At 33.6% G+C, this 72,089-nt stretch overlaps 3 protein-coding genes across 3 annotated transcripts; all 3 read left to right on the forward strand.

Annotated features, from left to right (window-relative positions):
- Positions 1 to 4,701: 4,701 nt before the first annotated feature.
- LOC130625534 (uncharacterized) lies at positions 4,702 to 12,004 on the forward strand. The gene is made up of 10 exons (XM_057440637.1): positions 4,702 to 5,037; positions 5,373 to 5,620; positions 6,980 to 7,097; positions 7,191 to 7,216; positions 7,293 to 7,462; positions 8,091 to 8,130; positions 8,423 to 8,531; positions 9,044 to 9,094; positions 9,880 to 9,986; positions 10,189 to 12,004. The coding sequence occupies exons 1-10, from the start codon at positions 4,791 to 4,793 to the stop codon at positions 10,630 to 10,632; spliced, it is 1,560 nt and encodes a 519-aa protein (XP_057296620.1). The 5' UTR covers positions 4,702 to 4,790; the 3' UTR covers positions 10,633 to 12,004.
- Positions 12,005 to 12,161: 157 nt separating this feature from the next.
- On the forward strand, positions 12,162 to 22,589 carry LOC130625535 (uncharacterized). Its single transcript, XM_057440638.1, has 2 exons — positions 12,162 to 12,352; positions 21,898 to 22,589. The coding sequence occupies exons 1-2, from the start codon at positions 12,256 to 12,258 to the stop codon at positions 22,110 to 22,112; spliced, it is 312 nt and encodes a 103-aa protein (XP_057296621.1). The 5' UTR covers positions 12,162 to 12,255; the 3' UTR covers positions 22,113 to 22,589.
- A 30,392-nt stretch (positions 22,590 to 52,981) lies between these two features.
- LOC130625256 (uncharacterized) lies at positions 52,982 to 53,776 on the forward strand. Its single transcript, XM_057440309.1, has one exon. It carries the CDS (start codon positions 52,982 to 52,984, stop codon positions 53,774 to 53,776), a length of 795 nt encoding a protein of 264 aa, XP_057296292.1.
- Positions 53,777 to 72,089: the final 18,313 nt, after the last annotated feature.

Raw genomic sequence — 72,089 nt, forward strand, 5'->3', positions numbered from 1 at the left:
CGAACTCGCCCATATGTGGGCGTTTGCAGCTTATTGACACCCTCTTATTTTAGAATATTCTCAGGAATAATAGACCAAAAGAAATTACATCACAGTTTCTTGTCCACCGCCCACGTGTGTTTGAGAACAACCCACATAAAAATTTCGTTATTTTTTAAATTATTTGTGTAAAAGTTACTATTTTATTCACGATTACCCATTTGTCAGGGTCTGATTGCAAAATATGATTGCCAAAGTTCAGCACTTGTAATATTTTTGTATTTGTGTACTTAGCTTCTAAAACACAGACAAGAGACATTATAATTTCCTCTGGGTGATTACATTAATGTTGGTTGAAAAAAAACCTGAATGATGAAAAGCATGTGTTTTTGAATGGGTCAAGCCAATAAACTTATTTAATTTCCCTTGGCCTTGCATCAATCAAATTCTGAAAAAATAAACACTTTTAAAATGATTTTGTCAGATTTGGAAACTGTTGGTATGGTTGGAACTTTGCATATAAAATTAGTAAAATTGCCGGATTGTTTAGTTTCTTCTTTTATATTTTTAAGCTTCACAAAATGTTTTCTTTTAGATTGTGTACAATGGGAGTGAGTGATGTAATCTTCCAATGCGTGTGGTGAAAAGAAGGCGAAACCGTTACTGTTTTTCTGCCCAAAATTGAAGCTATTTAATACATCTTGATAAAGTTAAAAAACTGTTTTGATTTGTTTATTTTTGTTTTAATTGTTTCCCGTGAGTTTTCGAAATTCGTTCCAGCAGATTCTGTGGCTTCTAGTGCCGGTAATTTTACGTAAAAAAATACTGTTTTGTTGTGAGGTTATTTACGAAATTGTTAACGTTAGGATCAACTTCTGCGGGTTGTACAACTTGATATATTACATATCTTTCAGAATACTGCTAAAAGTGTAATTTTGTATTGCGCACTTTACTTTTATCATTCTGTGGGAAAAGACGGTACAAATTTTTAACACGCGTTATTCTTTTTTGTTAGTTTCGCGTAATCTAATTTTCTCGCACATTTTGAAAAGAATATCCCACGCACATTAAATACTTGCGCAGTCTATTCGCAAAAAAAACAAACTGTTTTTGCGCAACGAATTGTTCTGCAGAGCGTCCATTTTCCTACCTCGTCCCAGGGTTCTTCTACGCTATGATATCTAATTTTGATGTATGTATGTATTTGATGTATGTTAGCGCCAAAGAAACAAGAAGCGCTAGGGACAAAGTATTGGATAGTTTGATTTTGCTTGCAACTTGCGAAATGCTTCGCAACCTTTTTTAATTGCTAGTTTTCGTTTTAATTTCGCGGTTTTTCTGTGCCTCGTTAATCTCCTAAAATTGGGTAAAACGACCCCCCATTAGGGGTAAAAAAAACTCCAAACGTTGTGTACATCCTCCTGCGCATTCTGACTAATGTCCAGCTCGCTAAGTTGTTGACAAAGGCCATTTATCTAAACCACACAAAATGCCGGGTGTGACAGTGAGGTGTGGTAGTAGCAAAGTTCTTTCTTAATTTCCATTTGTTTAAGTTTTCACTCATTTTCTGTATTGTAGAAAGAAAGTAAACAGGGTGAATTTAATAAGGTTTTTATCATGGGCAGTAGGAATTTTTCGCATTTTCTGAAGAAATGGATTGAAAATTTAGGTAGTTAGCTAGCTAACTTTTCTTTTTTAAATATTTCAGAAAGAAAAGAAATATTTTACTTTTCTTCATGGTAAAAGCCTTCTTAAAACTTATAAACAGTTTACTTCTATTTTTCCATTAGGGCACGGTAGTTTAGTGGTTATACAGTCAGGGAAATCCTCTTAATTAAGCTGTATAGCTTAATTTCGAGATCTCCTAAATAAGCTGCATCATACACAGTTTAATTAGGTGACATACATCTAAATTAGGATGTAGAAGAAGTTTTTCCCCGATTTCTCGAAAAATGTCAATTTTAGCAGAATCACTGCTGCGGCTCTTTGTCGTCAGTTTGACAACTATATTATAAAAGAAGAACGGTATTTCCAGCACCCTGGGTTAAAATGATGTTGTTTGTGATATTGTTTGTGATAGTCTATTTAAGCTGTACTGCATCCTAGTTAGGATGTCACGTCACGTGATACATCTTATTTAAGCAGATATTTTAAAACTTCAAATTTAGCAGATCTCAGGGGTGCTACGAAAAACTAGTGTATTGGAAATGTTTATATGCACTTAAATATTGGATTTATTCAGTTAGATAGATGCTAAAATTCAGTTAAATGTGTGTTTTAGACGATCAAAGTTTTGTACATCTTAACTATGCTGTAAAACTCCTAATTAGACGGTATCATACATCCTAATTAAGCTGACATCTAAATTAAGCTGTACAGCTTAAGAGGATTTCTCTGACTGTTATAGCTCTCGTACTCTGTGCGGGAGACCAGGGTTTGATTTCACTTGACGGCGATTCAACATGGGCGAGTAGCTGCTACAAGAAAGTGGAACAAGGATTTACAACTAATATACCTGACATTACTATAGCCCCAGGTTAACCCAAGCCATGTAAGAGAAATTGGGCACTGTGTGGGCCGTTGGATGTTGCCGGGAGTTGTCTAGTAGAGTGTGTGCCCTAATTGGGTTTGGGTAGCTCAAAATGTGCCTTTTAAATACTCTAGGACTCTCCATCTAAGCCATAAGGCAAGCCATGTAAAATTAATTAATCTGTGATGGTGTGTATTTTCATAGCGTGGACCTGTAACATAGCGAAAAGTGAGAAGATAAGAAGATACGAAGAATGTTTTATTTTGGTGTGACTATGAGAAATATGGTCTTTCAAAATATTTACGAGAAACATATTTTTTGAAGAAAAACTTATACTTATTAGTATATGTGGAGAGTTTGTTATATTTTTCTGGTATCGTTGATGTCATAAAAACATAAAATTTCAAAATCCTTTTGCATTGTGATGCACTTGTTATTATTCAACTTGTCATTCAATAAATTGGAAAATTCTTGGCAACACTTGCATTCCACAAGAGTAAAGGATGCTTGAATTCAATTCATCTTTTTCTTCGTTATCACTAGATTCATAAGTCACTTTTTCAAGTTCTGGTTTGGAGTATTCAGGCTTATTCATGTAACATCCTGTTACTGACATTTCACTAGAGTCACTTGAATATTCTAGAAATAGAGGAGTCAGAGCAGGAGCTTAAATTTTCCATAACTTGCTGCTTGTGCTCAGCGCAAGGTTGTGCTTCTTCAGCGTAAGATACGTCACGATATAACAGTCTCCAGAATCAGCCATGGCCTCAGAAATTTTAATTGGCACTTGCCGTTCGGTCATAGAAGGGGAAACTTTTATTTTAATATCAATCCAAATAATATTTATTTTTCAAAATTTTAAACAGAATTTGAGAAATTAACATAATGTTAACCGAAATAATGCTATTCCCCTTTAATTCCACCATATTTGTTTACTGCAATCAAGTGATATTTATGCCATAATATACAAATTTCAATCAAGCTTGGCTGACATAAATATGCTCTAGTTTTCGTGTTCGTCTAGCATTGGTTACAATAAGTAATAAGCGTATAATTGGCAAAGCAACGAATTCTGTGCGTCATAATGTTTGTCAGGGTTAATGCATCGGTTAATTACTTTAAAGATTTGTGGACTAAAGAGATGTTAGTTTTTAGTCAATCTGACCATTAAAAATTTGATTTAGCTGATCCGAACTAAACAAAAAATTATTTTCAGTAAGGAAGCTTATCTGCAGACAAGGACAAAAACCTCATAATTCCTGGATTGGGGAATCCAATGCCTGGATCAGTGATCCGATGCATGGATCACATGATCTCTGGTTTGTAGGTTGAGCCTAACTGTCTACCCCCCAGTACGACGCTTTTCCCCAACATCACTTAATTTTAATTACCTGTTTCAGTATTTCTGCCTTGACCTTCTGCAATGGCCTACTTTTACCCTAGTGCATCCCTAGTTTACCTTACTACACTATTGACAAGGTCACCCAATTGGATTACCTGATCAAGTTAGCATTATATTACTAGAACCTTGGTTTACCTTGATGTATATCTAGAAAAAGGATGTATCTAGGTGTATCTAGATCAGTGTAACAACAACCAAGCACAAACAATAAGAGTGTAAGTTACGCTGCCAATCGAAACTAAGTAACCTTCCGGAACGCATGGTGTATATACAATTTTTTAAAATATATCGAAATATAGTATTCATATGTAAAGAATAATTAGAATACACTTTTTGCCAGCGGCTTGCCCCAATTGGAGAAGAAAAATTCTCACCCGATTGAGCCATGTTTTGATTGGGATGTTGCAGACTTACCCGATCGGGTAGAACTTACCTGATTGGGTTAAAGTACCGTACTGCCTCCTTTATACTCCTGATAAAAAATTATAATGTAATATATACTGTCTGTATGATTACGTAAACAAATGGCTCTTGCGACTATTTGTGAACTTGCTTGCTACATATAACTTTATGGTTTTACCTATAAGCCATCCTATTAAAACAACAAAAAATGCGTGTGAGATTGGGGCAGGTACTTGCACAGGAATTGGCTGAAATGTCAAAGTGAGAATCACTGATATAATGAGCTGTTGTTTTTAGTCATTAAGTTTTATATTTTACAACATATTTACATTAATGTTAGTTTTATAGCTATGCTCTATTTGATGTCATTAAAAAGGTTTTTAGACAACTTCCCATCTATTTAGCATTCAAATAACTTGTTTTAGAGATCTTTGAAGTAGATACTGAAGTAAAAATAGTCAAGGATGATCAGAAAGGATGAAATGGCCAATCTTTCTTTTAATGTGGATGTTGTTTCCAGTTGTTTTTAATCAATACTCTGTATGGAGATCTACTGCAGATGTGTTTCGTTTTCCCACATGTAGTCAAGATTGCAATATATACACAGCCTACCAGGAGAGCTTTAGCAAGTGCTTTTTAAAGTGCAAATGTGAATATGGGAAAACTTTCTTTCAAAAAGAGAGTGGAGAAAAAAAATGTGTAAGCAGTCCTGGTCATATTGTTGGTGAGTTAATTTGTTAAGTTTAAAAGATATATTACAAGAAAGCAGGATATATCTGTTTGTTTGATAATATCAACTTTTTATCAGGGCTCTTTATTAAATAAAGAGTGACATTACTTCATAAAAAAGTATTTGTTTTAAAATAACAAAAGAAAAATAATTAAATTCAACCACCAAAATGTTTTAAGCAATAAGTATGTTTGTGCATCATTTTAGTTTTTTCCTAAATTCTATAACTGCTACGTGGAAAAAGAATACAAAATTTAATCTATATTCTGGTAAGACAGCAAATTTTTTTTATGTTGGTTTGCTGAGTGACGACATTTCGTTGTTTTTAGGATGTAAGTTTCACTTTAAGAATAGTCATATCCTAGGGTTGGCATTACATCAGGTGAAACTTCAAGATAAATCAACGGTTTACCAAATTGGTGAAATTGTGATACCAGGACAAGCTAAATCTAAATGCAATATTATATCTGATAACTGCAAATATTGGAACATTGATAAATGGGAAGATTTGTTTACAGAAGGAAGAAAATCAAAGCACTTTTACATTGAAGAAAAAAGGAAAAGGCAGGCTGTTAGGGTATGATTATAAACTTTGTCCCCAGGGCATCTTGTATATTTTCCAACTTTGAGACGGCAATGAAAACATTACCATGTTGCAGGCCTGTCGGTTCTGTGCAATTTACTTTAATTTCTGTCCTCCCTTGATGTAAGAAATATTTTTAAATAATATATATTATTTATGTTCAAATGATATTGAAATTTATGTTTGGCTAACATATTTGTAGATTTTTATGTGGAACTAAACATTTCAGCACATAAAACAAATATTTTCTCCCTGGAGTGTCTGAAATGAATTTCTTCAGTGGTCCAAAAAAATCAAGACTATTGTGGAAAGTAGCGTAAGTGACTGGGATTATAAACACAGTTAAAATTATAAAATATTATTCTTCCTGTACGAACATTTAAATTAAAAAAGTCTTTATTGGACATCCAGCTGTATTTTCTTTCCTGAAATCTGTTTCTCCTGATCATATTGAACATACATATACAGTAAAATGTCTCAACATTAAACATTTCCATCTCTATCATCATTTCCATCTCTATCATCAATGCAAATAAAGCCAATTATGCCAATTTTAAAAAGATTTTGTTGACCTTATTGCAGACCACTTTTTCCAACCCAGATTCCGGATTGTAAAATGGCCACTTGAACACTCCTGTACCAGGGTCAAGTTGGTATTGCTGCATTTTTGCTAGTAGTGTAGTAACTATTTGTCATAACATGTTTAATTATGCATGACATATATACTTTAATTATGTACCTTATATACCATTTATATATCATTTTAAGTGTTTTTAACCAACCAATTTAACAAATTTCTGAAAAAAATTATGTATTGACAGGCCATTTTTGTTGTCATCAAAATATATATATTCTCATCGTAATTTTTTGCCTCCCCAACCAAGTTGATTTTCTATTGATCAAGCAAAGTAGACGTGTTTATTTTCATTTGAAGTAGCAGAAAAAGTATGAATAATTTTCAAACTTACACCATAACATAAATGCATTCGACCGACTTCAATAGCTATATAAAATTCGCGAAGTCATTGCATTGCACTTTTATGTTTATGGCCAAATGACTTCAAAATGATTTTAAAACAGCTGGCGTGTGTCCTGCATTGGTAACTAGGGACCACTTTGGATCAAAATAGAGCCAATTTTGTAAAATTGGGTCACTCCATGCATTTCGGAGCCTAACGGTTAATGATGTCTCATAATATCTCATGGGTCATCTTTTTTTCTCTTTTTATGTTGTTTGGTCATGAAATTGTTTGTTTGTAGGTTGTTTTTCAACTGTTTCATTTTACAAAATTCCTGAAAAAAGGATAGTAAATTATGTATTCTTATGTATTCTTTTTCTTTACTGAATTTTAGTTCACCATCAATCCAGGAGAGCAGAAAATATACGAAGGTCTTTTGATCAGACTTGAGGTTCACTGTCCACAGGTGTCACAGTCCTGTCTTATGTTTAAATTTGAAGGCTATCATCATTGTATGTATTATAACATACTTCCCACGTTTTATTTTTTTCTCTTTAAGTCTAAATGCCATGTTTTTAGCTTAATTTATTGTTTGTACTTTTTAGACGGAATCGAAAGCAAAAACTTGACGGTAAATTATGTAACCAATTTCTTTCTTTTTGATGGACAACTTTTTTGGAAAGTTTTTTCGGAATTATTCCCTTTAGGTGACCACAACCCAAGTCGCATCAACTACACCAGTACTTAATCCAACTCCTGTTAAAAGCAGCAAAGATAATGGCAATATTACCATCATTATTGTGATTAGTATTGTTGTTGTTGTTGTTGTTTTCATACTAATTGGTGTCATCTTGTGCGTGTGCAGAAAGAGAAGAAGGTTTTATTTTGCTTACTTCGCCTTACTTTATACTTATTGAAGGAAGACAATTATTTTCTCTGTGTTGAAAATAGGATAGTCAAATAACTGATAAATTATAGCATTAATAATTGCAGGAGAAATCCATATTTCGTTTCACAACAAACATTCAGTGGCTTTAAGCCACTATAATGAAGTCGTTTTTAAACGCCTACAATATTGTTTGATATATAAAAATTTTTTCATCACCGTAAATTACTATGCTCTCCATTAAAGTAAGTCTGAAATCTGTAATGTTGTGTGCTTAGACATCGAAAATCGACAAAAGAAGGGAACATCTTGTAAAATTAAGAATGCTCTGTAAAGATGGCCACCATAAGCAAATTGAGAGGCCAGTTATATCAGAGAAGCAAGCACATTGTGACAGTTAAAAGATTATTGGCTATTTTTTTACGACATAATGTTTTTGCTTAAAGAACCTTTAAAATTTTCTGAAAATTATTTTCCGTTTGACATGGAAATGACATTCTGCTTGCATTATTAGTATGTCTAATTAATGCTTATCTATTTTACCTTTTTGTTGTCTATCTACAAATGTCCATTAGGTGTGTAAGATTTGACTTAAGATTGTTGTAAATTTTCTGTTTAGGAATAACAAAAGCAACGACAAAGTGGGATTCAAAAGAGACGTAGGTTAATTCTTGTTTTGTATGTCAGCAATGTATTTTTGTGGTGTCTAACATGGTGCTTTAGTACAGGTAAAAGTTTCCTGATTGGTATAATTGTAACGGCCGGCATATTAAATGTCAAATGTGATATTTTGATTCCTACATTACATTTTGTGCCGCACGGGGCAGGTACTCTCTGATAAAATCTCCCTGGGAATGCTATCAAAAAATCATCCAATCTTACTATTTTGAGACATAAAAAAAATCTTAGTTTGCAACCGGATATAATTTTAACTTTTATTATAAATCCTAGAAACTTCAGCAATCCAAGGTTCGTTTGCTAAAGCAGAAAGACGATGAAGACCATTACCACTCTCCATCAGATGTTTTTCCTGACACTGTGTGTGAAATCGATGATATTGGTGAGTAGAACAAAAAGTGGACAAAAGGCTAATTTCAGCTAGGCTGAATATTCCGAACAAAATAATTTAGGTTGGCAAAAAATTTTGTAGGTTTTGAATAATTTTAATTTGCTGACAGGAGTTTCCGCCAGCCAATCAAAATTTTTGATTCCTTTACTCTGCACAGAATATTCCGCCTAAAAAGATTAACGGCTCAGTTGTTAAACATACCAATTGTGCTAAATACGTGGACATTTTAAAGCAGAGTTTTTGTAATTCTTTTAGAGTATTTATCGGATTATTTGGTCAATTCGTAAACTGTACAGAATAATAGCCTTTGCTTGTTTTATACTGGTAAAATTCTTACAGTTTTCTTGCTTCTATTAGAATGTTTTGACACTTAATCCTATGACTTGGGATGTTGTTTGTAGGTGCATAGCGTTTAATAAAAAATTTCCCCCCATTTTTGTTTATTTCCCTGTGCAAATACATTTAAGTATCATTACCGAAAATTCATTTTGCTTTTTTTCTAGAAAATCCTGGTTACTTAAAGCCAGTTGACTGCAAGCCAAAAAGCTCTTCTGGTAAGTGAAAGAGATTTTTCTTTTTTTGTTTTAACTTATGAATTGAGGGGTGTCTCTATCAGGTGAAAAATAGTCGCACGAATGAAACGATTCTCACAACAGTACATATCAACAAACCATCGACGCATTTGAAAGGAACAAAGATAATTAAAAAGAGAACAGAACCTGTAGCGAATTTTAATTTTAATATCCATCCTTGAATCTGACTTTTCTGAATTTTATCCTTAAAATACCTTCGTACAAATTTGTTTCCCGCATCGTAATTTCTTGCGCAAGACTGATTTAGCGTGTGTAAATTATCACACAATAAACGAGTTTTTTTACGATAGTTATTGATGTAACGTCTATTATTATAGAACGAAAAGGTTGCTTCATTGCCTTTTGGCTTAGGAAAAATTTAGTGAAAAAAGACCATATTTTCGAGAGAAAAAATTTAAAAGAGCAAAAAAATAAGTGAGAAAAGTTATTTCTTTATTGCAAATCGAGTGTTTTTGACTGAGGTAACTAAGTACACACTAGTGATTACTCCTTTAAAATTATTACATACCATGAAGAATGTAAATCAATACATACTGCAATCAGATGTTATGCCTTTTGGATAGCTACTCCAACGTTAGTATCTGCACCTAAATTTCGTAAGGTTTTGTCTAATGAACTGGCTAAGCTAAAGAATTTTTTGAAAATTAAGGAGCCAAGGCTTGAACCTAGATAATCTAACAAGAACCTACACGCAAATTTCCAATGTTCAACCTAACTTTTAATATTCTGCTTGCCATTTTGTTCAGGTGATGCGGTATACCTTGATCCAGATTCGATAATAGTAATAGCGGCTAACAAAAAAAAGGACGATCCTACGTATGATTATCCTGAACTAAAGAAGTTAAAGAAAAAGGTACATCGATAAACGTCTGTCAAAAGTTAAAATTATGTTATGTTGTTGTCGTTTCTGTCGTCCCTCTGTCGCTATTGTCCTTGTTGTTGTTTTTGTTGTTGCCTTCGCCGTCGCTACACAATGTCTAGCGCAGGTGGTTTTTCTTTGTAATGCAAGATGTAATTAGGACTATCTAACGTACCCCATAATTATTTGTCTTTAGCACAAACCAAACTACACAACTGCTGTCATAGGTGGTCCTGTTTACGCCGAGATGGATGAGAAAAAGATAGTACACCAGTACACTGACCTCGACGACGCTTTGCAAAAACATAAGCAAAAGAAAGATGGTAGCGGTTACGCTGCTCTGAACCCAAGCGACGTTAGCGATGCAGGCGGGTACCAGCCATTGAATACCACGTCGCAGGACTTAAAAGAACAACCACAGGCTGATAAGTCTTCAACAGACGCCGTATCGAAATCCCCAAAATATTTTGAAATTGAACCGGAGCAGAGTGACTCCACTACTCGGGATTGTTTTAAATTTAACGCAGACGACAGCCGGACAATAGAAGATGACCCACAGCCACCCTCTCCTAAATATTTTGAAATTGAACCTGAAGTTCCTCTATCAACAGACAATGGAGAGGAAGATATACCTATTTAAAATAAAAACAGGTCCGTCATGAAGTAGTTTTAAATAAATAATGATGTTCTTTGAAATTGCCAGTCTTAATGATTGTCAGTACTACATAAAATGGAGTTCCATTCTATGTATAGTGGGCTATATGTTATGTATAGTTGCTATGTTACTCTATTGTTAACAATAAGTCTAAAAATATTTTTATTGTTAGTTAATTTATTTTTACTTAATATATTATTTATAACGTTCTTCAGTTTGTAGTACTGAAATAGCTCTTTTTGCATGTAGCCTTGATTTTTGTTTCGCTAAGCTTGCAGCAATTTTTACAGTGGGCTACCCCTTATTTGAACTCTTCTCTGCTAATAAATCAGTAGTTATTTAAACAACTTTTTTGCTTGTTGGTTTTCATGTTTGATTTGAATTTAAATCTTCTAGAACAAAGTACCGACTGACCATCTTAATTTTCTGATATGGCGAACCCTGTGGTCCTGAATAGCCAACCCTTTTTTGGCGTGAAACATTTAAAAAATTTCTATACACACTGTCTCGTATTAAGTGTAATTAATGAATATAGTTTAGTATTTTTTGTTTTCTGTATGTTTGAACATATTTTTTTCTTTCGTTGGTTTTTTGTACTTTTTTTTTAAAGAGATTTTAATAGGAAGTCTTGAGAGAACTTGAACGCATGAGGTATATTTCACTTTATGCACCTATTGAGTAAAACAGTGTCTTAATTGTATTCTTAAAGATTAAAGGAACGATTAGACGTTCGCGCCCTTTTAATCTTTAATACTAGAGGCTAAGTCACTATTTTGATCAAATTATCCAAATTTTTATTAAGTTTGATCAATTAGAATGTTTAGTGTAATTCCACAATAATTGATCATCTTTGTGGAAAGTGCTTTGCTCCCGAGCTGTACTTCCACCTTTCCCCTTTCCTGCCTTTTACGGCACTTTTATCTACACACATACAATTCGTATTAAGTTTAATTAACAAATAATAGTTTAGTACCTTTTGTTTTAAATATGTTTGAACATATTTTTATCTTACGTAGGTTTTTTGTACTTTATTTTTAACGAGATTTTAATAGGAAGTCTTTAGAGAACTTGAACGCATGAGGTATATTTTACTTTATGCGCCTATTGCGTAAAACAGTGGCTTGATTGGATTTTTAAGGATGAAAGGAACGACGATTCGACGTTGGCTTTGTCACGTTCCCTTACAATCTATAAAATTCGCAGTTAAGTCACTGTTCTGATAAAATTATCTAAATTTTTATTTTTTTTATTATAAATGAAAATAGTTATGATTGAATCTTTTGGTGGGGAAGTTACTGTTGTTGTTGTATAAAAAGATAAATATATTTATGTAGAGAACACATTTGCATTCACTGTGTTTCAGTTTTGTTTTTGACTGTGAATTGTGGCCGATACTCTGTCGTCATTGAATACGATTGTTGACCACCTGCCGCTTTAAGGTTAACCATGTTGGGCACTGACGGAAAGGGAATTTCTGTTATGAGTTGATGGTAGGAATAAATGAGCATGTAAGATTGAAGTGGCCGATAGGAAGACGGGTTACGATTTCGAAATGAATAGATCTAATAAAATCACGAATTTCAGAATACAGTTATTTTGTTTGTAGAAATGCCTTTTAAAATGAGCAACAAAGCAACTCTTGCGGTTCAAAACGCAGCAACACGCCCAGCAATGGTTCAGTCTCTACGTATCGCAGGAGGAAGAGGTGAATAATGTTTATTATCCCACACTATATGAGTATCCAGAGGAACTGTCTCGATTATTATAAACTTAAGTTGTCTAATTATGAAATTATAATTTTTAAAAGATTTTTGTCTTTAGCTAATTGAAAAATAGATTTGAGCAAAGTAGATAATTATCAGATAGCACTTGCTACCCAGACTTTATAACGTTTAGCATTCTTTTCAAACGCAATAGACCAGTTGAAATTGTCTGAGAATATCAATTTTTATCCAAAATTGACCGATTCCAAACATGAAAACCGTTGAAAATCACAAAAAAAACGAAGAAAAACGCAAAAACTACTTTCTCAGATAGTTCTAACCAAAAATATTGAGACAACCTTTGTCATTTTTCAAAAGCCCCAAACAGTCAATGCTTTGTAACCTGCTGGCTCCAAAGTGGCTACTTTTGCAATAGAAAGGCTAGGTAAAAATCTTCAATATTCGCTATTCGCGTTTTCTACACTCCTGCGCAACGAAATAATCCATGTCAGGGCCCACAAAAGGCCAGAGAGTCGTGGAAAACGCCGATGTTGACGCCAGCAACGAGGTTCTCAAGGGCTTCGATTTACCAAACAATCTAAGAGCCTAAGTCCACTCTGAACATTCTAATTTAAAAAAATACCCTACGCAATTACTTGTGGTGGCAACATCGAAAGTGTCTTTTCCCAACATATTCGACCAGGATTGTAGAACTTTGAGGACTGTCCCTTTCTTGCTATAATTAACGAGTCGTCCGATGAAAACAATATGAAAACAAGGTTTTCACACGTCCACGGTTCACAAACAAAATATAGTAGTATAGTATACAATTACAGCAGCGATAGACTTTTCGCTTTTAGTGCAGGAAGGTCGTTTAGCATGTGAATAGAATTATTACCTTCGGCGCTTGTCTGGTAAAGCGGAAGCATTATTTCCGTTAGTACTACAATTTTCATCAGAAATTTTTGAAAAATGGCTCCGTCGCTAAAAGACTGCGGGAAGTTTTGATTTGGCAGGAGTGTAGGAGGGTGAGGAGCGTTAAAAAGAACTGTTAAAAATAAGCTAGTTGCAGTTTCTGTAATGTATTGCAGTTGTAAACATTGGCAAATTCAATATATCGGTTTAATTATAAAAAGCCGTAAACCACCATTGCTTTGCGGGTATTATTTTCGAAATAAAGCATTTATTCCAATAATTTTTGAACATGTTTTTATATCATCATCATAACCGCTTGAGAATGTTATTTCTATAGCTTCCTCGACGTTTTACAAGATTATAATGAAATTTTTTTTTAAAACAAACAAACTCGCATATACACTAAAAAAACTTTAAATGTCACAAATTCGCATTTACGCCATAATTTAAATTACACATGTTTAACAAGTTGTTTGAAGGGCGCATAATCACCGAAAAATATTTTAGAAGTAATTTTCTCGCATTTTCACATTATCGGTGTCTGCAAGCAAAATTCTTTTATTGTATATCTCTAGTGGTAATAGTGCCACTTTGTTCCTGCCTCGTGGACAACGAGGTTTTTCGTAGCAAACGTAACCGAAACAACTTATTTTGTAAATAAGATGAGCTAAAATCTTCAAACGCTCCATTAATTCGCTTTCGTAGAATATTTGACAAAATTTTGGCTCATATTCACTCAAAATGAAGAATTTACGATTTTGTATGATATTTCAATGTGAGGCTTCTACTGCGTTGGCCAAAGAGGAAAGAATTCGTATTTTGTAAGTTTCCCCCTTATTTTTTGAATGTTGAAGCAAACCATGGGAGTTTTTCCCCTAAAAGCGAAAATAATGCCAGCTGACACTCCTCACATAATTTTACTGCTTCAGCTACCAAAATCTGCCCAAACTACGTGCTTTTTAAAATTAAGAATCAAAATCAATATATATAAATCAAGCATCATCTCGAAGTCAACATATGGGACAAAACTGTTAAAACAGGTGAAAATTCAAACACGCTTAGCTTCTTAAAGCATCCTTAAACAAATTTGAGTTTGGTAGCAATATTTTACACGAAATGTTCGGATTGGCATGAGTTGTTCAACCTGTGAGTAAACAAAAAAATTCCACTTTTTCTTTGTCTAATACAAAGCCTGCTAGCTTTTTTAGGATAAAAGTATTTTTGAGGGTAATGTATTTCATAAATTAACTTTCCCCTAACTTTAGCTGAAATAAAGAGAAAATTTACAGTCTGTTTTTTGCTACCCAGTCGTATCGCCCATGCATTTCAACGTTTTCGCGCCTTTAATAAATAAAGGATTTCATAATTATTTAGTGCCTTTAATTTATTGTGAAGACTTTTCATCGATTTCTTATACCCATTTTTGTACACAGCATTTCTACCAATCCAACAAGTACCCATTTTTACTCAAGGCATACTAATTGTAATTTTTCGTTAACCGCTTCTAGAACAGGCGAGTTCTGTTACCCTTTTTTGTAACACTTTTTTACTTTTTTTACGTTGCGAATGTGTTTATCAACTGGGTCAAGGACACGTTTCAATTTTCCTGGACCCTAAATCTATCCAATTCACAGAGCAAAAATGTCTTCTGCTGCAAGAAAAGTTACCGTTGACTAAAAAGGCGCTAGATAATGGCAAAATCCTTTTATATTTATATTGTAATATCCGTATACGCCCACAAAAAATCTTGACAAAGTTCCTACACCTTTATTCGGAAGTTTATCACAATCAACTCTCTAATTAGCAGACACTTTCGGTGCAGAGAGTTTTTTCCGGTAATCGACTGTGCGCTATTTAGAAGATTTCGTGTAAAGTTTTAACCGTGGTTTTCCCAGTGCAAACGAATTTTTTCGTAAATTGCAGGTGTTCGCTAATTGAAGTGTCCGTTAATTGGAGAGTTGACATTATATATCATTATAGGTCAACAACTGTTACCACTTGAAATAAAGATAACCAAATAAGTAGCAACGGAATATCAGCCTTCAACAGCAGACTACTTAACAGAAAGCCTTACACTGCTTTAAATAATAATCTAAGGAGTAGGACCCTAATTTCTATGGTGATTGATACCAATGAATGTAAAAAGTTTAAGGCAGATTTCATGTTGATGCTGGAAATAATTTGTTGTTCGTGGTGCGTATAAATGTGTAAGTAAACATTCATTTTTATTTAAGCCAGTAATTTTCGTGAGATATTTTTTGCGTAACATCTCACGTGTTGCTTTTTTGTGCAACATTTTTAGTCCAAAAAAGTGGTCAAAGCGTCTGCTGCTCAACTGCTAGCTACCTTTTATGTTAACAGAGATTGACCTTAACAAATAAAAGTTTTGAAATACAGGTTTTACCACTGTAATAAAGCACAAGACTTGTATTTTTCAAAAATGGAATAAATTTTGAGCAGGCGCCGAGTGAAAGCAGTTTAATCGCCGGAAAAGGGAAATGCGCGGTTTTCCGTAAATTCCGGACTCGGCCGGTTTTTGAAAAATGATTTTAAGAAATCCAATAAAATAGGCTAACAAAGATATTTTTGGGACATTGATAATTTTGTGTAGTTTGTAGCAATTACTTTCTGCACCAACTATGGAAGTTTAGCTGTATCATGTGCACATCTCGGTAAAGCATCTACCAATGTGTTTCTTCTTTTCTTTTTGTTGATGCCAAATGCCAGTTTTATAAATTTTCCCAAAGATTTTATTCTCTTTTAGTGGAAATAAATGAATAACCAAAGATAAAATCATTATCAGATGTACCTTACAGATTTCTCTACTGCCCCATTCCAGAAAATTAGCGAGGCTCAAACTTCATCATGAAATTAACACGAAGAAAATTAAAGCAAGTGACTATAATGACTGACAAAAAAAGGATAAACGGAATCAGAAAATATGTTTCCTTTATTTCGAGAATTTATTCCCCATAATCAATTTATCTTTTTAAAAAAATGTTAACAGTATCTGCTGCCCTCAAACCTTGCAATAATCTACCTTCTCTTTATTGTGCGTTAGTTAAACAAAGAGGACGAATTACACGTGTTTATGAGCTTTGTATTGCAATTGATAGAAAAATATATTTGGAAACTTAAATTGCAAGTTTTAAATCGACCAGTAACATTTTAACGTCCTGGATATATATGCATACTTTACTTTAGGGGCAGAAAGTTTGAATAATTGTCATTTTAGTAAGTTCGCAGAAAACAAGGGAAAATCTTTCGCGAATAGCAACGATTTTTTTTCTTCTTTTCTACTATTATTAGTAAACATCTTTATCAATTAATGTCCGTAGCATCAAAGAAAAGTGAAAACACCAAATGTTATTGTTGTTGGTAATTATGGCAAAAATAAATCACTAGATTGGAGATTTAAAGACATTCATATTTCGTTGTAGTTATTATTTATTTCTATCGTACACAATGTTGTGTTCTTTTAGTTCTGTTCAGTCCACATGGTTTAAACATGGTTTAAAGAAAGATAAACAAAATGGAACATTTGTCGTGAAAATCTCCCAATACTACTGCCAATAATTATAGCGTAAGTTAAAAAGTTTGTGGATCCGTTTCATGGAAAGGTAAACCACACTGTAAAAATACAACCAGCACCATGTTATGTTTGCCTTTTGGTTGCAAATTGTTCAGCTCGCACCAAGGGATATAACAGAACTATAAACGAAACACTTTTCTGGCAACAAAAAAGTAATTTTCTTGTACTTTATTATTTTTTAAAATACAATAATTTTTGTCTCACATTATTGTTATTATTATTATTATTATTATTATTGAAATTATTTACCCAGGATAGCCTCTTCAGTTCCTTTTGGTACTGCTTTCCAAGAGGGTCCTGCGAAAGGAGCCCTAGTGCATTTAAAGCTCCCATTTGAGCTACGAAAGTCGTACAAGCACAGCAATTTCTCAACTAGACAACCGCCTAAGATATCAATGCTATTCTCATGCTGAGCGCTAAGCAGAATGGATAGATTCACACTTTTATAGTCTCCGGCATGACTCGGCCGGGTTTGAACCCAATACCTCCCGCACCGAAGCGACCGCTCTACCATAAGGCTACCAGTCGGTAAACTGCTTCGAGGTACAATTATTATATTGACTAGAGTGAAAACATAATTTAAGTGCCAGAATTGTTTTTGTATATACTGTATTATGTGTGATTTTTTGTTCATATCGTTTCGCATTTTCAAAAAAAATTATTATTGGTTATTTTAGTTGATATTAACTTTGCTCTGATTAAGAGGCAAATTGGACAGTGTAAAAAGTTTTGACTCTATCACAAAAAGGCGATTTGAGATTTAGACTGAGTTCTAGTTGCTTTGTTGCTCTAAATATAAAATGATATCTGCGCTGAGTTACTCCTAATAATTCAGATAAAGAAGAAATGTCACTTTTAGGAATGCTAAACTTGATGACGATTTATCATATGCTGTCTTTCAAAGAGCTTTTGTTGACGTAACTGCCTTAAGAAAATTAAAAACGGGTTTGGCATTGCTGTAGTTGTGTTATAGGTAGGCTCGAATGCCAAAACAATCAAATGCTTATGGTAAGTGATATATTTGCAACATAATTTTAAATTATTTAACATTTCTCAACTTTTTTATGAGGATTTTAACTACCTTGATTTAGATTGAAACAGACTTGCTTTCAAGTTTACTGTATCCATAAGAGTGGCGAGTATTTTTGGTATGTTTTGTTGACAGCTTTTTTCCATTCGTAAAACGCATTGTTGGAAACCAGAAAAGAAATGAGAGAACACATCAGAAAACCAAGACAAAGAGAAAAACCTGTACAAACGCACATATAAAATAAGTTATCACTGCAATGGCGTTGCACACAAAAAGTTTAATTGATCAACACAGCAGAGATTGAAACGACCGCTGAAGCTACTTTAAATCTTGTCTTCTAGTTTTCTAACGAGCTCAAGTATCGGTCCCCAAACTCGAGTCTCACAGGGTATGGGGCTTTGGGTACCGATTTTCAGTATTCTCTAAGATACCGTGTCTCATTTTGTCTATATTTCGAAATACAATCGCATCACTTGAAGAGATATTTTGTACTCAGTGGGATATAAACGCACAAAGATACCACGATAAATTTTCTTCTACATAACATGGCACTTTATTAACAATATATTTTATACAAAAAAAGTAGTCGTGAAAAAGTGCTGCTCCAAAATGACTTTAAAACGTGTAATATGATCAGGAAATGAACACAGAAAATACATATGGATAGAGTTTGTGATAAATTAATAATTTTTATGGAAAAAGAGATATAAATTCTGTCGAAATGTGTATGTAATACGAAATATTCTTGATTTTAATTTTCATTTTATAAACCGACTAGAAGTTCATCTTTAATTCTGTAAAAGCGAATTTTTGTGAACTACAAGAATTTAAAGAAATTCTTCAATCTTTCTAAGCAGGAAAATTGCTTCTTCGAAATAGATTTTAATATAATTATTTTAAGTGGTTATAAACCGTTTAGCATTTGGATAAAAAATAAACCACAACATGTTTTTGTATATAGAAACCAGATGTCTTCTGACATTATACACGTTCGCTTAATTGAAGAAAAATAATTACACTGGCTTGCAGATGCTAGGGTATTCAAATACAGCTGTCCGTCCCAAAATGCAAAATTTTTGCCTCTCTGAGCACCGACACGGGAGTAGTCATGTGTTCGAATCTCATCTTGGTAACTATTTTTACTTTTTTTTACTTTTTACTATCTTGCCTGCGAGGATGTGTTTCTAACTCGTAACTAACTAACTAACCAAATGGTCAATTCCAACGTCACAAGTATAAACTTCATACCTAAACTCTCTTACTTAGAAGTTATCGGCCAAAATTGGTATTTGTTTTCGACAAAATTTGGCACAGTTAACAAAAAAATTATGCTGAACATAATAGTGACATCATAATTTTGATTTTTGTCACCTAAATGTCATTTTAGGCCAAAATTTTTCCAAAAATTAAAACTACTTTATTTTCGACAAAACTTGGGAAAGTTAACAAAAAAAGTATGCTGAACATGATAGTGACATCAAAATGTTAACTTTAAACCATGAATGATAGGCTGTATTTTTTCTTTTTTCTAGTAATATGGTTTTTTAACTAAAGCTATTTCCTTTTTCGAACAATTGAGATCGTATATTATTTTTCTTTATTTTACTTTTTCTCACTAAGTGACTTTCTTATACCCCGTTTTTTTTTTGTTTTTTTTTTGTTATTGAATTTCAAAGATTTTAGGTGGAGCTTGTGCTCTTTCTTCTTGCTGTCAGTCAGTTTACTCCAGACTAACCTAACGAAAATTGAAATTTCGAGGAATTTTTTATCAATATTATTGCCTATTCAAATAGCAAAATATGTCGTGTCTAACTTCGTAACAGAAATCACAATTTCATAGACAGCTTTTTATAAACTTTGTTGGCGAGCTAGTTTACGTATATTATACGTCTTGTTTCTTTTCGAACACAATGAAAACTCTTTATGTGGTAGTCTTCTTTTTTGTGGCCATTATGTTGTTTTGACCAAATGTTATTATTATTTTTATTATTGTTTCCGAATTTCGTATTATATTTCGTTTTCAGTGCCTGTTGGTTCGGCGTAAATTGTTCTATTCTATCGTACTGTCAAAAGTTTAAATCAAATAACTATTATTATTATCATTATTCCGAATATTTATACAGGATATAGCCACTTCTGTGTTGGAAACACTATTATCAATGTGGGTCCTGTGTTATGAATGTATACATCAAGTATACAGTGGTAATACCTACTCAATTTCCCTCACATGGTAAGGGTTGACCCGTGGCTGTGGTATAGGCACTTGCTAAACACGCCCACGCTGTGGACCGAACCACGGACCTTGTGGTTGCAATTAAAACGACAGAAATAAAAAAAACAAATCTATGAAACACCCCTCCCAAGTCATCATCAACTATCTCTTCGAAAAAATAAGTTTATTGTGATGTTTTCTTTCTTATATTTAATTTCAACAACAATTGCTCATTTAATATCACAGCCAACACAATTATTCCACCAACAGGAAATTTTAGATCGCTAGAATAGACTATAAGACTGTTTTCAAATTTCTTTTTTAACCACTAGCAAAATTGCAGTAAAAACAGAACTCTTTCCTCCACGTTGTTCGTTTGCAGAAATTAATTCTTCCTGCGCCAACGCTAGCGGAAGTAATAAAGATGTCATTTAGTCAGTGTAATTAAAAATCTTTCGCAGTAATGTGTTTTTAATCCATTTTTAATTACACGTGTACATAATGACAGATAAGGCAAAATTGACCTAAAAGCAAAAATTTGAAGTAGTTCTTAAATCACAAATATTGGCTCACAATTTCTCTTGGAACACATTTGCTGGGTTCGTGGAGAAAATTTTTATTTTACTAACAACTTATTTTTGTTGTTGTTTTATTTATTTTTTGCAAATTTAGGTGCATTACAAAAATCTGTTTATAAAAGTGCAAAAGTATAGCAAAAACTATAGCACCTTAGTTAAGTTGTTGGAATCTAGCTGCGCGATAAGGTAGAGCGGTGTAGTACTGGTAATTGGTATTTCACAGCCGCCTTTTGGTATTTTGCGGAATAAGTTTTTGTATAAGTTCCAAAATTAAGGGTAATTTACACTGGGATGAGCGCTCAGTACAGGGAATTCCTGCACACTTCTGGTTAGAGTGGGCCCTATAGGCGTAATATTCTTTTCAAAAAAATTATTGCAACGTCGGCTTATATAAAAATACAGGAAACATTCATTCATTACCCTGTCTAGCTAAAGGAATTTTTTTGTATATGCATACTGTAAATTAAGAGGAAATTGAAGTACTGAATCTATAGTAATGATAATAGTTTACATTAATATGCTCAGCTAACAATCAGTGAAAAAAATTTGATTAAAAAATGTATGTATTAAATAACAATATATTTTGATGATTGTGCAATCAAGAACAATGAGATTACACAGCAGTTAATAATTAAGTACTTTGTAATTAAAGTAACGTAACAATGAAACGTAGGACTTCAGTGGGATGTAAAGGTCAATGACATTCTTTGCGTCACATATATTACATTGTGGCTGATTTCAACGTACATTCAATAAAGTGTAACAACTTCGATAGATCAAGTTTTTTCTTTACCTTTAATTATGGAATATATCTTATCTATCTCTCTGGCATTGTTGTTTCTGGGACAGGCACATACAAAAGGTAAACACGTTTCCATTCTGAAATCTTTAACTGTTATTAATATCGATGAATTCTTGCGTTAGATAATTCCAAATACTGACTTGACTAAACTTTTGGATTTTTCAAAAAAGAGCACATTTCTTTATATTTTTTAAATTTGTAGTACAAGTAAATCTAACCAGATACTTAAATGTGTAGAAAGAGACACATTAAACCGTTTGAAATATATAAAGGGGGAGTTGTTTTTTAGTATTCTAGAAAATGAATATTAATCAGTTACCTTTATATCAATAAAAATGGCGTCTCTACTTTTATCCCCTCTGTCAACGGCTCAGCATTTGATTTTTTTCATCAAAGCCCTATCTTTCTTCTTTCATAGAATGTAAGGATAGAGCACCTCTTGGTATGAATACTGGACAAATTGGAAAAGACCAGTTATCTGCTTCATCTAATATGGCTTCGTTTTCAAATACACATTTATTAATAAGATATTTACCATTTGAAGGCGTCTTAGGTTCCATTAACAGCTGGTGTTCCAGTGTTACAGAAGAAAAATGGAAGGATGCATATTTTGAAGTATGTTTAACTCACTAAAGTCATGACAAAATTTTAACAGGGCATTACTCTTAAAATACACTATTTGGGATTACGCGCGTAATAAAAGATGGTGTAATCTGTACACCCGCTCAGAGTAGCCTTGGTAAAGCGTTCGCGTTCAGTGCGGGAGGTCTTGGGTTCAAAACCCGGCTGGTCATGCTAGAGACTATAAAAGTGTGAATCTATCCTGTCTGCTTAGCGTTCAACATGAGAATAGGATTGGTATCTTAGGCAGTTGCTTAGTTCAGCGATTGCTGTGCTAGAAAAACTGTCGTAGCTCAAATGGGAGCTTTAAAAGCACTATGACCCCATTTGCTGGACCCTCGTTGATAGCGGTATCAATAGGGAATAAAGAGGCTATCCTGGTCGAAATCCAGGCCGGATTTTTTGTATTGCTAATTAGTTCTTTCTTTTAGGTCAACTTGAAAAATTTAACTACAATTAATGGTATTGCGTTACAAGGCAACGTTAGCGTTGAAAATTTATTTAATAAATATCAAATACAATTCAAAAAAGAAGAAAGTTCAAATGCTTGGCATATCTCTAACGAGGTAAGGAAGTAAATGATTTTATCATGTCATTAAATTTTTTTATAATTTTTTATATATATATTTTTATTATTGTAAACCATTGCACCAAAATTTTATTGTCCCTAAAAAAAAAAACTTATAAACATATAGACAACTTTATGAAAAATTAGCAATTTATGGTTTGTTAGGAAATTGTAGGGCAACGTCGTGGTATCGCGTATAACTGGTTTAAACAGTCAATAAAAGCAACGGCAATACGTGTTTATGCAATTTCTCGAATGGGACCACAAAATGATTACGCAGCTTTCTGCCTTCGTATGGAATTGTTTGGTTGCTTAAAACCAGGTAGTGTTTATTGAAACTATGTGAATATATATAGAAATAGGCAAATATCACAGCAAAATATAAATACATGACAGTATATCCCAATAAAGGCCCACCCAAATTTTGTCCTAATTAAAGTCTTAGGCTTCGTAATTTACCGTCATATCTTTATAGGTCAACAACTGTTACCACTTGGAATGGAAACAGGGATCATTCAAGATAGCCAAATAACTAGCAATGGCATATCACCCTACAATGGCAGACTACGCCACAGAAAGCTTGGCGCTACTAAACGTAAGACTTTGGCTGACCTGGTTCTGAAGGTTGATTTAAAACAACCAATAAAAGTCACAAGTTTTAGCAGTCAAGGATGTTTGTGGAACAGAAAAGTTGGTTGCTATTTGTCTGCACCTGTACACTTGCAAGTTAAGGCTACAAACAAATCCGAAGGCATACGTGATGCGAAAGAAGTGGTAAATAGCACATTTAAGAACATCAATATAGTTCTTTAGAGACTCAGGATAAACTTTCACCAAGTAGTCTACAACAATACTGATATGAAATTTATGCATTTTCTTTAATTGAACTCGTGGAATTAATTGTTTTATAATGATTGGATGAAAAAATACTTCAACAAAAAAAAATGCCAGTGAGTTTTTTCCCATGAAGGACTCGATTAGGTTTATCAATGTATTTAAAAAGTAAGTTTTTTTTTATTATGCCATTCAGGAAGTAAATACTCCTAACGATCAAAGTACCGCCGTTCTAAATACATTACCGACGTCATTTGTCGGAAGAATCATAACTTTTGTTGGAACAAAAAGTATTCTTGGTCCTCTATCTATGAAAGTTGAAGTTTACGGTGAACATCCCGGTAAGGCATCTACCAATGTTTTTATTTATTTCTTGTTGCCGGTGCTAAATTTCAGTTTAGGTCAAACATGTCCTAATAGTTTAGGACAATAAACATTATTACTCGATGCCTTGCAGAAGTTGATTTTCTAATGTTTATGTGCCAATAAATGGACTGCCAAAGCATTGTGAGATATACTTTATAGATCCCTAAGTTTTTAAAGAGTTTTCCAATTGATTTACGTTATAATGTATAAAAACAAATCTGGAAATCCCTTTTAGTTTGTTCTGAAGTTCTACCATACATAAAGCCCAAAGAATTGCGAACAGAACCTTATATAAACAGTCCCGAAGATGTTTGCAAAAACGATTGGCTTAAAATTGATTTCGAAGACCCAACAGTAATATCTGGAATTGTTTTGCAAGGAAAATCTGACTCGGATAATTGGGTGGAAAGCTTTAAATTTAATTACATTCTAGCATCAGGTGAAGAAAAGTCAGAGGTAAATTGTTACTTCTTTTTTAGAATTCTAAGTTCCGTCAATATTGTGTGTTTAAAAGTATCAACAAACGTTTTTTTTTAAATTCTATACAAACTGTGCAAAAACGTTTAGTGCAGTTTTATGACCATAGTTATCAATATATTTTGTTCTCTAACTCTTGGCACATAAACTTGCACCATTTGGAGATAAAAGAAATAGAAAATGGTTATATTACACATTTTTATTGTAGACTTATAAAGGAAATATTGGAAGATCCTATCCTCTTGCTGTGAATTGGTTACCAGAACTTGCTATAGTAAAAAGCGTATTGATAAAACCAATCTCCTGTAAAAATTCGGGTTGTTGTTTTCGATTCAACATAATGGGATGCAAGAAAGGTAAAATTAACTTGGAAATGGACTTTATAAGTTAAAAATGTTTTGTCTTCCTTAAATAAAAGGTAAACAGAAAAAAAGCTACCATTATCTTTCGATAGTATACATAAATGTTTATTTTTCCCCTAGTTCTGTCAAGCCCATATGAAGTAAAGTTAAACGAAATAAACGACATAAAACAACTGTCGTGGAAATCTCCCAAAATTGCACCAACTAATGTGGATACTTATACAGTAAGTTGAAGATATTGTAGAATTTATTTCTCAGACCATTTTCATAAGAATGTCCAAAGCATCGTTATTTCAGTAAGTGACAACTTCAAGTCATTATGAAATTACAAGCGAATTACTTTTATCTTTTAGGTGTCAATGAAGATTATCAATCCTTTCCAAGGAGGAGTAATCAATATTTTACAAAATACAACCAGCACCATGTTAATTTTGCCTTCTGTTGGAAATGGATATAAAGTATCTGCAAATATAACAGCGCACACTAAAGAACATACCAGCACTATACACAAAACCTTTTTCGTCCAACCAAAAAGTAATTTTTTCAACAATATTATATTTCGTTATACAGTCATTTTTACCACATATATGTGCTACTTTACGGCGTTACATTTAAAAGCTTTCTGATGGTAAAATCCATCTTGTAACTAATCTTACCAAAAACTGTTATTGTTGTAGTTCCTGGACCACCATCAGTTAACCTTACATCTGCATTTAATGGGATACAAGATGTGAAATCAATTCAATTCCATACTTCAGAAAAGAATGGACCTATCAGGTTAATACAAGTTGTTTTTCTTTTTAATTTTAGTACTTTATTACAAGGAACACAATTTGTATTGTGACAATTCTAGTATAAAAACACATTTTAATTTTCAAAACTTTCTAAAGTAAGTTTTTTTATGATACTTTAGTTCATACCGTGTCACATTCTCAAAGAGATCATTATCGGCAGATGAAATAGATAAGTCAACTAATTCCTCAGCAAAGTATTACAATACTGGACCAAATTTTACCATGATTGTAAAAGAAGGATCGACGTTTGTTCCAGGAATCATTAGAAAGCTTGATACATATGCCAATTATACCGTTTATGTTAGAGCTGTTATTTTACGCCAGGTAGGGAAGAACCTTTCCTGTTTAAATTAAACGAAATATTTTTCTTGAGACCTTACTTTAGCTCATTCATAACTTTTTTCCTATAACATTCACCTAAGTAGAAATGTAGCAATATATTGGTCAGAAAACACTTTTTTGGTAACATATAATAGAATAAATGAATTTTATTATTATTTACACAGGAAGTATCAAAATTCGGCTTTGAAGATAGGGACTATATTGGAGAAATTGCAGAATTTAAATTAGGTATATTACTGTTCTCACTTTCCGATTATTTGTAGTCCATCACACATTTATTTGACTATTACTTATCCGTGTAATGATTAACCTTTAGGCCAAAACACTTACAATGCATTTACTCTTTATTAGAAAGGAAAGCTTTACCAATGTTGTCTCAAACTTCTTTGGTTGATGGTAGAATAAAGATAAATCTTGTAAAAGGACCTCCGGGTTCAAGGTTGGTTTGATTATTCCGCTGTTTTTGGTGTCTTTGTAGACACCTCTTTGTTTAAGACCAAAATTTTCTTTTTTTTAATAAAATATTTTTAAAAGGAAGCTCATGCGCAGTACATATTTTCTTCTCTATCTTTTCGTGCGTATTTGGCCGCCTGTTAGCATGAAGTAATAAATTTACTTGGTCAGGGGTTATTATAATAATTACAGTATTATAATATAGACTAGCCGGGAGGCCAGGCGTTAAAACGCCGGGTTAAGCCACAAGTAACTGTGTGACCTGCTGTTGAACGCCATATTATTGAATATAAGTTTAATATCAGTTTAATAATAAGGGTTGAAAACTGTCGAGCGCTTTAGTACAGCTATACATGTCGAAAGCGCACACAACATTATACTGTTTCGGGTGTATTCACTGCAACTGTAGAGGGCATGAAAACACAGTTTACAATCCGTTGTTATCTCGCCATAGCAAAACAATTACTCAAAAAATTTATTTTGGGAAATAAGTTTTCTAAAATTTATTGTCGGTATAAATAGAAACATCCTGAAGCCTACCCTAAACATCAAAGGTTGATGAAGTCTGCTGTTACGTCAAATCAATGAATTTTAGACTTTTTCCAAAGTTTATATTAACTGCATTTAACATAGAAGAAAACATTAGAGACTTTTGAGACTGCTCAAAGTTAAAATCAGATTGGTAAAGATAGCGCAGGAAGAGAATTGGCTAGGATAAAGAGCTCTTATATCAAACTGAATCAAAACTAACAGAATAGCAATAAATAAGGCTAGCTAGCTAAGTTGGATTTAGGATGTTCCCTTAAAATCTATGTTTCTAGCCAAAATCTTAAAATTGGTTTGTTTAAGATGTGTACCTGGCTACAAAGCGGAACAATATATATTTTTCTTAACATGTAAAAGTACAGTCAGCTTATGGCAGCTCGAACACCGCATAACTTGAACTTTCATTATTCTAATCTTGGATCACTTGAACATTGTTAATACTTTCTTGTTATGAAAACCCCTGTTTAACTCGAACTTTGGATAACTCGAAGATTCGTTAATTCACCCATTTTTTGTCCCCTAAAAGCTGATTTCTTCGGATAACTCAAACTTTTTACTCAAAAAAAGGAAAAAAAATACTAGATAAATGTCAGATTTCTTTTTTTAATTTTTATTAACTCCTGATGTAATATAGATATAATATTGTCTGTCAAAGACAATTCAATTTACAAGGGACTTACATGCCTTTTGCATCAAAGAGATTGTATCTATTCTCTCTAATTGTTGCCACCTCTGGAAGAAAATTACTTCAGCTCAAAAATATAATCTCATATTAGACTAAATTCAACTTAACGGAAGATTCGTTTAACTCAAACATTTCTTAAGCCAAACTATTTTTTGGTCCCTAAGAGGTTCAAGTCACCTGGGATTAACTGCATTCAAAAACTAAATATTCTAAAAAAATAAGGTTTCTAGAAGACAAAGAGGTGAAAAAGACCCCTTTAAACCTTAACATTCAACACGACAAATTGTAAAACCAAAATGGCATTCGTCATCATGGCACCATCCTTCACCAGCATGCTGACAAAAACAAAGTCGGTAAAAATCGAGTACTGCCATGATTCCGTAATTAAGCTGCGTGCAACCAAACCAAATTCCGTAAAAATCGGGGTCTACAGAGACTTCCCGAAATAAAGCTGTGTGCAATACTTTTGAACAGACAGAGTACGGCTATTATTATAGAGATATTAAATAGGCCTTGTATATTATATATTATTTTTACAATCTGTTTAGATTATATCAAATAATAGTTATGCCATTGAAAAAGAATCATTCAATGTCGAACACAAGATTGTATCAGAACATTACTCCATATCATGAAAATGCTACAAGTTCAATTTACGTAACAGCTACTTTTAATGAATCCACATTCAAAGTTTACAAAGAATTTATTATTGGTTAGTTTTGTTTACTTGAACTTTACTTCAATTCTGAATAGAAATAGACCGTTCAACATAATTTGGTGTATAACAATATTGGTGCGGTTGTCTCTCTGCTCTGACTTCTGGTTCACTGGTATTAGTAAATTGATATTCCCACTTTTCTAATATTTAGGTGATGAAAAGAACTATTCATTCTACAAAAGCGATGAAAAAAGAAATGTTACTTGTATGAATGTTAAACTCGATCAAGATTTATCATATGCTGTTTTTCAAAGAGTTTATGTCGACGTAAGTTTCTAATAAGTTAGATTATTGAAATAGATGAAGTGATTACGTTGCATCTTATAAACTTGACTGTTTTACCACAACAGGGATTGATGATTTCTTCACCTTGGCTCCTTGTTTATCCTAAAGAAGGTACCACTTTTTCATTTAGTTTAATTTTCAAGGCAAGAATTGGCTTACCACATATTTTTTTTAAAATGCTTTATTTGAGAAATGTATTTCTATGACATGTCACCTTGTGTTTAAATTCTCTAAGGAAATGTAGTTTCATAACACAAATGCTAAAATTGAATGTTGGTGTACTCTCTAGATTCAAACAGACTTCCTGTCAAGTTCATTGTATCAATCGGAGTTGGGAGTGTTTTGGTTTTGTTTATTATACTGTTGACAGCTTTCTGCATTTGTAAAAGACATTGTCGAAAATCAACACAGAAAGAAGAGAACACATCAGAAATTCAAGGCAAAGAGGAAAACCTGTACGAAAACATAGGTGAATTTACTGGTAAGAAAGGCGATGATTACGAAATCCCGGATACAGATGGAAACGAAAGATACGCGACGAAAATGTCCCTGGGGAAAAAAGAAGTTAATTCTACCAGTTGTTATATCTATGCAGAAGATAGGTGTGAATTTGACGAAGATAATTTTGGATACGAAGTGGAAGAAGAAAGCTGTTATGAAATTATTTCTTAAATTACATTTAGTGCTGTATATATTATTTATTTATATTAGATTAATAAATAGTTAGAATTATATTCATTGGTTTCTATTATCTTTGCAATAAAGAATAAAATATACAAAAGCTGCAGCGAAATAGATTTACTAGAAAGGCACTGATATCTAATGTATTTCAAGGAATCAAGCATATCGTCCTTCATTAAATGGATCGAACATCCGTTTCTTAAAACATTTAAGTAGCATATGCAAAGCAAGCAACATTGAATTGAAATGATGCAAATAAAGACGCAGTTTTTGTTGTTGCTTTCACCCGGACATATTTGTACAACAAATATACAAACTTAGCTAAATCTAAAGCTAGCTATTTATGCTTAGTAAAACACATACAAAGAGAAACAATAGTAACGTAAAAATGAAAACATTACAGTGAGTTCAATAGACCATAGTTTTCCATTTGACCAGGACAGATACATTAGTTACGTGGTAGGGGACACATTAATTATGCAAAAATGTAAACAAATATGCTGTTTTATGAAAAACGCGGTAAAATATAAAACTTTAAGAATTTGAGGCTTTTAAGTGGCTTTTTCCTGGAAAAGCGATATAAAAACTGAACGTCCAAAAATATCAAAGTTTTTACTATTTGCGATTTCATACTTCTGTTATTGTTGTAGCCTTAATAAAAACGATGCACACTTCTAGCAGATAAACCCTTGACATGACGTTACTTTTTCCTCTTTTACTTCATTTTTGATAAACTCTATGGATGACACATTTTCTTGTGATATTTCGCGAAATTTTTCCAAGAGCAAACTGCAATATGAAGAAAAATATATATTGCACTCTATGCAGCCGTATAGCTGAACATTGTGAAGTTATGTCTGAAAGCGGTTATGTTACTTACCCGAGACAGACACGTGCTGTTTCATCTCTTCGGGATTTTCAACATTTTATATATTAAGACAGTGCACTTGCGCTAATAAAACGATTTACCTGAAAATCAATTTTTCTCAAATGTGAAACGGTTAAAATTGGATTTAAATTAATTCTTTGCAAAAATTAATTTTTTTACAAACGTTCAAAAGTGGAAAATTAAATTAAAAATTGATTTCGAGTCAAAACTCAATTTAAGATTTAAAAAATTGATTTTAATTCACTTAATATATTTATGTTGACAAAGTTTATAAATTAAAATAATTTAATTAATCAGAGAAATAAATAAATTAATTTAATTTATTTTAATAAATAATGGTTTTTTTTTAGTAAGCAACTCCCGGGTTTATAAAAACTCGCGATATGGCCAACCCTTTCGAACACACAGAAAGACAACGGCTATATTTATAGAGACTAGTCGGTAATCCATGAAAAAATATTCACGGAGTCACCGTCTTTAAATTTTACGTTATTTCGTGTCTTCGTTGCACGACAGTGTTCTTGCGGACAGACAGACATAGTACAGCTATTATTGCCAACTAGTCTTTATTGCAATTTCAGTTTAAATGAAAACACATAGAACAGCCTGTCGTTACCCTGCCTAGCTAAAGCAATCGCTCAGCCAATTTGTCGCAAAAATATTTTCCGAAAAACAATAAAAGCTGTAGCTACGTAACTGCATTTAGCATAAAAATTATTGCTTAAGAATAATGATGCTGCTGCATTTGGCTGTTTTCACTTTTTAGGAAAAGGTAGCTAAAGATCTAGCTAGCTAGATAGCCACAACCCCAACATAAATACTGATGTACTAAACGGAATCCAAATATCAAAGAATAAGAATAAATAAAGCTAGTTAATAGCCAGCTAGTGTTATCAGAATTCTGCCTTGTTTATAGGAACAAAATCTTGATATTGGTTCAGTAAAGATTTATATATAGCTAGAGAATGTGGTGATATATTTATCTTAAAACGTAAAAATATACAAAAAATATATATTCCAAATATATTCCAAAATGGCTTCAGTAAAATGTTTCCGTTTTCCGCCTTCTGTCGTAATTCCGTAAAAATCGACTCGATCGACGAAATAAAACTGGGTGACCATTTTGAACAAAATACGCTATTATTAAAGAGATAAGAACATCAGGCTAAAATCTCAGGTTAAAAAATAGGTCTATTGTTTGCAACAATAGAGAAAGAAGACCAGGGCGATCGCGGTAAAAAACTTGCTATTCTTACATGTGAAATAAAAACATAAAACATGCCAAATTACGATTAGAAATTAGTCCATCGCAAAATTGTATTGACATTATTCATTTACAAATTTAAATACACGCAAAAGAAGCTTTCTATTCGCGAAATCGCGAATATATATTTTATTACATATCATTTTACTATCTTTTGAACATGTTTTGTAAAAAACATAAACAAATATCTTCTGAAGAAGACAAGTCTGTCTTTGTATATAAAAACAGTTGTTTGAAATTGAGATAAATGTGATTTTTATTCACTATAAATTGTGCTAGCGTTAGTGTTAGTTGAAAAGGAGAAGCTACCAAGATGTATGTGAGAAATTGGTGTTGTCAAAAAGCTCGACAAAATAAAAGACGAAAAAGTTCGAGCTGCGTTGGTACGGATTGTCAAAATAAAAGCTTTCTTAAAACGTCTAGTACACAGGCTGTATCCAGTGGAAAGCAAAACTTAAATAATAACAGGATAAAATAATAAAAGAAGAGACGCATCAGATCAAGAAGTTAAAAAGGAAATCTCTATACTAACAGATCCCCTCTGGTGTGGTGGTCGTAATTGATATTATTTAGGGAGTATATACGGAATTTATAATCACGTGATATAACACGAGCATTTTTACTATTTTGTCCCTCTTAAACAGGGATTTTCACCGACATTTATCGCTAAATTGGGAAAACTGCAAACCATGTTTTAAAGTTTCAATATAATTTCCATGAAATAGCCGATAATAGATTAGCGATTCTACAGAGTCAGATATGGTGTTTGAGAAAATCAAAATAATTAACATCTGTTCACTCTAATGTGTTATTCAAAAAGTATTTCTAAAATAAAAAAAAAATGAAAACACACAAGCTGAATAAAACGACAAAGAAAGTGAAACATTTAACAAGTTCGTAAAGGTGTATTGGCTCACTTTGTCATTGTGACCATATGGACATAAATCTTTTATCTTATATATTGTGTTGTTTGCTTTTTACTCTTTAAATACCCTTTTTGTTGTTTCAAACAAAATCAATGACTTCGAAAAGAAAAATGATCTTAAGAAGTAGGAAAAGAAAATGCGTTATATTTATGACATCCGAACGCAAAAGGAAAGAAATCAACGGGGAAATTTACCAACAGTTTTTGGAAACAGCTAACAGAATGTCAATTTTATTTGACACAAAACTAGCTAGTGAAAAAACCTTGCTAAAACTGCTGTCATTGGAAGCATCGAGCAAAGCTGTAGTTATTTTAATTGATAAGCTTGCTTTACACAACAAAGTATTTCTCCATTGCTTTAATACTTGCATTTGCGCTGGAATCAAAGTACTAGTTGTTATTGACAAAAAAATCTCGAAAGAAATTATCCTAAAAACACTTCCACCAACAACGACCAGTGGTTTAAGGAGAATTAAAACTGTTCTTAGCGATAGCATTATATTTGGAGAAGAAGAGAATAGCTTAAAAGACATTGCCGCAAAGATCAAAAAAATGGGCAGCGCAAATATGGGAAGAACTGCCAATGTTCAACGTGCGGAGACAAATACTTTTAATCATTTAAATTTAGAGCAGTGTTTATTACAAAAACAACTACTGCTCACTACGCCTGCTGCAAAATCGAAAAGGCTGGTATCGACTACAGCGTACAAGTCTCGGGCATCCAAATGTAGCGGAGAAAACTTCAGGGAGGCTAATCTTTTTTGTGTATCAAGGAAAAAAAAGAGTTTCCAAGGTCGTTACAAAGACGCAATTAAAATCACAGGAAAAAGTGTCACTGCGACCATGGCCAACAAAACATTGAAAACAGTATTAACACCGAAAATAAAAATTTCTACTGAAGAAGCAGATTTTTGTCGACAAGTGACACTTGACGACAGAGAAGTTTCTTGGGAAAAACGAGACAAAAAAGTTGGCGGACAGAAGAAAACAGATAAAAGATTTTCTTTTGATTATATCACTAAAACGTATGTCGTTGCCAACCCAAACACTCGGGGAAAAAACAAGTTAATTCATATAAACTTTCCGTTCGACATCGTTAAGTTATCAAGTGAGAGCAGCAATCATTCGTCGTCAGTAAGAAGTTCGTATATTTGGGAGCATAGACTTTCCACAGCATCGACCGACCATGACGAAATTGATCTTGATGTGAAATTTGATATGCTTTCTTTTATCGACAGCCCAATACCATCACCTCAAGATAAAAAATGTATTTATCAGGAGCCACTACCAGCCTTTTCTGAAAGCATGTGTTTTCCTCCAGTTGGACGATTTTCATGCGATCATCTGCAAACCCGGCGACCGTCTGTTTTTAACGTATTAAAGCAATAGCGAAATTCTTTTTACCTATATCTGACTTAATGACGTGCAATTAAGCTTAAGACTTGTCAAAGTGACATAAACACTTGTGTGTACTTCCAACAGTCGAGCTGTGTTTTTTTGGTCACAGCCTTCCTCTTGGTAACAGCCAGGATTGTGCTGCCACCATGGAAACGAGACAGTACAGTCCAACCTACAATCTCAACAGAATATATTAAAAAAAACTTAAAAAATTTGTTTTTAAAGAGGAGAAGCCCCTACAAGTTGAGTAGACACCCCCCTACCCCTTCTCTCAAATTCAATGTTCTTTATGTTGAAATCGTACAGAATGTTTTTGAAGTGAAGAAAATCAGCTGAGGGAGGGGGAGCTAGCACTTCATACCCATTAAAATCGAGGAAAAGGGGTTTTCCCGAATATGTTGTGGACGGTTGTCTTAAATAAGAATATTCCAATAACACATAGACTTTCGGAAAGGCAAATGGGATTAAAAACTGATCCAAACAGCCACAAAAATGTCAGCCATATTTGTTTTCATATGTTTAACCACAACAAAGCCGACATAAAAGTATTACTAAAGTAAACAAACAAACAAATATACCAGTTTTAAAGAGAATTTTACAATTTAAAAAACTCTTGAGCTGTTTTGATTGAATAATTTCAAGTTTTATAGTATACAAATGCAAGTACTAAGTACAAGTACTAAATACAAGTAAAAATAACATGAACAGAACATATACTTGTATTATTATATACCAGGACTCGTAAAACACCATTGACAGCGTGGAAAATTATAGGATGGCAGCGATATGGCGTGTATTGATTTTTTTAAGTAAACACCCGCAGACCAGCAGAAAGAAGTCGTACCATTTGGTATATGTTTTGCAGACCTTGTACTATCTAAGAACTAACTAAGTGTTGGCAATATCATTGTACACGTAACACACGCGTTAAGCCCATCACCCTTAATGTTATCTATAAAAAATGAAAGGGTTAGAACGGTGATCACCAGTCTAGGTCGTGGAATTAGGACATTTACGTAAAGGACACTTATTGGGCTGTGAAAGGCCATATTACTGCCTTTACAAGCTTGTGCACGAAGATAGAGGTGTTCTAAGTTCCTGGTTTAAAGGAAAACGACTTGTTACGGCGTAGTCAATTGAGACACTTAAAGGACTAGATTGATAGTAACCTGTCTGGGCGGCACAGTGCATACCTGTATGACATGTGTGACACAGTTTATTGTTCTTATTAAGTGCTCAACCTGGCATTCAACGCCGGGTCACACGGTTATTTGTGTCTTCATTTGTGTCTGGCGTTTCGCAACGGGTCCCTCAACTAGTCTAGTTTAAAATTCCAGTTTTTTTGTATGTGAGCAAAAGATGGCAGATGCGAGAAGTAGCAGGGAAATACCTGTGCGTTCTATCTGACGAGTGAATCTTCTGCGTGCTTTTTCAAGGGCTGAAGACCAGTTCGTTAACATACCGGTTAAAATGATCTCGTTTAAAAGTGTCTCAATCATTCAGATATCTACAACCACTCGTGAAAATATTGAGACAATTGTACTTTCTCAGCCATTTTACAAATTCGATGTGTAGGTAGAGTAGGAAGCCTTTAAATAGGCCCAGTCCCACTTTTAAACACATTCGCCTTGCAGAATAATTCACGTAATATAAAGTCCTAAGATCTGAGTCCGCTGTAAACATTAACAGGTTCAAAGAGCATTAAACTAGGAAAGAATTAGCCCATATAATTACTTGTGGTACAAACTTCGGCATTTTCCAACTTGTATCAGTATATTATGTAAAGAATTGTAGCTTTATAATCCCTCACGTCAACAAAAACTCTTTGAAAAACAACATATGATGAATCTTCATTAAGTTTAACATTTCTACAAGTAATATTTCTTCTTTCATCGCCTTTGTAGAACGAATAGACTATTTAATGGCCTACATCGTTCGTAAAGATTAAACACATAACTGAATATTACTATACTGTAATTTTCTATAAACTGAAAACAATAGTAAAACTAGAACCAGAAGTAAATCAGCAACAAACCGATTGTAAATTCCAAATGTTTGAATTCAGATTTGGTAAAAGTAGCTATGATAGAAGACTGCATTTCTCGCACCCTCTTCAAAAGCAGTAATGTTGCGATATAAGTTTGTACTTGCACGAGAAGAATTCTTTCTTATTAACATAACTACTACTTAATATAATCCAAAGAAAAAAAAAAGGAATTTTGTACGCACACTCACTCTGATATGTGGGTTTTCAAGTAAATGCCATTGGTGCATTATAAAAATATAACTTTATTTTGAATATTATAAGATCATAATAGCTAGCTAGCTGGCTACCATAAAATGTAAATTGTGTTTCTTCAGAAGACTAGATATTAGCTACATTAATTTTAACACGAATTTTTTCAAAGCAATTGAGCTTCGCGGGCGAAGCGAAATTGTGGAGCACGTTTGCTACGCGAAGTGTACCAAGAGAATTATTGAGATTCTCAAAATTTTGATTGAAAAAAAATCATATAAATCAGCGTAAGAAAATATGACTGATATTCTTTCACGAAAAGGTAGGTTATTTTTTTGTCTACTAGAACAAATAAGTTTGGACCGAGAAGCTGTAATAAAAGTTAGTTAAAAATGCCAATAAATAGGCTTTGTACCTTTGTGGTGCCTGTGGCCACCATAGAAATTTTTTTTGCTGTCATCCTTCAATGGGATCATTAGCTAGCTACCTCTAGCTACAGTCAGGAGAAGAAAATTCAATCCCTAAAGTATTAAACAAAACTATTTCTTTTTAAATTTTATTATACAATTTTTAAATATTTCGTAAAACTCAAGTTGCTTCTTTTTTGTTGTTGTATCGTGGAAATAAATTTAAGTCACCAATCCAAACCTAACTGGGAAAAATATACCACTTCATTTTTTAAGGTATTTGCTCATTTTTAAAAAAACTTTTTTACTGTTTCTACTAGCGTCTTTTTACTGATATATGTTCTAAATCTAAAAACTACTTTAACAAACGGCGCCTTTACCTGTAAGTTCTACTTTGTTTACCTACTTTTGCATGTTAAATTCTTCAACACTCAAACCTCGCAATAAATTTTTCAAGAAGTGAGCTACGTACGACGTGTGAAGTCACGAATTACCAAGTGGACTTTCGTTCGATAATGGTGGCAACCGTTAATGTAATTATTGTTTTTGGGAGATTAAGTGTGGACATATATAAAAATATTTAAAAAAAAAATATTTAGGGCTTCATCAATTTCTTTACAACCCTTTACAACACAATGCAAAAACACATGTTTTTGCATTGTGTTTCATGAGCTTACAATAAAGTGGTATAGCTAAGTTATGATACGTAAAAACTACTCTTGAATGACCCTTTAAGAATGTGAAACCACATAATAGACCTTGATCAAATTTCGTGTTTTTCGTAACTTTTGTGTTCAGTATGGTAGATTAGGCCTGTCAACTGGCTAAAAAAGTCATAAGTATGAGGGCAAGCTTGGGTAAAATTTTAAATACAATTTGTATTTTCCAAATGAAAAACAGTGCCTACAATTCTGTTGTCTTGGCCACAAAAAGTAGTGATCTATATTTTATGTGGTTAGCCTCATTAATTCTAATAAATTTACCCTGTCAATTTTTTTCAGGAGGTACAACATGGACGGTTCTAGAGTGTTAAAAAGCTTCCATTTGAGCTACAGAAACCTTTTAAGTTTCTGTTCATTAAGCAATTGTTCTTGTCTCTTATTATTTACGATGCAACATAGGGAATGGGTAACTAACAATAAAAACAAACTATTTCTCTGTTATTAGGTTGGTGTTCTGTATTACACGATCAGTAGGTTCATCACGATAAGATCTTGGAGCAAAGTTTTTAGAGTAAAAGCTCTTGGATTCGTACTGATTGAAATATTTCTTATTAGCGTACTTATTTTTTTTAGATTGTTCGAATGTTTTTCGCTTTGCTGATGCTTTCGACCGTGCCATCTTAATTTGTTTTTCATCGGCTAAATCAGATGATAAGTCATCAGACAAATACTCCCTAACAAAATGCCAACCGGTTTCCTCTCTATCAGCCAAACGAATAAGTTTCTGATACTTTTTAAGAAGTTCATTACCTTCTTTAAGAGATTCTCTAGCTTCATTGAGTTGTTGGTTTTCAAGCTGCTTATCTGCTTTATTAATGCATTCTTCTAACGCGATATTCCTTTCGTATTGCGCTTTATTGCCATCGCCCCGGAAATTTGGCTTTTCTAATTTTATTCGTTTAACCGATTCTTCAACTGCTTTAGATGTAACTTGTCGTTTTAGATCCTTGTCCAACATATTTTTGACCTGGATCGCTGTCTCCTTCACTAGTGCTTCACGATTTAAACACTGCGTGAGTTGATCGTCAGATGAAGCCATGCTGAAGTTTTAACGATGATGTGTCGTCGCTGTTGTGTAACACAGAAAGAGACTGTATAGTTCTTTTTATAACCTTTGAAACCTAATGTTACGGACGACGAAGACGCTCCTTGTCTAGCCGTCAAGAAAATAATTATCTTTAGAGCAAGTCTCAAGATAATATTATTTACGTGGGATTGAACCCATATGAATAGGAAGTGAACGCTCTACCGACTGAACTACCAATCCTCAAAAGAAGACAACCCTCAAAATGACTTTATTAATTATATCAAGCATATTGTATCTAGTAAATACTTTTTGAGCACTATGTCCCAAAAATGATATATATTTGTACTTTAGAAATTTAGCAAATATCGTCCCTCAAAGGCATTTAGAGACTTTGCTATATTTTTAGATTGCGTACAATCAGCAAGTGATTTTTGGCGACATGGACAAACAGCATTTTTCGATGTTCGTAACACGCACGTAAACTCCAAATGCTATAAAAATCAATCCACAACGAAAACCTTTCATGATCAAGAACGCGAGAAGAAGAGATCATATAATAAAAGGATAATTAATGTTGAACATGGTACTTTCACACTGCTTGTGATGGGTACAAATGGAGGTATGGGAAACAAAAAAACTCTCCATAAAACAAAACGAAGACTACCCAACAGTGCTTACATGGCTCCGAACAAAACTGTCCTTCGAAATTTTGAAGTCAACAATTTTATGCGAAGAGGATCTAGAGTGCCATGAAAAATACCAAACAAAACAGACGTTGGTGTAGATATCATGTTGAATTCTTTTGAAGCAACTATGTTTTAAGATTTGGGATAATTTTGACACAAGTGATTGGTATAGTCTCTCCCCTATACTCATCGTCTTGGCTTATTCGATTTTTAACTTGTTTATGATATCATTCTGTTTTCCTCGTTGTTTGTTTGTCTTCTTGAAGTTTTCAAGTGTTATTTTGTTATTTTTTCTTTTTAAGTATTTTTTAAATAGCTATATTTTAATATTTTCACGATTTTATATTGTATTTTATATATATTCATATATTTAATATATATGTATGATTTATAAAAATTTTTAGATAGCAAGTACTTTTACTCTCAAAACAAAGATAATTAATAAAGAAAATGTAACAGATGTAAAAATCGGAAGTTTTTCATTGGAAATTTTTAATCAAATGTTATTCCACTTATAAAAAGAAGTTTGAACGATTAACCTATATGTGGTCCTACCAAATGAATAATCCGCTTTGCAAGGATCCCAATTTTCCGAAGCTAACGTTTAAGATTTTAGGCAAATTTCGGTGTATCGATGTGACTGATTTTCACATATCAAGACACTCTATCGCTCAAAAGTCACCAGTATGTTATTAAGGTAACTATCCAAACCTTGAACCAGGAGGTCCTTTTGGAAGAATTATCTTTATTTTACCATCAACCGAAGAGAATTTAGACAACTGGGACAAACTTCGTCGTTCTTAAATTCACAAATTACGGTACATTTAAGTTTTACAACTTAGGATGTGGTTTTTAGACAAACAATGTAACAGCAGAAAGTCGTGTAATATCTTGAATTTAGCAACATCATCAGTATAATCTTTATTTTTGAAACCAATTTTAATATATTCTGTGCAAAAACATAGCATTTTTTTGTGTATAATTTATTTAGGTAAACATTATTTTTACACAATTTTCGAGTTACATTATTTTCAGCTCTCTGCCTAAAATAAAATTAAGATCGTAGGTTTTTCTGCCAGAATATATTCGCCTAAGAAAGGTATAATACTTATTTAACATGTAATTATTGTTTTAATACAAAGTATTTGTGGATGCTGAATGTGAGTATATTGATAGTATTATAGGCAATAAACATCAGTCTGTCCATTATATTCTAACATAATCAGCTAACATAGAAATTAATTGTGACGCCTTTATGGTTATAAGTGTTTTTAAAGCAGCCAGTTGACGATAATAAAGTGTCTGTATTTAGGGAGAATAGAGTGCAGCTAGGACTTGGTTGGTTGTAATTTTATTGTTGCTGAAGGCTATTTGACGCTTGCGAAATAAAATAATGATTTTCGTTGATTTACTAATTCTTTTGATGAAGAACTTCAGACAGTGTTTTTAAGGTCACACATTTGTCTTACATTAAAGGTCATTTCTTAAGCATCCTTCAATCCTTACATCTACGCTACGATCCTTCCTTTTCCTCAGCTAGCAACTTTCCCAGGTGCAATATATACTGCGTTTAAACTCACTACAAACTCACAAAGGGTCAAGGTCAGGCTCACATTTCCCGAACTGTGTTTGTAAAATAATTACAGGAGCTTAAAACAACAAGCTAAGAAACTTGCAATTAACATTTTTAAAGCCTAGTCTTTTATAAATCTTGATGTATATTTTTTACAGTAGCGTAAAACGGTTTTTTAAAAGCTTATCTTTTATGCACGTTTTAAACAATTTTAGCAGTCATAAACATGGCAATTAGCTAATAAAGACACGCGAATCGGTTGCAGTAATGATATTTGATACAAAGGTTTTTATTTAATTTTGCTAATTTTTGTGACCAACTGACGTTTACTATGACAGAGGTCAGGGTAGAGTAAATCACGGCCACCGGAAGTTGGAACTTTTTTTAAGGAGTTGCATTGGACAGGGTGGCATATATTTTTTTTATAATTAAATAAAGAATTGGAATCTATATTATAATACCCGTATACGTCTGTCTGTCTGTCTGTCTGTCACGCAAAATGGTAGCTTAGCTGCGCAATAGCGAGCAACACGCAATGCGGTATAAAAAGGACGGGCAAACCCGTGGATTTTCCACGGGCTAACGACTAGTCTATATTATAATACCCATATACGGGTGTCTGTCTGTCTGTCACGCAAAATGGTAGCTTAGCTGCGCAATAGCGAGAAGCATGCAATGCGGTATAAAAAGGACGGGCGAATCCGTGGATTTATCCACAGGGTAACGACCAGTGATAAATTATTACTTGTGAAAAAGACATTCAGAATTACTATTATAAATAAAATTATAAAATATAGTAAACAAAAGTTAGGTAATAAATTAAATAATATTTACTATAAAGCCCTAATTAAATATCCACCAGCCTAAATATTGCTAACAAAGATTAACCAGTAATTTCATAACAATTTTCTTCCTTTACTTCATACCCAAACTTTTCTTCATCAAACTCACTGCTGCCTTCTGTTGTGGCATTGTTGCCGTTCTTTGATACGGTCGGGATTGCGTAAGTTATGTCCCCCTTATAGTTAAATTCATTCATTAACTTCTGCTATTTGTTTCCCAACGGGTTTATCTTCTTTCTTTGTCAATTTTCGACAATGTCGTTGCTTACAAATGCAAAATATGATAAACGCCACAATGAAAACAAACAAACCACCTCCAACTCCAATACATATGATGAATTTAAGAGGAAGTCATTGCGCATCTAAAAAGTCAAAACTTTTTATATGATGTGCATTTAACATCCCAGAAATTTGATATTAAGTACAAATCAGAGGCAAAGATTTCCATGTTACTCTCACATAAAACGTTTTGATGCCTTTGATGTGGAAATACGATTAGAATTCCCAAAATATTTTGTCTGAGGTTGCATAAGATATCTTCCAATGCATTAAAGTTTATAACTTAAAATTTAGTTTTCCCAGACGCGTATGCAGAGCATTGGAAAAACCCCTTAATGGCTACGTGCTGATTTATTTCTAAATATTTCCGCTGCCTAATTTCGGAATCAAGAGAAAACTTATTTTTTACCGGACTTATTTTGACTGCTCACGCGTAATACACCAATCATAAGGATAGAATTTTGCTAATAACTAATCTAAGTTTTTTGAAACTCAACACGCCGAGAAAGGACATACTGCGAACAGACAACGCTCACGAAGACCATTTTGGTTTGGAGGTGAAAGTGTAAAGTTTTTGTTTTTTCTTTCAAATAGCTAATCTAGTATTTTTCATTCCTATTCTTTTTAAACTTTTTCTACAATTTTTTATCCTAGCTATCAATATTTATTTTTATGTCAAGGCTATGGTTATCTAGCGAGATCTATGGCTACCTCTAAATGCATTTATATAGTGACACCTTTTACTGTTGTCTTAAATACTTATTTAACAAAATAAAATTACTGACTGATTGTTTTAGCTGGACAGCGTGCCAAGGAACTTTTTTCTGTGTTATTATTAAAGCAAATTTGTGATAAAGATCTGTGGCACAGTTTACCTGTACTAAGCGCTTAGCCCGGCGTTTACAACGGAGTGTTTCTGTGTTTTTATTTAAACAGAAGCAACGATGAAGTTTTTCTAAAAAGGGTTTACAGATGTGCAATATGGCTTACCTGCAATAAGTGCTCAGTCCAACTCCCGATTAATTTCACGGAAACTTATTCCACATAACAAAAAAATGATGTTTTATGCTATGGCGGGGTAACGTGTTGTAAACTGTGTCTTTATATTAGCTAACGTTGCGGGAAAGTCTGTTGTTTGCGCTTTAATCGATTTACGACATAGTGCATACCCGTACTACAGGGCTTTCCCTTGATGTTGCATTCACCGCTGTTAGTTACTTGTGGCTTAACCCAACGTTTTAACGCTGAGTTTCTCGGATAGTCTGTTTGCCCTCAAGAAACACTTCATGCTTTGCGCACACGCAATAGCGCGTAATTTAAAGGCGGGCAAGCCTGTGGTCTTTTTCCCGGGTTAACGATTAGTCATTTTAATAATAGCCGCATTTTGTCTCTCGTGCTACAGGTACATAAAATAGCGTGTAACTTGAGACAGGCGACCCTGTGAATTCTTCACAGGTTATCTACTGTTTATTTATGATATTCGAGTCTCTTCGTCTGTGAGCCAAAGATTGTTGCTGAGAGAAGCCAGGCGTCCTGTCGGCGAGTGAATTCCTGTGTGTGTTTCCACGGGGTCACGACTAGTACGTTAACATACTGTTTCACTTGTTAATAAGTTTAGTTTAAGTTAAAAGGGCCTCAATTATTCAATTTTATAATACTAACACTACAATAAATTGCTTATTCATTTAATCATTGTTTTTTACTGTTCCCCCTATGTCGTTGTGTCCGTTCCTTACAAACAGTTTTTTTCAAAGTATTACAACGAAAATTACTAACGGAGCTTATGCGGAATTCTTATACAATGAAATTAAATTATTCTTCACGTATATTTCTCATCTGTAGATCATCTTACCTTTTTCAGGATAAACAATAAGCCATGGTGAAGATATCACAATTCCCTGTAAAGAAGCAGGCAAAATTTTACAACGTGCAAATTGTGTTATCTATATTCACTAATTTACAACTAGTCATATGAAAATGTTATAACAATGGCACTACTTCGGCAATTTTACAAATTCAGCAGTCAACATCAACTTGCGAATTCTTTAAACCAGTAAAAGAAGTGTTAGGTAGGGATCGACTAAATAACGCTAGTTGTACTATTAATCACATCTACTTTGCACAATAGTTCACGTCAGGGCCCACAAAAGCACCAGAATTTGCGAAAAATGGCCACAATTAGTACATTCTAAGAACCTAACTAAATAATGTAAGGGAAAGTCCTAAAGTTCTAAGTCTGTATTCCCTTATATACTCATGTGGACAAACATCGAAATGATCCAACGTTTCTCAGGATATTTTATGAAGAATTCTAGTTTATAGTCACTTACGTCAACATAAACTCTTTGAAAAACAGCATATGATAAATCTTGATCAAGTTTTACATTCTTGCAAGTAACATTTCTTTTTTCATCGCTTTTGTAGAATGAATAGATCGTTTCATCACCTAAATTGTTTGTGGAGATTACATAGATTAAATACAAGTTTCCATATAAATCAATATTATTAACCTGTAATTTTCTTTGAACTTCGAACAGTAGTAAAAATAAAACTGAAGTAAACCAACAACAAACCGATGGTAAATTCCATTTGTCCGTATTCAGGTTTGGTAAATGAAGCTGTGATATAGATTTCATTTCTCCCGCCCTCTTCGAAAGCAGTAATGTTGCGATATAATTTTGTACTTGCGCGAACTGTATTTTCTCTTATTGGCATAACTACTACTTGATCTAAAGAAGAATAACTTTGTACGCACACTCAGTTTATATATAGGTTTAAGTAAATGCCATTGGTACATAATACAAATCCTAAGTTCGTTTGTACACTATAAGATTATAATAGCCAACTAGCTACCATACCATAAAATGTGAATTATGTTTCTTTAAACGACTAGATAATTAGCTATAAATTTATATGTTCCCACGACTGAATCTGAATCTGATGCATCTTATTGCTGCTTTATGGTTCAGGTTACTTTGACTTCGAATGTTTGGATGTACAATTCGTGCTCACATTTCGTGACCACAAGAAAGCGTCTGTTTAGAATATGTGCAATATTTGTTTGATTGTAGCAAACAAGCAAGGTATACACCACAAGTACTCTTACTCACAAATCAAAAATAATTAATTTGGAAAATGTAACAGATGTGAAAATCGAAAAAAAAAAATAAAAATGAAAATTTGTTCCACTCATCAGAAATTATTTAACCCATTAACTTCAATGTTTTTATTACTAAATAAATGATTCGCGTAGCCAGGATTTTAATTCTCCAAAGCTAATATTAGCAAATTCAATGTAGCGGTGTGAATGATTTCACGTATCAAAAGACACTCTAATCTTTGGCTCAAAAGTCACTGGCATATTATTAAGATAATTATCCAAACCTTGCTCCAGAAGGTCCTTTTGCAAGAATTATCTTTGTTTTCCCATCAACCAAAGAGGAGTTGGACAACTGGCACAAACTTCTTCGTACTAAATTTAACAAATTACGGTATAGAGAAAACAAGTTTGTAAGTCCATTTACAACACTTGTTGTAGAAATAAGTTAATGACTAAGTGATTTTTAGACAAATAAAGTAACAGCAGAAAATCGTGTAATACCTATCTCGAATTTCTCAACATTCCCAATATAATCTTTATTTTCGAAACCAAATTTTGATATATCCTGTACAAAAAGAATACCATTCTATTTTGTGCATGATTTTATGCAGGCTATTTTACACATTTATTGGCATAACTGGCGTTAGATTATTTGTCATAAACCTTTAGCAATATACAATATCCTTCATGCAAGGCGTAAACAATACTTTTGTTAAATCTTCTCATTACAATACCGGTTTGTCAAATATGTTCTAACATATAATGTGAGGTGACAAAACAGCTAGCTGCAATGATATTACTTGTCTAATGACAGCTGGTTATACATAGTTAGAGGTTGCAACCAAAAAAGCGAAATCTCCCTTTTTTCAAGAATTTCCATAAAAACATTGACCTTATAAAGTAGACAAATACAATAGCAACAGAACACAACACAAAACAACAAGTATTAATGATCAGCCTAAAAAAATAAGGTATATGACGCCTTAACCGTTATAAGTGTCTTTTAAGCAGTACTAACTGAGGCAACGGGTATTTTATAGCTGTATATAGGGAGCATTTGATCATGAGGTCGATTTAAGATTATCTATAAGTGAGTGGAGCTAGCACTTGGTAAAGCAAACTGTAATGTTGTTATTGCTGCCAAGGGCTAAATAGTTTGTTTGATGCAGAACATTCAGGCAGTCCTTAGGTCACACATTTGCTATTCCTCAAAAGTCATTTTTTTACAAAAACAAAGTTTTACAAATACGGGGCAATTAAAAAATTTCTTTCTTACCTCTCCCAAAACTATAGCCGTGACATAAACAGTATAATTCGCATATGTATCAAGTTTTCCACTGATTCCAGGAACAGAAGTTACGCCTTCCTTCATTGTTAGAGTAAGATTTGGTCCATTACTGTAATATGTTACGGTATAATTACTACTTGTGTTGTATATCTTTCTAGATAGTGCTGAGTTCTTTAAGATTGTGGCACGGTATACACTATAAAATTTAAATACACAACAAATCAGACAAAATAATCCCAAATGTTAAATTTTATTTTTCTTGCTAGTAGCGAATAAAATAATACAGCCCTACTTAAATAAAATAATAACCTGATTGGACCATTTTTTTCTGACGTTTGCATATTAATGAACTTCACATCCTGCACTCCGTTAAATGCATCTTGAACATCAATAGATGGTAATCCAGGACCTACAGGAATGACAGTACGTGATATATGATTACTGCTTCATTAACGAAATGTTTTATTAGAGTAATTTCAAGTAATAACGTTTAATGCCAAATTAGAAGGTCAAAAGGCTGTTTCGTAATTGATAATATTTAAGTTTGCAGTTCATAAATAACATTTTTAGTAAGATAACAATTGTTAACACCATTTGCTGTGCATCGACACTTTAAAACATCGTAAATTCGCCTTAAATACAATACTTTTTTGCTGCACGAGGAAAGCTTTGTGTGCAGTAGCCATAATTTCCTTTGTATAGGCAGTTACATTCACCGAAAGTTTGTAACCATTGCCAAAATTAGGCAAATCTAACGTTGTGTTGGTTGTATTTTGTAACATTTTTGTCATGTCTCCATTAAAAGGATTGACTATTTCCATTGATACCTAGAATAAGAGGTGAAAGTTTCTAACTTCTTTAATGAACTTGTAGTTTCAGTTAATAACAGTAAAATTTTGAACGTAAATGATATTACTATTTATAGTCTTTTTAAAATTGTTTCTCGTGGGAAAATCTTCAAAAAGCACTTTACGAGTGACTGTGTAATCTTTAAGCATTTGTTAGAAGAGAGAAAGTTATAACGATACTGTAAGGTTTGTTTTAGCAAAAATTCCAAAGAAAATACACACTATAAATTGCTTAAATGTTTAAACGCGTGATTTTGTTATAGAGTCGTTAATGAATGTAGCAGGGTTTTTTAAGAATTGTAAGGCTGCGAGGAAGAGAGTTACAGCACTGTTTTTCTGACACCTGTGGTTAAAAACATTCTGCCATTTTTGATGTTTTTTATTTCAAAGTTATTTCCTCCGGAACTCAAAAATAAAATGCAGATAATAAGCAAAAATATTTTTTTCTTTATAACAGTAAAAAGAAAAGAAATCACGAAAAAATATATACTATAACAAACTGCAAATAGTGGATTAATTTTACGAAAACAAGGACTTTTTAGCGATTTCGCGAATGAAACAATCGTACCTAAAGACCTTACAGTATCCTAAAGGTTATGAAAAAAGGTCAAAAAGGTTTTTTGTTGACTTGATTTTTCTAGAAGTTTGCTCAATATTTTACCCTTTTTTGTTAAAAATAATGAAGAGATTGTAAAAATAGATGTAACATTTCCTTTGCCTATTATTTGTGAGTTATTACTCCCGAAAGTTGCAAAAAGGCAAGTTAAAACAGGAGTATCAAGAAAAAAAGATGCTATTCGCCACAAATCCATTTTTGTTAATTTCGAGTGAACAGAATTTATTTCCATTGTAATGATACGTAAAAATACTTAAATATACTGGTTGTAACAATTTACCCTATGTTCTACTTACGCTGTACTTTTCCACAATTGTTGGTGCAATTTTGGGTGATTTCCACGACAATTTTTTCCCGCCGATTGTCTCTACCAATTTTAATTCATATGGACTGGACAAAGCTAGAACATGTAAAAAGCGAAATAAAGCGAAGGTAATAGATGGAAATAAGGTGGGCGATTAGAGAAGAGTTCTAGCTATACCAGAGTATTTAAAAAAAAAATATTATATTATAAAATCATTTCAGGGCAAAGGAGAATTTTGTTTCATTTTTTGCATCCTATACACCCACCTAAACGTAAGTAAAAATTTATAACAATCATTTTGGAAGTATTATGTCGCGTAAACTATACACGTTCTCTAATATAGAATACCTTTAATTTCTTCCAAAGAAATAATTTTTATAGCCCGTTAGCTGCTTTTAAAATTTTATTATATTTTCCTCATAAGAACATATCCTATATAAGAAATGTTAAAATGGCTTATGTCGCTTGAATCGCTTCTACTGAACATCATATAATTTGTTATACTCCAGGCCTAACAGGTGGTTTCTTAAGCGGTATATACAATACACACTTTGGGTAACATCATGATGTTATGATCAGAAAATCTAAGGTTTTTTTACCTGTCTTGCAACCCATAATGTTGAATCTGAAACAACAACCAGAATTTTTACAGGAGATTGGGTTTATTGAAACGGATCTGACAATTGCAAGCTCGGGAAATCAGAAAGAGGATAACATCTTGCATCATTGCCCTTGTATGCCTAAAAAAAATTGCGTAGATGTATCTTAACTTCTTTGATGCATTTGTTTTAAATTTATATTTTCACATATTATTATCTGTAATATCTGTAATAAAATTCTATTACCATAAATTTGTCGTTTCTACACTTTTTTCAAATGTAATCCCAATACAATAGTCTCAGAAGTTGTGTCATGTTTGTTACGAACAAACACACAGTTAGCGTATTATTATACAGACTAGTTTCATGACCCAATGATAAAACCGACTTATACACCACTCACACCTGATATTTTAATGTGGTTTTATAAACCCATGTTATATATAGACCTGTTTTCTTTTATTTTCATTTATTTCTCGAATATTTTAGTCGAATTCAACTAATACAAGCTGTTATTAACGTGTGTCCAATATAATTATGAATAAATTGTATAAAGGTATATAAAGACAATAGGGTATAGGGTATAGGGTAAAATAAAATAAGCGTAGGTGTAGGAAAGGCAAAAAATGTTTGGAAGAAGATTGGAGAAAAAACGATTGCCCGTCAATAACAACTGTAGCTGTCGAAACAGTTGTAGAATAAACTAGCTTCATGACATAATAACATCTATATTATTCAATGACAATGACTGAACAGATAAGTGGTAATATTTTAAAATGAAACTGTTGTAAATTCCATTTATACCTTCTGAGGAAAATTGATAAATCCATTTAAAGATGAGATCTTATATAATTACGATGTTTTCTTGGAATTTCCGCCAGTCAGCTTTGAAAATGGATTATGGTCTTAAAAAATAGTGTATGGATTCTTTTTTGGAGTATAGGTCGGTTTTATCATTAGCTTATGCAACTAGTCTCTATATTAATATGTGCGTTGTGTTCATAACAAACATAGTTAAATAGCAGAACCTGGCACGATATCTGAAGCTATTGTATTGCGACATCAAAATTTCCAGGCTGTTGCGATTACATTTGAGCTAGGTATTTTGTCCATTTTGTAGCTTTCGCAACGTAGCTTAAAGTTTATTTCACTTACGTTAGGAAACAGTGAAATTGGATTGCCCGTGCCTTTTATACATTTTTGATTTAAGATAAAAATAAAATCATACAAATAAAAAATAACAACGCAGTTAAATGAACAAATTACTATAGTTATTTCTGAAGTAAAAGCAACACGTGTACTTTGCCTGTGACAGTTGGACAGAAATAGTGTATTAGTACATTAGACTAGATGTAACGCCTGTGTAAAATCCAATTAGAAATAATGAAGTAACCAACGTTAAAATGGAGCAAAATTACCGTGAGAAAGCTCAAAATTTGTGCGATAAGTTTGTTAATTTCATTTGAAAAGAGAGAGACTAACTTTAATTTATTACATACATAACTTTAGTGCATTACATACTCGTATACTTGTAACTTTACACATCTAGCATTCCCTGCAACAATAAGTCCGTAATAATAGGCCGTTTCCTAATTATTTGACTGGAAGGAAAGCAGACAAATAGACCCTTACAAATAGAAGAAAATAAAACATAAATCATTTACCTGATATTTTATTTCACCTGTGACTAGAGTGTGAGTAAGTATGAAACTCTCCACCCAATTATCTTAGTCTGACCTTCCTTGCAATACAAGACTGGATATTACTGATGGTTCTTTAAAATTAATAGTGAACAAATCTTTCGTGCAGATAAATTCAGGACTGTTTATATAGGGATATTCTTTCATTGGTTCAGGCTTTATATATGGTAAAATGTCTGAGCAAACTAAATAAATGTAAAGATTTAATACACTTTGTTAACATTATGTGTCTGTATTACTTTAAAATTACATTGGAACATTCAACCAAATGAAATCAAAATATAACATTCTTTTGCCTCGAACAATGGTTACATTAAAATATAAAAAAAAATATTACCAGGGTGTTCACCATACAGTTCAACGCTCATATTTGCAGTAAATAGAACTGGTTCGTTAAGCCACTCAAAGTCAACGCGTCTATCCACTGATTTTGATGGTAATGTAAGAAAAACATTTCCATGAATAACAACTTGATTATTTTCCACCTATACTGTAAAAATAGAATCCTTATAAACTATTTGAACTTTCAGTCAGAAATAAACACGTAGCACAGTAAATTTTTTCAAATTAATGATAAAGAAATTCTTCCTTTTAGCTTCTTGAAGAACGTTTATATATTTCTTTGGAAGAACCCCTACAAACCCATGCTAAAAATTTAGTAAGTGAAACATTTCTTTGCAAAAAATGTGTGCTTTCTAAGTGGATAGGAAGGCGAGCCTTGCTTTTCCACGGTCTGTTTTAGCTGCGAAAGGTGTGTTCACAAGTATTCGTCGTAGTAGCTAAAATCTATTCATCCTGAATAAAAGAATGCAGTTAACACTAGAGAGAAAAATGAAACTGTATATAACAAATGAGACATTTATTTTTAGTTCAGTACCACCAGTTAGTAACGTTACTCCATTTTAGGACATTTAAACACTTTATTTTTATACTCAAGAGAATATGAAGAACTACATCGCAAAGCAGATATAACTAGCCTTTTAATGCAGAAATGTTAATGAGAAAAGGAGGTTTCTCTTCAAAGAATAAGAAGCAACTGGAGAACTTCTGTACTCTCCCTATTTACAGAGATGATTGAAAAGCTAATGGATTTCGGCTGTGCTGAAACAAACACCTATGAAAATTTGTTTAAAGGGTTTATTTTAGTTGTGACTTTATTTTGCTAGGGGGGCTTGGTGCTGCACGTTGGGGTAAGCGCCACAAGTAAAAGTATTACCCAGCATTGAAAAGCCTGTGGAGCAATTAATAAGAACCGAAAACTGTGCCACACATTCAGGTGGAGCACTCTAGTACAGGTATGCTGTATGTCGTAAATCTGGTGAAGCGCACAAAGCATTATGGTATTTCAGGTATAACATATATTTCATAAAAACTTTCTTGCACAATTAGCTTATTCTACAACGCGTTGTTACACCATTGTAGTAAGAACACCTGACCATACTTTGTTATTGTTTAGTCAAGTTAAACTATGTCGCACATTCATGTAGGTACAATACCTTTTTGTAAAGAAAACTTTATCGCAACTTGGGTTAAGGAGAAACACAGGAAACAGCCGTCGTCAACACTGACTGAGCGCTTAGTAGAGGTAAACCGTGCTGCACATGCGTTTATTAACTCATAGCAAATTAGTAAATATTATTTTATTTTGCAGTAAACGTTAACAAAGTAATCATGACACAGGAATGAGCACTTAATACAGGTAAACGGTGTTACACGTCCTTAGGCGTAATAGCCTTTCCCAAAATAACTTATCACAACTTCAATTTAAATAAAAAACACAAAACAGCCGGTTCTTAACACCAGGTTGAACATGTATTACAGGTAAACCCTGTCACACGAGTTATAGGAGTAAGAGTATTTTTCAAAAAAGAACTTTATCACAACGGTTAAAGACACAGGAAACAGCACATCGTTTCTCTGTCCAGCTAAAAAATTTGCGGATTAAATATACTTGAAATAAAAATGATTAAATATACTATAAATAAAAATGATTGAATAAGAAATTTGTTGTAGCTAGCTAAAAACTGCATTTAGCTACTTTACTTTTTTAGCCAGAGGCAGGTCAAGAGCAAGATAGTTAGCTAGTTAGCTAGCTAGCTAATAGCCATAACCCCAAAATAAGAAAAGTATTGATATACCAAACTGAATAAATAATGGGAATAAATACGGCTAGGTATATCTAGCTAGCTAGATCTAGCAGAATGCTACCTCGAAATCTACGTTCCTAGCTCACATATTAAAATTGGTTTGTTTAAGATTTATACATGGCTAGAGAACGTGAGAGATATAAAGGGGTGAAACGGCGAGGAGCTTCAAAGAAAATAAGAAAAGATTGGCAAAAGATAAAAGTGTGTAAAAGCAATGTAAAACTAATCCGTCCTCATGGCCTTGTGGTTGCGATATTCTGATAAACTTGTGAAAGCCCCGGCCTAAAATTAAACGCCATTTTGCGCAAAGACCCGATACAAATAAGGTTTCTGATTGGTTAATGAAGTTAAGGTACCGCGCAAAAGGGTTGACAGGCTTATAATACTCCGGATTAATACACTGCACCAAATTTGATGTTATCTGAAATCCGAGACGGCGATAACTTGATGTTCTTCAATTTAGACAACTTCAAACACGATGTTTACGTGTTATCCGTAACAAACAAGATGTTGGCATGTTATCTGAAATCCAACAAAACGTTTGCATGTTATCTGACGAAAAACGTCTTGTTTGCAAATAGTCGGGATTAAAATAAGTTGTTCTGGAGTTGTCCGAATAACAAACCTGATGTGTTGAAAGTTATCTCAAATCGTACATGACGTTTTTCTGTTGAAAACCTACTTTTAAAATTTCGCACTTCTACCAAATTATTTCTAAATAAGTGGCCCAACTTTTGGCAGTATTCGACTTTTTTACAGCGAAAATTACCTTAGTAAATTTCAAAACCAAAAGTCCCTTGTTAAGGAAATATTAATTGAATTTAATTTTTTCTTCAGAATCAGAAGAAACACCATTTAAAATAATAAATTATAACAAACAAAATCACTACAATTCTTAGACCTAAACATTCAAAATTGTGATGGATGCAACAAATTCAAGATCCACAGAAAAAACGCTATTACCACAGGTGAAACCGCACTCTGGGCACGACCCTAAAATCTTGAAGGGTATTTTTATAGGTTTTCTTAACAGAGCATATACCATCTGCAAAGGACAACATCTGGAAGAGGAAATTCAATTTCTAATTAAGTGTTTTATGGAAAATGGGTATAATGAAGTAGAACTAACAAAAATCGAAAGTTCTTATCGACAAAAACGAAACGAAAAGCAAGACAACAGAAACGGACAGCAGCAACAAGATTTAAGGATAGTATCATTGCCCTGGGTACCAGGATTGAGTCCAAAATTACGTAAGTCATTTCGCAAAGCTGGCTATAAAACTGTCTTTAAAAGCTCTGCTAATCTTCAGACAATATTGACATTGAAAAACAAATGCCAACTACCACCACTAAGTCAACCCGGCGTATACATTATCCCATACAAATGCGGCAAAAAATATGTCGGGGAGACGAAGTTGAGAATCGCTACCCGCTTCGAACAACACAAAGACACAATCATTAAAGAAAAGTGGAGCGCATCAGTAGTTTCATTTCACTCTAGTTCTTGTAATGCTGGTTATGATTGGGACAATGCGAAAATGCTTAAACAAGAATTTAATAAATTTGATCGTAAGGTACGCGAAGCATTGGAAATACAGTTCCAGGGCACGTCACCGCGTAGTGAACACGGCCTTAATCTAGACGGTGGTCAGTATGTGACGACGAAGTTCTGGAAGCCAATGTTCGCGTACCTTAAACGGAAGTCGTTACAGTGACGTCGATTTGATGTCAATGTAATGACAACCGTTAAAAAATTTTGTATAGTCTGATGAAGACCTCCAATACGGAGGTTGAAATATTACCATAAAAATATATATGCTGAACGACCATGTATATGTTTCTTTAAAGTATAACAAACAATAAATTTGTAAAAGGAATTTACAAAGTTATTAATTTTTATATAACATTTCAGCTCAAAATATAAACTCTAAAACGTAAATTAAACGAGAACATCCCGCATGAGGATGATCAGTATGCTAGGCATGTACACGAACACGCACCGGCTATTAGCTAGCTCCATCCACAAACGCGTCAAGCTAGACTAGTGCACACATCATCAACCAACTAAATTTTAGTCGTAAAATAAAAACGTAACTGTGTCGCATTAGGATGATCAGTATGCTAGGCATGTACACGAATGAGTACCGCCTATTAGCTAGCTCCATCCACAAACGCGTCAAGCTAGACTAGGGCACACATCATCAACCAACTAAATATTAGTCGCAAAACAAAAACGCACATGTGCCGCATGAGGATGTTCAGTGTGCTAGGCATGTACACGAACTCGTACCGCCTATTATCTAGCTCCATCCACAAACGCGTCAAGCTAGACTAGTGCACACATCATCAACCAACTAAATATTAGTCGCAAAACAAAAACGCACATGTGCCGCATGAGGATGTTCAGTGTGCTAGGCATGTACACGAACTCGTACCGCCTATTATCTAGCTCCATCCACAAACGCGTCAAGCTAGAGCACGGGACAATATTTCATATATTAGACTTGTACACAAACGCGCAGCGCAAACTTTTTTTTTTTAAAAAAACATCTAATTTATAACATACAAAAGGTTTTATAAAATGCAGGAGATTTGGCTTCATCTCCCAAATTATTTCAATAAATTGTATATTTTAGCCCATTTCGAGATGCAAATAAAGACACAACTCTTTACATAAAAAATTTTATATCTGGTTTGCACCCAAATCTCGAAGATAAAGACAAAATTATAAATAGTGAGTAAATATAATCCGTTTTATAGTACTTTGACTTTGCTGAATTCTTTGTTTTCTGTAACAGCCTTTCTAATTCAATTTATTTAACGTCGGCAAAAAATGCCATTTACCCATAATAGTAATTTATATTCTGTTTTGCGTTTAACAGTTGTTGTGCGCTCCCGCACACAACAACTGTTAAATGTAGCCCGCATTATGGGAGTAAAAGTTTCGTAAGTTCAAGTTATATCTGAATTAAATAAAACCTCTGTCATTTATTTTTAATTCGTTTTGTAGATGGCATCAAAACTTACTTTGAAAGCAAAAGAACTCAGGAAAGGAGAAAAAACATAATGTTGGCAACAACACGGATAACGCTCGAAAGCAATGTCGTATGTATGTAGCATGTAAGTTGTAGACCTTTCCCATAAGTTGTGTATGAATTGCATCTTATACAAAAACGCCTTAAAAACATAATTACTTTGTTTAAATTTAGAAAGCTTGTAGAAGACTGAAAGGAGTGACGAAAGTGGATGAGAAGGTTTTTGCAGAAAAAGAAAAAGACAACCTAAGAAGGGAACTAATTCTAGACACGATGTAATCAGAGGAGGAGGTTCATGATGACGATGGGGAACGTTATTTTAAAAGACGCAAACCAGAATGGAGGACGAAAAAATTTCAAAAACTCGTAGATATTATTGATGTCACCTATGAGAAAAGCAGTTCCAAACGATCGAAGGAACAAATGGTAAAAAGGGTTAATGGTTTCCCATCAAAAAGAGCTGTACCTGCAAACTTGCTATTTGGTTATGATATGTTTGTTTCCAAGAAATAAACTTGGAGTTGCAGGGTTTTTAATATAACTATATTTTTAAAACATTTTTAAGGGTGGATTATTTTAAACTAAGAGGGTTTTTTACCATTATTAGTAAGTAATATTTTTATATGTATACTTACGGGTAGAAAAAAGTGCGGAACTTAAGATAGAAAAGAGTGGGCAGATAAAAAAGTGCAGAACTAATTAGGTGTGAATATTCTTTTATTTTGGAAAACTTATTATTATTGCAAATTGCCATTTTTGGGAGTTTGTCTGCAATTCGATTTTCCAAATTTGTGCTAATAAGTTTATTCTCACACTCTTTATGCCTTGACGTAGAACTTATCGACTTCTTAAAGTTTCATTGGCTTATCATTTTATTTTAATGTTTTAAAAAGTTAATGATTTTAATGTATATATTTAAGAAAACAGAAATTTTATTTATTTATTTTTAAACTAACTTTGTGTGCTACCATTTATTAATAACTAATTTAAATGCATTTATTATTTGAGTAGAATTTATTTGACTGAAAGATAGATTTCTTGACAAATTTTGACGCCTCATTTTGTCTTCCCATTTTTTATCCTAAGAAATAAGAAACCCGATTTTAAGAATCGCCGCATTTTACCTGTCGTCGTCTTAGGCAATGTTTACTCGAATTATCTGTCGTAACAACCGCATGTTTGCATATATTCGGAAATGAAACTATCATTTTACGCAAATAATCTGCTTTCAAAACGGCATATGTCTACGAAATCTGAGATTAAAACATCCTGTTACGCAAGTCATCTGCTTTAAAAACGTCATATATCCACGAAATCTGACGTCAAAACATCATGTTGCACAAGTAATCTGCGTTGAAAATGTCAGGTTTCCAGAAGAAATCTGTTGCCGCGAATTATCATGTTTTTCTGAAGAAATCTTCTTCCAGACTTTGTGTACTAATCTCAATGATAACTTCAGATAACCTCGACATTTGTCCTAAAAGGATTTTATCTAAAACATCAAGACTGATTATAAATCCTGATGAAATCTGCGACAGATAACATCTAATTTGATGCAGTGATAGTCTGGATTAATAGTTCGGACGGGGTGGCTTGGTAAAAAATATGGAATATTTGCAGTGGCGAACATCGTGGTCAAAACGAACGTGAATTTAAAAAGATGTATAAAAAAGTTGGTACGACTATGAAAAGATTACGGAAAAAACAAATACTATGGTTGTTTCAGTATTGTTGAGGCGAGATAAGAGGGAAGCAGCGATGCGCAGCTAAGCTACCATTTTGCGTGACAGAGACAGACATTTTTCTCATTGCCTTGATTAATCCCAACATATTTCTACTTTTGCTAGGAATATTTTACTATGAATTCAGACCAATGGTAATGTTAGAATATTGAGCAGCAGAAGAAAATAATATTTATTTAAAAAAGGATTTTTTTAGTTAGAAAATCTAAATCACAAAATCTGGGAAAGAGCAGTATGGATAACAAATAACATTGAAGTTGAGGATGTTATACCATCAAATCGGATAAAAAACACGTGTATTGGCCTATGCGTATAAATGTAAAACGTTGTTTAATGAGAGAAAGGACTCAGGGGGTGATTGGTTGACATTTAAACTCGTCAAAGTTAAAATGTCAGTGTGGTATGTAAAAATATTATGCACGTATCTGTTTAGCGCCAACAATTTGCTTTTCCAATTTCTAATACTTTTTCACAATTTTTAGATGCTAGAAGTGCTTGCGAAATGTTTGACTTTTTATCTGATGATTGCAACAGAAGCCAAACAAAAAAAGTCGGCCACACCAACAAGAAGATGTTTTGTTGAAAATCTCATAGGTGTGAAAATTATTCAGTCCAGACAAATATTTAGGGGAAAAAAGTTATACCCGTTTGGTTACATCAAAATAGTTCTACTTTCATGACCAATATTGTTTTCAAGCTAATTTTTTTTTAATTATTTCCGTTTGGACTACCTGACTGTACTGCATAAATGTGTTCTTATTCAGGACTGTCATCACCACCAACAAATAATAAAAAATATGGTAACACTTATAGAAAAACACCAGTCAAAAATAAAAAACTGTCTCAAGGGTAAACCCAAGGAAATCCCCTTAAAGAAACTCATCGCCAATTACGAAATCTCTTAGGACTCCACAAGAAAAAATTAAGTACATGCAAGTTATCACCTGCACCAGTACAGAAAAAAAAGAAAAAGAAGTTCAGCAGGAATTTCGCCAATATCACCAGAGAGTGTTGTTTGGATCACCAGAAATGTCACCAAAAAGGAGTTTTCCAACAACAACAACAAAAAAAATGGAGCTGCATATAATCGCACCAAATTTTCTTTAGAACTTGCACGTGTGATTTTATTTAACTTCTCCATGCGCAAAATTATGTACATACCTTATTATGGATAGCTAGCTATCCTTGTCTACACATACGAAAGAAGAATGAAAATTACAAAGTGCACGCACAATGATAAACTGGACCAGTTAAGTCTTAAAATTTAAATTCTAGAGGTTTTGCTCCTCTAAAGAATATGCTCATATAAAGGAACACAATTCTTCCTTTTTCTAAGGAGATAATTGGCACAAAAATTGAACAAACAAACAGACAGAGAGAGTAGGACAGGACTTCTGTAAAGGGTACAAGGGTTTCGACTCATATTCCTAAACCAAGGTACCCAAAATGTCTAGCTGAGTCACCTCAAAAGAGGTCTGCGAATAGTCTTCAGCAGGAACTAGACATTTCTTTCATCCATAACTTTTCATCTGTCCTACTCTGTACAACCTTATGTGACTGGGGTAAGAAGTGGATTCGTCGTCACTCTCCAAAGATTAGACCAGTGCAGTCAAAGCCTCTTGCTGATTTAATTTTTATTTTGTTTTTTGTTATTTCCTTTTTGACTGGGGTAATAAGTGGAGTCGTCACTCTCCAAAGATAGGACCTGGTACAGTCAAACCCCCTTGCTGGCGTAATTTTATTGAAAATTACTTAAAATAACCACAGGGTTAAAAAATTTCTATTCTTCGGATAAAAATAAAACCAGTATTAAAGGCAAGCCACGAATCTGGGCCTCGAAATTAAAAAGTTTCTTTGCACAAAAGATGCTCTCTTATCAACTTCCTACACATCGTTAAGTAGCAACAACATCTCTGGTTGTGTGTTATTCCTTCTCTAGCAAAGCGTCCCTTGGCTTTGCTCCTTTACACCTTTCAGTAAATTATTGTAGCTCGTCCTTAAAATGTGGATGTTTACTTTTTCAACTGATGGTGAGGTGACAAAAGAGCAAGCTGCAATGACAATTCTTGTCTAATAACAGCTGGTTAAACAATAGATTTACACCGCGATGCTGGTCGAATCTTGGATGGTAAGAATTTAGCGGGTTTAACCAATTATTTTTAGCCACTCGTCAATGTAAATTCTCACCAGCCTTGCCACAATTTGTTTAATTACCATTAATTACAACCTTGTTTATATGGCACCGTGTTAAAAGAAGAACATCCGAAAAACAACAACAAAAAGAATGTGGATAAGGAGACTTTTATAGGAAAGAAGAAAAAAGGGGTTATACAACCTATTAGTTAAAGATCAATTCTTATTTGACAGTGAATATTTCTTTAAGTCGTTTCGAATGACACCTATCAGATTTAAACAGCTATTCTCTAGGATAGCACCTTCAATTGTGAATCCATCCAAAATCACAAGTTCTAGTGAGCGTTTATGTATAACACCGCAGTACTTAACAACAGGAGATGCTAAGATTACGATTGAAAGTAGCTGTTAGTCGGACTATACACCAAGCGTGGTAATTAATATGGGTTTAATTGCACACTGGTGGTTCTTTAGAAGTTTCTGACACAGAAAACAAGTGGAAAGAGGTAGCAAACGAGTTTGAAGTCCGATGGAACTTTCCACATTGCTTCAGTGCAATAGGTGGCATTGTAATGCAAGCGCCAGCTCGTAGTGGTTTAAACTACTTCGACTACAAAAAAAACACATAGCATTGTATTGCTTGCTGTGTGGAAGGCACGTTATGAATATACCTTAGTCGATATTGGTGATGCGAGCTTCAAAGCGATGGAGGTGTGTTTAAGAACAACAAACGTGGTGACGCTGTAGGAAGAAACATAATTAATATCCCATGCACAATAATATGTTTTCGTGGCTGATGATGCTTTTCAATTAAAACCACACATGCTTAAACCTTTTGGTCTTCAGGATTCCTGCACAGAGAAAAAGAAGTGAATAGCATTTATAGAATAGTAACCTTTGTTTACAAAGTCATTAATTTGTCTTTCCACTTCTTCATTCACCTTAACTCCTAATAACCCAACATCGTATCTTGCTAGCGATTATAAAATCGATTGCGCCAAAATTTATGTCACCGAAAATATTGCGCAATGTTGACGTTGAAAGAAAATACGCGCTATAAAAAGTCGAACGAGTTTAGAGAAGAACCAGGGCATATTTTAACGCTGATTCAGCAGTGATTTCCGTTCGTTGTGAATGTGTGGAAAAAACTCTTGAGCTTTTTTCCGCTCGAGCGGAAAATGCAGTCGTATGGAAACCTACCTTTACCTCGTGGAGATGGCAAAAGGATGTGGAAGTCTTGTTTCTATCCAATATTTTATAAACCATTCTTTAATGGAATCAGGCACTGGTTGGATTCAATTGCACAAGTAGAATAATTTTTGCAAGCAACCAGAAGATTCATTGATCCTTATGGTGGTATTTTTGCAGATTTTCAAGCTTTTCAAAAAAATATTAAAAAAAACTTGTAGTACAAAAAATTTGGAGAAAAATATAGAAAAAAAATCACTTTTGTTCAAAATGAACGATAACACCAATTTTTTTTTCATAAATGCATGTTTTTTAAAGTAGTATTGCAAAGCTTACCTACCACTTTTGTAAGTTAATCTTAAATTGCCCCTGTTTAGCTGTGTGAAATGTTTTTAGGAGCAAGTGAAAGTGTACATGGATATATCTTGGCAGTAAGCCCTATAGAAAAAAGCCGTAAGCAAAGAGTTATTAATTTAGATATTGAAACGCAAGATAAGATAAAAACAGGGATCTGTTTTTTTTCGTCAAAGAGAAATTTATTTGCCGAATTCGCTCGTATTGGCTGGGATGCAAGTTGCCAATGTCAGAACCGCTGATAAAGGGAAAACACAATTATAGTCCCCTAAACAATGTAATAACGGAACAACAACGGAACACTAGTTGATACAAAGGTTGAAGTGTGTGTGGCGTTCTGCTGTTTGGTGAATAAAGCACATCAAAAACCAGATCTAAAAAAGGGGGTAAAAATTAAGGAAGGATTTATCGTGATTCATGAGAACCCCAGGGCGGGAGTATGCCAACCTTGATAATGATATCACAAACGACTTCTTAAGAGTTAAGTATGCTACAACAGAACGACTGCAACCAATAAAAAAAGCTTCTCCCAGGTCAGCAAGTCTCACACCGTAAATTATCAAGTTCTAGATAAAAACATTAATGTGAATATATCCAATGTGTCAATTACAGAAAAAGAAGGGTTCAATGTTTATTTGTGCCATTGTGTATTTTTATAGTACAGTGTTATCCTAAAGAAAAGTTTTGTACATACAGTGCTTGTAAAATATCATGCTTACACAAAAATTAAAAAAAAATGTCCAAAATTATGTATTTTTGTTTCCCAAAATTTCTCCAGTCACCATTTTTGATTTATATATATAGCTAGCTATAATATCCTTTGCTTGTATACAGGTCATTATAACATTATGCCATGGCATTTAATTTCTATGAAACTTAAGACAACAATTGTGTACAGCTGACCTACTGACATTCCACTTCAAGGAGATAGGTAATTCAATTTAGAGAAAAATTTCTACGCGACGCATCAGAAACCCTGGAAAATTGCGTATCAAGTATAAAATTCCACCAACGGTTCATCGGGAGTCGTTTACAGCTGTTCGCGATCACTCAACGTCATTTGGATACGTTAGGTCACGATTGTCACCCAAAAAAACCTCCGCTTCACTAACTTAGGTAACTGAAGTTTCACTTTGCACAGGTAGGTAGGAGCCCAGGCAGCAAGAACAAGAGATTGACAGCATAGTTCAAAGTAAAGCAGAACAAGAAGGGAAATTTAAAAGTCTGAGTGAGGAGATAGCTAACAGCGACAAACTAGTAGATAAACTGGGCCATCGTGTCAGTAGAAAAAATCAAAAATAGATAGCCTAAAAACAGAAGACTATGCTTTCGGAATAAAACAGTCTAAAGGAGAGTCGAAGGGCAAGAAATCCATCGAATGAAGGGTTGGATGCAACAGCCAAATTTCGTCGTCGAAAAGAAACCTTTGAAGAGTGTAGTTTAATTTATGGGAGCCGTGATTACAATGTAGAACTAACAGTTTATGGAATGATAGATACATCTACAACAAAATGCAAAGCTGGCGTCCTTTCTTCAAAAATATTAGCCGCAAAGACTTCCTTAAGAAGAGCAATAGAAGAACAATGCAGTATAAATACAAGAGTACATACTATCAGTCTACTGAAAATGTGTCAGAAAAGCAAATAAGGCACCTGAAATACCCAACTTTGTGACTTATAAAGTGCTTGCAGAAAAAATAAAAAAAATCCATATTGGTACTATACAGGATATACACCCAGATTTGACAAAAGGTTTGGACGATGATGAAATTGGTGCAGGAAAGTTTAGAGATTTGGTACAGTATGCACCTACTCTTGCTGAATTTTTTTAAAAATTAATGATTCCAGACAGCATAAGTTAAATTTTAGTGAAAAATTTCACCGAAAAATGCCGTCTTCGAAGTTGTTCCTATTATCCATTGGTGGTGATGAAGCACCTCTTGCAGGAACTACCTTTCTGTTATTATTTCTGAATGCTTGAAAGCGTATTGCTAGTAGTTTATAAAACTACTTAATTTTTGGTGGTAATGCTAAAGAAAATAGGGCATTTGAAGTACAAATTAATGGAAATTTATTTACAGTGGAATTCAAAGTTGAAAGTTTACAAAATGACATGAAAATGCTCGCATTTCTTGCCGGTGAGCTCACTAATTCAGCTTATTATTTCACAACTCTTGGTAATGTAAATTATGGTAATGTTAACGGTCATCGCAAGAAGCTCAATGTAGATTGGCGAACGTTTCGTTATACTGACCATGTCCAAGATGCAATTAAAGTGGCAAAGAAAAAAACAGATCTTTCTAAGAAGAAAATTAGCAAAACAATTTACCGTAACCACATGACAACCTACATATCGAAGGAGTTGAAAAGCAGACAGTAAGACGTACCACTTGTGAAAGAATATATTGATCTGCCAAAGTGTGAACCTTTGCATTTAAAGAACAACACAGTGAAAGAAATGTTCATGAAGTTGCTCAAAGTTGTCTTGTCGACGAGTGAAACAAAGTTGGTGAAGAATTTCATAGATTTACTTGAATGTAATTTACTTCAATTTTTTATTGTCTATGTTCGTACTAAAATGAACTGCAACTTCTTAGGAAAGAAATTGATTACCTGGTTCAATGAAAATGAGGGCATAGGAGACAGAAAATTTTCATTCAGATTCAGGGGAAAGGAAAGCTTTAACTTTCTGGAAGTTTTTCCCCTTGTTAATTCTGGTGTTAAAGAAAAAGCTTACTGATGACTGTTCCATCCATCGTATAATGTGTATTTTCTACCAGTCACTTTGTTAAAGACAGCTAGTGTCTTATTCTGTTCGAATAGAAGAAATTAGTTTTGAAGATCTATATAAAATGAAGTTAGTATCAAAGGAAATTATTTGTGTCATGTTCTAAGTATGATTTGACAGTTCCCATAAGCTTATGGGTCTTTTCCAACGTTGCTCCAATTCATTGTGAACAGTTATCGACGTCTGTTGGATATGGTCTGGGAATAAACACAATGGAAGGTCGTGAACAGAAACACCATGGTTCACAAGTATGCAGCAAATAGTACATACCAGGACAAATTGACTTTCGTTTTCCGTCATGAATATATCCAGCTAATTTATTTGATGGAAAAGAAGAAAATAATTTACAAACTAACTATCAAATTTATGAGGCGACAAAGCAGGAAGCCGGGATCAGAATACATGCCTTACACGTGTTAATTGGCGCAACACTCAGCCTCACACAGATCATTGCTGCAACAGACCAGCCAAGAGACAGTTCCATTCAGTCACGACTTTTTAAAAGTAAGGCCCTGGTTACATTCACAATTTCGTCCAGGCGAATTTATACATGCATTTGCCAAGGTGAAATTTTGCCCTAGGGTGATTTCACACGTCTTTAGCATGAGGACTCCATGATTTGTGCACCACATTGCTCCGGGGCGAAAAGGGTACGTAATAGGAGTATATACGTAAATCTATGCCGAAGGAATGTTTTGTTATTACTCATGTTGTTGAAGAAGTTGTTATGCGGTTGCGGGTTCCACGTTAATGAATCTATAAAAAAATTTACTTTTATTTCAAATACATTTTTGATTGTACTTTAAGCAAAAACATCGTAAATATTGTTTGATTCTTGTGTGCAGGATGACTGATATTATTGAAACAGAGGCAACTACTCCTAAGAAAGCTAAAAGGTGTACTGGACAAAAGAGATGAAAATGGTCTGATCAAATGGTGGACAACTTGTTGCACTGTTTGTTAAAACTGAAGTCGACTTTTATATTGACTTGGTCAAACTGTGTCGCGAGGTTCGAGATTTAATGCCTTCTTTCAGTGACATCAGGGATTTTGACCCAGTAACAGTCACGGGAATTGACGATGATTTACCACCAGATGAGAAAGCTAAAGCAAGTTCTTAATTGCCAAAAAAACGAATTAATTAAAATTGAGTACGTTCCTATTAATCAGATTAAAGGAGATTCACCAGGAACACAGAAAGCCTCTAACTGAAGGGAGACGTTATGGCAGTTGAAAACTTGTGTGTGATAACTGGGACATATTGAAAAGTCTATAATGTGGATCCCCTGCCACTACATCTACTCAAAATTCCTTTACGACAGAGACTGATAATGAAGACTATGGAGGGGAGACAAAGGGAAACAACGCCAATGACACCTTGGATGGAGGTGATAATTTTCTATCATTAAACCCCCAAGTTCGTTAATAATAAGAGAAAAATTGATGGAAAAAACAGTTATCTGCTAATCAAAGAGATCAAGTATTTCTCAATTTAGATTTAGATTTAAAGCCGAAGGGAAGTATGGTAGATGAGCTTGTTCAGTCTAACCGAGAAGTCAACGAAGTATTTACTAAAATGTCAAAGTCATTCAAGTCTCTGGAAAAAACCACTAACTTTGGATTGACAATAATGGCAGCAGCACTCGAAGGCTACCAACAGGAACCATGGAACACTGGTCTAAGGTTTAATCTAAACAGCAATATCCCAAACTCTCAGCAGTACTTGTCTAATTATCAACCCTAATATCAGAATCTGTGTTTTACCCTGATTTTGTTATGGTTAATAGAAATTCAAGTGATTCGGCCAGCAGCTCATTTTATTTAAAATGGAAATCAAGTTTTTTAAAACAACTACTCAAAAAGCAGCTATAACTAACAGACATATAAAGAAAACTGTACAGTAGTTTTTGTCTTTTTATATCACACAGTTTTAAAGGTGCTCTTTAAAATATTCTGTGATTGTATCCCTAACCTAGGACCTCGAACTTGTTCCGTAAGTGTTAATACGAACTAGTTTAACTTTCTTAACTTAACTTTCTTCTAGTGTGATTCGCTCTACTAATATTCTGTCAAATTCAACATCGTATCTTTCACAAAATTGTGCAAAGAATAAGAAAATAATTTACAAAGAGTTGATGATGAACTGAACCTGTTAGGTCTTTGGAAATAAGCTAGAGGTTGTACTCCTCTAGAGAAAATGCCTCTAAAAGCAAATTCTCCCTTCTTACAAGGAATTAATTAAAAATAATATAAAAAAATAAAAAGGACACAACACATTTGAGAAGATGAACATAACTTTAACCAAGGGCAGGTAGGTTTCGACCCATATTTCTGAACTAAGTACCCTGGATGTCTAGCTGGGTCACCTCAAAAAGGTCCGCGGACGGTCATCAGCAGAAACTAGACATCCCTATCTTCCTAAAGTAAACTTTAACTACTTTCTGTTCAATTGTGCTATTCTTTGTTTTTAACTCAGGTAATAAGTGGAGTCGTTACTCTTCAAAGACAAGATCATGTGTTATCAACCCCCCCCCCTGCTATTATTTTTTTTTTTAACTGGGGTAATAAGTGGAGTCATCACTCTCCAAAGGCAAGACCTAGTATGATCAAACCCCCTTTGGTCCAGACTCGATTCCTAACCCAGCAGGCACACGGCATCGTACAGACGCCTGTTGCTAGTTGCTGCTACTTCGTGACGTCGACCACGTCGTTATAACGTCGCTTTGACGTCGTAATTTCCGACGTCGTATTTCGACTATAAACCGACGTCGATCCAACGTCAGGATTTCCGACGTCGAATATCGACCATAAAACGACGTTGATCCGACGTTAAGTTATCAGACGTCGGATTTATACTTCAACACGACGTTGCACCAACGTCTCATCAACGTAAGATTCGATAAACTCTTTCAGAGAAAAATTATTCTTAAAAATTTCTAAGAAAAATAAAAAACAGTTTTACAAATGCAATAACTGACTGACTCTTGGAGATTGTACAAATCATACGTTTTTATTTTAATTTCATTTTAAACAGAGAAAGCGTAAAAAGTTTCCAGTTCAAATTTGTATTAGATGTAACCAAACCATGTGTTAAAAATTATGCAATTTGACATAGCACTTTCGAACGAGGAAATATTCGAACGGGAAAAGAATTCGTTTTTCTCTTTAATAAAGAAAGTTGAAGTTGCAAACGTTTTGAAATTTATTTGGTGAAACGACGTTTTATATGTGTCAGTTTTTTTCGCGCTAAAATCGTTGTTAATTTCAAGTATTGTAGTACGAACATATAGAAGAAAAGAAAGAAAGTGGAAACATTTCAAAATATATTGAGAAAGATCTGACAAGCGGTAAGTTTTTTTAATTCCCTGTGTTATTTATATGAAATACAATGTATATATATTTAAGTTTATTTGGTGTCATTATTTTGCATATGCTATAGAAAAATTTCTTTAATTTAGGTTGATGAAGAAAACGACAAAAAGTAATTGAGAAGATTTCCGTTTTAAGAAAAAGAAACAGTAAATAATTCTAGTTACTTTATAACTAACACAGTATCTAGGCACATCAATTGAAAACTGTAAAATCTGTTAATACATATTTCTTTGAACACTTAGCTTTACAGTTACACATCTTGTCATTTCCGAGAAATGTTCTTATATAAAAAGCGTGTATCTTCGCTCTGTATCGATTTCTTCTTGCAATTTATATCACTAGTTAAATCATATTTTAATACCTTTATTTTCCTTCTATAGCAAATAGATGAAAAATGCAGAGGTGATGAAAAATGTTTATCCTTGGGAACATAAAGTTAATGTAAATAAATATGACTTATCAAGTGTCTTCTGATACTAGTGTAATTTAATGAATGTAAATACTAGTTGATTATAAAAAAAATAATTTTAAAAACCACTTTTCAAAGAGCCTATTTGTTACGTCTTTTAACATCGCAGCTAAGTCGCTGTAACGTCGGTTAACTTCGCAGTTATACGTCTGTAAAAGGTCGGCAAACGTCTATACAACGTATAGCCACGACGTCGATAGGACGTTGTGCTCTGATGTCGTACAGACATCGAAGTCCGACGTCTGCGCGACTTTCCATTCTGACGTTAAGCGGACGTCGCACCGACGTAAAACTCGACGTCGCTACGACGTCTCTGCGACGTTGGTGTGCCGGCTGGGAAATCTGTAGGTCGCAATTGTATTCTCCAACGGGCCCTTAAACAAACGCGCATTCTATCTGGTCGAGATTGAACATTATTAGGCTGTGATTAATATTAGGTTAGATTCCCTTAATAGTTGTAAAGCTAGCACAAAGAGTGACTAAGACGAGCCAACATATGGCATGATAATATTGAGGCACAGCTGAGTTTCTACTTTTTAGGAAACAACTTTAAATGAAAAAAATGGCCAATAAAAATGAAATAAATGTAGGTATGGCCAGGTAAAATAATGTACGGCTAAACAATGTTAAGATATGGCTGGGTCCTATTGTATAAGAAACGATTTCCAATGCTAAAAGTTAGGTACGGCTAGCTAAAATAAGGTATGGCTGGACAATATAAAGATACTGCTGGGTCTTATTATATAAGAAAAAACTTCAAACAGCATCAAAAATGGGGCTGTGATCAGTCCGTGTTATAAGTTGTCATTGTCAAGACATATGCTATGCAGTGAGAATGCGACTTTTGTGTTGCGGTGTATCATCCTTCATAAAGGTGAATACTGCAAAAGTGGACACACCTGCGTTGTACAGAGTAAAAATGGATGGATAGAAATTGACGATGATAAGGTTATCCCAAGCCTAAGTACAAACGCAGTGCTTCAAGATAGATTTATTTACATATACGAAAACAAGACTGTAGTTGATCGTACAGAAGAAACATGGATGCCTTTGGTGTTTATGTTGTTGGCATTGAATTCTGCATTAGAATTTTCTCTGCAAATTAGTCATGACTCGAAAAACTAAGGCTCGTTTGGGATCTTCACCTTTATCATTTGAAACACAGTTATAAACACAGTTATATCAAGGCAACTGTGCTTAGAAAGAATACTGCGCCAAAACATTTTGTTCCATCCTTTTACTATTTTACCATCTCTTTTGAAAATTCTTGCTTTTTTATCAGAAGAAACCTGCAGCATTCAAGTAACGAAACGGAAATGTAAATCCATGTACAGAAAAGTTCGTTAAATTATTTACTATATAACGAAGTATCAGAAGTTAGTATGATTAAAGAAGTCCCAAGCATAAAACCCTGCATAAAATTTAAATGTTGTGGCAAGGCCATAAAAATTATAACTTGTTTACCATTTTCTTTTCCACTTTTGATGATTTTGATAAATAAAGGAACCGGCGTGGCTTCTTCAGTTCTTGTATAGTGGCTATATGCACTAAATTTAAACCCAAGTATCAGAGTTTTCAACAGTTATGAGCAATTGCTTACACTTTCTGGTGCTGATGTCTGCATTTTCAAGAATGAATCGAGATATCTATTATCTGAGAACGGTTCTTTGCCGGACAAACAAATACCTTCTCGTTGTAATACTGAAAAGCGTTTGGAGAATAGAGGTAATTCTACATCTAATATTTCAGGTGTTTTTGTTAAAAAAGGTTAAAAAAGTATAAATTTAATTTTAGGCAATTGTACGGATGCAAAAGAAGAATTCTCTGTTGGATGAAGGTAGAGTAGAAGCTTGTAATGGGTTTATGTCAGGAGTATTTTCCCAGAATAATTAAAAGCGATCATATAAAAGACTTTCTATATGGGAGACACAGTAACGCCACAACTGATACCTTCTAGAATGTGCTGAGATCTTGGGTCATGTTGCTGCGTTCTTGGTTTTAATTCCGCTTTATTGTTTTGAGATATTACAAAACAGCAAGCTCAAATGATGGAACTATTCTAATGACCCATATAGATAAACTGGAGGGTACAACAACCGAGGATTGATATGCAAGGCATGATCTTCATTTTTAAAGTACAACAAAAGTAGAACTAACAAGCGACAACCACCTATGTGCCAGGACTTGTGAAACTAGCAGTAGCTTTCCACATGTGTTATGGAATCCCAACAGTCAGCCTTACACAGGTGATTGTCGCAAAAAACCAACTGTTTAATTCCAACCAGCCGTAGGTAAGGACTAGTGTATAGCAAATGGGGTTCACAAAGACAAAAAATTAACCCTCTCACAATGCTTCTTACCTAACCTCGAGTACAGCAAGATTGATTTCCATAACCACAGCTTGGAATGGATTTTGGCGAAGATAAAAAAAAAGATAAAAAAAGTTTAAGGACTATCTTGGTGTTCTTTATATTTCCATATGGTATTCTTTTTATTGCAACCAACGAAGTCAAAATTTATTATATTGGCAATGAAACAATTCTGGATTCAAGTTAGTTTTATTGCTACTTCACTACTGTTTTGTAGCATTTTTAAACTTTAAGTAAAAGTCTTCTTAGAGAGTTTTTTAAGGTTAGGAAAGAGGTAACCATTAAGCATTTCTTTGACTTAGTAACAAATGTCCTTATCAACTATTGTTCTTATTTTCTTTTACATTTTAACCTAGGAATGCATTATATTGTTAAACAGCTTTACATTCGTTCTAGTGATGATTCACAGCAGTAGATGTTTTTCGGAAAAAATCTGGAAAACATCTCTACCTTTTGAAATAAATGCTATTTGTTGCGAGGTGTTATTCCGTCTTCTTAACAAGAGAAATCTCCTTACTTATCCGTGCAAGTTTTGGCAGATACTTTGTATTGCTCAATGTTTGATTGAAATTGATTTTGAAAATACGGATGGTTGTTTACGGAACATTAAAGCCTTTTTAGAGTCCCATTTCTTATATTTAAAGCTAAACACGCTAGACAGTCATTCCAGTTTGCATTTTGCGTGCTTTGTTGCACAACTTTTCGTGAAGATGGCAACAAAGAAAGAAGTTAAGGACACGTAAGTTCTTTTTAAAATAAAATTTCATTTCAAATTTCTCAACATTTATGTAAGCAAATTTTAGAATTTATGTGGTTTAAAGCGTCTTTTATACGTTCTCACTGTTGCGCAACAATCAATTATAAAAAAAATTGACAAAAGCATCACCAATTACATCAGAAGGCGACAATATCAAAGTAACATACACAGAATGGCGTTAGCAGCGTCAAAAAAGAAAGCCTTGGCCAAGTTGTTGCCATCTATGTTTTAAATTATTTAACAATTGGGTTAAGAGTCACACTGACTAATTTTAAAAATAATTGGTCTGTATTTATGTGTGCTATCTGTAATTCACTCTTTGCGACATTTGATTATATCGACACCTTTCATCTACACTTGTCAGCGTTTCAATATGCCCTGCAGGAAAAGCAGGAAAAGAAGAAAGCAATTTTGAGGGAATCTGGAGATGTTCGGAAATGTAATAAAGTTTGCGCAAAGACAGTATGAGTGATTCTGAGGTTAGCTGGCTAGCATTTATGTCAATACAATCAAGTCCTATTCCTACGACAACGAAAAATTACTTGACTGTCCAGAAAGTAGAGTTGTTAGTTGGATAGTTATAAATGTTTGTTTATTGTTTGGCCTCTGGTTCCAGAATACAATGGCAAAAAAATTCATTTTTGCTGTGTGGCGAAAGCTATTATTTTTACTTTCAGTTGAAATGGGAGATGTATCCTCATCATTAAACCAGTTGCGCAATCTGGTAAGTCATATGTGAAGGATACTGGTAATTCTTTGAGGATCTTGGCAGGGTTCCTAAGGATGCGATCATGGTTACTGCTGATGCTGTAGGCCTATCCCCAATATTACATCCCATATGACACGGGTCTTGAGGCTTTAAGGAAAGGTTGGAATATCGAGAAGTTAAAACTGTCATAAGCCATAACTTGTGAAAATGGCAAGTTTTGTTCTCCAAAACAATGTTTTTGAATTTAACTCGCAAACGGTTTATCAATTGTGTCGTACTGCTATAGGGACTAACTTTGTTCCACCTTAAGCGTGCATATTTATGGATAAGGTTGAAACCAATTTTTGGAAAAGGAAGTAGTTAAACTCCTTGTCTGGTTACGGTACATAGATGAAATGTTTTTCATCTGAACTGGCAGTAGTAAAGTAGTTGACGTATTTTTGAATAGGATTTTAATCTGAAGTTTATACACAAAAGGTCTTTGGACAGTATAAACGTCTTAGAAGTTAACGTTAAACTTAACAATGGATATTTTGAAGCACACTTGCATTGTAAAGATATTGACGGACATCAGTATTTACATTTTGATTCCTGTCATCCTTTTCATATGAAAAATATCTTGTGCTTATAGTCCAGCATTACGTATTAGGAGATTATATTCAAATAATAAGATGTGAGGAAAGACGGAGTGAAATGTCAAAATGGTTTTGTAAATAAGGTTAATTTGCGGATCAGTAGGTGTGCCTCAGTAGGTTGTAATGAAACTTTCCATCCATTGTTAAGTTGCCTTAGTACCATTATCTTGTTAGAGCTAAAATGTATACTTTGGGGAGAGAAATATGGCTGTAACACTGCTGAGATTTTTTGTTGCAAAACTTGTAACAGCATAATTGTTACAAATTACTTTTTAGTAGTAAAACAGGTGATATATTTTATATCAATCCATGATTTCATTACAATTGTAAAGGTATTGCTTATGTTATCACTTGTAGAATTTGTAAAATGAAAAAGGTTTGCAATACAGCAAGCCGCTTTTGAAGTATCTTGTCTACAGGGACGGTGGTTGTCAAAACTGGGATTAGGCTCCCAGAAGAAGGTGCTCAAAATATCGAC

The sequence above is a fragment of the Hydractinia symbiolongicarpus genome, chromosome 14 (assembly GCF_029227915.1).
Source record: "Hydractinia symbiolongicarpus strain clone_291-10 chromosome 14, HSymV2.1, whole genome shotgun sequence".
NCBI lineage: Eukaryota > Metazoa > Cnidaria > Hydrozoa > Anthoathecata > Hydractiniidae > Hydractinia > Hydractinia symbiolongicarpus.

What these genes read in the sequence shown, in the direction of transcription:
- LOC130625534 (XM_057440637.1), top strand. Translation starts at nt 4,791, where the DNA reads ATGAAATGGCCAATCTTTCTTTTAATGTGGATGTTGTTTCCAGTTGTT. An exon ending in TCGAAAGCAAAAACTTGACG is followed by an intron (nt 7,217 to 7,292) that starts GTAAATTATGTA and finishes TATTCCCTTTAG; the next exon opens with GTGACCACAACCCAAGTCGC. An exon ending in TAAAGAAGTTAAAGAAAAAG is followed by an intron (nt 9,987 to 10,188) that starts GTACATCGATAA and finishes ATTTGTCTTTAG; the next exon opens with CACAAACCAAACTACACAAC.
- LOC130625256 (XM_057440309.1), top strand. Translation starts at nt 52,982, where the DNA reads ATGGATGCAACAAATTCAAGATCCACAGAAAAAACGCTATTACCACAG.
- LOC130625535 (XM_057440638.1), top strand. Translation starts at nt 12,256, where the DNA reads ATGCCTTTTAAAATGAGCAACAAAGCAACTCTTGCGGTTCAAAACGCA. An exon ending in ACGTATCGCAGGAGGAAGAG is followed by an intron (nt 12,353 to 21,897) that starts GTGAATAATGTT and finishes CTTCTTTCATAG; the next exon opens with AATGTAAGGATAGAGCACCT.